Source organism: Tamandua tetradactyla, chromosome 17 (assembly GCF_023851605.1).
Source record: "Tamandua tetradactyla isolate mTamTet1 chromosome 17, mTamTet1.pri, whole genome shotgun sequence".
In the NCBI taxonomy this organism is placed as follows: domain Eukaryota; kingdom Metazoa; phylum Chordata; class Mammalia; order Pilosa; family Myrmecophagidae; genus Tamandua; species Tamandua tetradactyla.
Genome location: NC_135343.1, coordinates 5999351 through 6071237, shown reverse-complemented (window position 1 = coordinate 6071237; position 71887 = coordinate 5999351). Strand labels below are relative to the sequence as shown.

Here is a 71887-nt window from a genome sequence, read left to right as displayed (position 1 = left end):
AATTGAATTCATAATTTCAAATCCCCCCAAATTGAAATCTTCAGACCCAAAAGAATTCTACTAAACACTTAATGAATTAACACCAATTCTACTTAATCTCTTCCAGGTAATGAAAGAAGAGAGAACACTTGGCAATTCATTTTGCGAAACTAGTTACTACCCTGATGCTAAAACCAGGGTAATAAGAAAAGAAAAACTACAGACCAGTAGCTCCCATGAACTTGGATGAAAAAAATTGTAACAGAATATCCAACAATGTCTAAAAAGAATTATTTCCCATGACTAAGTGTGATTTATTCTAGGTATGCAAGGCTGGTTCAATATTTGAAAATAGGCTAAAGAAGAAAAGTCACATGATCATATCAATCAATGCAAAAAACAAAAAGCATTTGACAAAATTCGTGATATAAATTCTCAGTGAAGAAGGTACAGTGGGGGACTTTCTCTAGAGATAAGGAGCATCTATAAAAAAACCTACAACTAATGCCATTCTTAATGATGAGACACCAAATGCTTTCTCTCTGATTGGTAGTTGAGGAAAGCTTGGGACATAGGAAGATCCATTCACTTTCTCAAAAAAAAACCCTACTTGTTCTTGATTCATTTGGATTTCCAAGCTCCTCTTTTAAAATGCAAACACACTCAGAAGCGTGAGATTGGAAGGAAGGTAAGTTGAATAATTTATGGAGTTATGCTTTATGTTCTTTTACCAAATGTCTCTGTAGTAGCCTGTTCCATTTGCAAATTTTTAGATAATTCATCAGATTAAAAGGTAACATAAAGATCAGTGACAATTTGTTCTAAAGAGAGATGCCATCACCCCATGGCTTCCACATCCACTGGTACTGTCAGTCACGTGGCTTCCAGGTAGGCCACTCAGAGTGCACAGGAGAAACGGACCTTGTTCTGGAAGCTTAGATTAAATATTAAAGGTCAACTAGGCCATCTTCCCATCAAGTCTAGCAAATAATTATTCTCCACTTTGAATATAAGCGCATCTGTTCTCTGAACCCCGTTTTGCAGAGGGCATGATATAGCGTTTAGAACAGCGTTTCTCAGATTTCAGTGTGTGCACCGAATACTCAAAGGTCTTGCTGCTCTGCAGAACGCGACCCAGTCGGTCAGGGTGGGCCTGAGACTGCGCGTTGCTGACAGCCCCCAGGAGCTGCTGCTGCTGCTGATCTGAGGACCACACCTGAGTCCAGGACATAGGCAGGGCTTTGGCACCTGCAGCAAGGCTCATATTCCAGAGAGATGACTTTGCAGTTGGATGGCCTGGGAAAATCTGAAACTCAATTTTTTCGCCAATAAAATGGAAAGCAGAGTTGGTGTGAAAGATTAGAAATTTAGGATTAAAAAGCATTCGGGTGCCTGCCCGTGCCAAAAAAAAAAAGCATTTGGTTCCCAGCCTGACACTTAGCAAGGACTCAGTGAGTGACAGCGGGGGTGGGGGTGGGGGTGGTATTTGGGATAAGTGGGCGTGGCTATTATGAAAACGGATCTCCTTGACTTGTGAGGGGGAAGTTGTGAGCTATTGTTTTGGTTTAGTCGAAAGAAACACCATCATTTTTCCCCGTAGTGGGGAAGAAGTTCAAGGAATTCATATGCATTTTAGGAACTCCTCCCACACATGTGCCCCTACACCTGTGCTCCTCGCTATTGAATTGTAACATTAGATGTATTTTAACAGTTGATGTAACCATTAATCAGCACATCCACAGGGAAACCTATTTCAGAGAACAATCAATCAACGTAAAACAACCTAAACTGAGGATGCAAAGTAAATTGTAATAGGCACCAAGTATTTTTCCAAGTCTGGTCTTTCTCCTCTTTACCCTGTGTATACAAAGGGCAAAGGGAGTGAGTGTCATTTTCACCTCTTTTATACTGGAGAGGTTTGGGGAACCCTGGAGGATGGTTCACTCGGCCGTGCTCGCCCAGAGAGCCGGCAGCACTGGGTCACCTTAGGCTAAATGGCTAGAGTCCCCTTTCTCTTGAGGTCACAGGAGACATTGTGTGAGCTCGGAAGGGAAGCGGCAGCCTCGCTGTGCTGGGGAGGCCGCTGGACAGGCAGGCACGGAGGCAGGTCCCGCATCTGCTGCAGCCCCTCCCTCCTTAGGTTTCTCTGCCCCTCGGGCCAGGTGCATGTTTAGCTGTGACAAAGGGCACCTCTCCTGCGCCATCCACGTCGAAGGATGGATGCTCATCCTTGCAGGCTCTCGCTTCTGCTTGCTCTCCCCCACCATGCGTCCATCTGTCTTTCCTGACTGCCTGCCTGACTGACCTCAGGCCCAGCCCCAGATGGAAACAATGTTCTGAGCAAAAACTGTTGAGCCAACACACTCAATTGCATCAGGCCAAATCCCTATAATGAATCTTTTTCTGTGTCACTCCTGGCAGTTGTGCTGCCCTCATTGAACTCTGATGGAGAAGGGGGAAATATCCAGATTTTGCCGGGGCCTTCTGAATCTCAGCCTCAAGGTTGATGCATGAAAACAGAGAAGTTCCAGCCTTGGGGGATCCAGAAATAATTCAATGGGGAAATATAGATAGACCTTTTTTTTTTTTTTTAATCAGGGAAAGATTTATCAGAGCAACAAAACACATCAACATTTTTAAATGTACAACTTGGATATTGTGGCTTCTCACATTAAATTTCCCAAAGAAATTTGAGAAATTCTTAAATAAAAAGAAAATAATTAAGGCAATTCAATTCCACCACTCATATCTAACTGTGGTTAGCATTTTGTTGAATATTTTTCTATTATATTCTATGCCTATACACGAGGTAACTGAAAGAGAATTGAATACTTTCAAAATGGACTCGGTAAATAGGCTATATATGAATATATATGAATATGTAGTGAAAACAATTTATGAAGAAACTGTCACAGTGTTTTGTATAAACCTACAGTTGCTCATTTCAAGCTTTTCTTGTTAGCTGATGGCAAATCTTTCTCAGATTCCCTGTTCAAATGTCTTCCTCAGTGCACTCCTTCACTTCCAAAAGGAAGTCAGAAGAGGGGGTACAAACAGTAGGTCTTTAGATATTCCCGCAAAAAGCCTCACGTTCATCCATAAACCAGCCTCTGACTGATATAATTTTGGAAATTCAATTCTTCTTTACCCAATCTGTAGCTCCTTAACCCTAGTGGGGTCAAACTACGAATAGACCATGCATGCAGTTTTGAAGTGTGTGCACGTGTGTGTGTGTGTGTGTGTTTTCCCCATGAGCAAGGGAAGAAGTTCATTTTTTTCAACATATACACATTGTGGAGAATCTTGCATTTTTAATGTGGAGAATCTTGCATTTTTAACAATAGTCATTGTTAAATGTTAAAAACGAGATTCATTCCATTGGTTTTAAAATCATTTTATTATAAAATAAAAGCGGAGAAAGAAAATCATACCTGTCAAATATATAGCTTAATGAATTTGCTATAAGGGAGACACCAGAGGGTTAAGAGATAGAACTTCCCCAGCCACCCTGGAAGCCCCGTCTGTGCTCCATCCTGACCACAGCATCCTTCTCCCTATATTTTACAGGATCCTGACTTTCAAGGTAATCACTTCTTTGTGTTTCTTTATAGTTTTCTCACCCACCACCTCTGTATTCCTAGAATCCTTCTTTTGTTTTTAAATATTCTTCCCTGGGTGTCACTTCGGATGACTTCATGGTATCCCATTTTATGGCTGTACCAGAACATACCTAATGCTCTCCTTTACCGGACATTTAGGCTGTCCCTACCTCTCTTATGTCATCAGCAACAAGGTGGTAAAACTTGCAGCCAAATGGCCAGATGCTTCTCTTGGGAGGGCCCTCCATAGCCCCAACCGCCCTGCGAGGAGTGCTCACACCATCCTCCCCTCACCAGGGCAGCGAATCTACCCTCAACGCTGGACAGAGCCCCTGCCCGCACCTCTGTAACATCACCTTGTACACAGGACCGGATAGCTGAGCTTTCTACTTAGAGGCCACCAAGACCCACCCAGGCCTCTCACATATGCACTTGCCGTATCGTTTGGGGTCTCCTTTCCCACCCAGCCTCTCACCCCAGGGCTCCTATCCTACTCTGTTTAGGACATTCCCTGGTCTTCTCCTAACTTCCCCCTCCCTCCAAAGCCTTCCCCTCTGCCCTCTGGGCCTCCTAGCCTGTGGCCAGCCCACGCCCTGTGGGAAACCCCCTTTGTAGTTTGTCTGCTTGGCTGACCTGCATCTCCTAGAGCTCCTGGCACTCCATGTTTCCAGGTGAGGAAGGCTATAGAGTGATTCTTCGGCAAGTGGTGGGCGTGGAGGTGAAGGAGATGACACTTGTGTTCCCCACGATGATCTTCAGACTGGACACGTCTGCCCTCACCTGTGCCAGCGACACAGAAACTACCTGGAGAGCCGGTGGCCACCCGCTCTTGGCCGTGGACTGAGGTTTTTCAGGGCTAAGCACTAGAATTTATTAGCACTGAGAGATAAAAGCTTGCCCAGGAGACTCAGAACTTCCAATAGGCAAGCAGGGCAAAATAGGATCATTAGTAAATGGGATGAGGAGTGGACTGAGCCTGGGAATTCCGACTTCCTTGCGAGTGAGATAGATTTACAGGGGAGAGGAGATGCAGGGTATCCCGCCCACAGTGACGGTCCCCTGGCCGGGCTTTGTCAAGGTCACCGCTGTGAGGTTGCCCAAGCCTCCATCACCCCAGCCATGGAGAGTTTGGGGAGGCAAGATTGACATCCAGAGGCTGCAGACGGCAAAAGAAAAGCAAGCTGCCCAAATGTATCAGAAACTTCCCACCGCCCGATCCATTCATTCATCTCTCAGTTGCCCTAAAGCAATTTACGAAACAACAGTTTCTATTTTTCCATATTGCAAACATAAGGTATGGGCTTTTTAGAAACAATTTTAAACCACAGATAAGCCAGAAGTAAATAAGAAAATAAAATCACCTATAATCCCAACTCCGAGAGTAACCATTGCCGATATTTGGTATTTATCCCTCTTGATCTTTTATCAATGCACACGTGTATAATAGACCATATATGCTTTCTTTAAAAATAAAAACCGAATCACATCATATTCAATAATCTTTAACTTACAGATGTAGCATGAATGTTTTTCAATTTAATCAAATATTCAGCAGCAGCAGCATTTTTATGGCTCTTTTATATTCCAGGGCGATAAATTTCTTACCTAATTGTAGGACACTTACTTAGACTTTTTGCAGTTTTGTACGATTATAAGGATCATTATGATAAACATCCTTGTAGTTAACTTCTTCACACATAGAAATTGTTATTTTCTTAGTATTACTGGATCAAGGGAAATAAGTTGTTCAGACTTCTGAAGAAAAATTTCCGATTTCAAGCCCTCAAACTATTTCCTACTCCCTCCTGAAAGCCTGGCATTGAATACCTGGTGTGCTTTTTCATACACACCATGGGTCTAGCAGTGCCTGGATCAGCAAACCAAATGTATCTTTACAATAAAATACTTTTTATTGTGACTACATTTGTGATAAAATGCTCAGAACCGTAGATGCAAAACACTACCAGCCCCACATCCCATTTGCTAATGATCCTATTTTGCCCAGCTTGCCTATTGGAAGTTCTGAGGCTCCTGGGAGAGCTAATATCTCTCAGTGCTAATAAATTCTAGTGCTTAACCCTGAAACTGCAGGCGCTTCAACTCATAGGTGAAAGAAATCTCAGCAAGAAAAGGAAAAGCTTTCCCACACTTCTGGGAAAACAGATTCTATTTTGCATAATTAAACTATTCTTGCAAATGTAACTGGACTTCAGATAACGTTGCTGTCATGGTTAGGGACAGGTGTCAACTTGGCCAAGTTGTGGTACCTGTTCATCTGATTGGGCAAGCGCTGGCCTGTCTGTTGCAATGAGGACATTTCATAGGATTAGGTCATGATCACGTCAGCTACATCCACAGCTGATTCCATTTGTAATCAGCCAAAGGGGAGTGTCTTCTGCAATTAGTGATGCTAAATCCAATCATGGGAAGCCTTTTAAGGAGGACTCAGAGGAGACAGGTTCCATTCCTGCTTTGGCTGGTGAGCCTCTCCTGTGGAGTTCATCCAGGCCATCCATTGGAGTCATCGGCTTCGCAGCCTGCCCTGTGGATTTTGGACTCTGCATTCCTACGGTCATGTGAGACACTTTCATAAATTTTATATTTGCAAGTGTTCCCTGTTGATTCTGTTTCTCTAGAGAACCCTAACTAATACAGTTGCTGAGAAAGTAAATTATCATATCTAAAATGTGTATACTTCTGATTGGTTGTCTTAATAAAGTGTTGCCCTAGGTATAATATTTAAATTCACAGCTCCATTTTCTGGAAAGTACAAATACTTTGAGTTTTATTTGTTCTGACAGACGAGGATCATTGTTCCTCCTTCTTTGTCCAACTGCATGGAAGTTAAAAACAAATAACATTTAACAGCTCCTATTCAAAAAAAGTTTAACAGTCTCCCATGGGTTTTATAGAAGTAGGAAAGAATCAAACACGCCTTCCTGATCAAACCATTTCAAAAGATTCAGTGCCAAATGATGTTCTTTTAGATATGATATTTATTTGTAAAGAAAGATGATCTGTGAAATGATGTGAGTATTGCTTTGATGGGTGCAACATTATGCTCCCTGCCTCTGAACTTCCCAAGATGGAAGAAAAGACACACTAATTGGGTATTTACACAAAAAGCTAGTCGATTTAAGGAGAGCAATCACTGAGTTAGGGCCTGGAGTGATGACATATCAAAACTTATGAGATGCAGCCAGTACTTGGAGGGAAATTTATAGCTTTAAGTGCAAACATCAGGAAAGAGAAATGCTGCAAATAAGTGATTTTAAGCTTTTATCTCAAATAAATCAAAGTAATAGGAGAAGGAAAATAATAAAGATGAAGGCAGAAGTCAATAGACTAGAAAGCAGGCATGCAACAGAGAAAACCAAAAGTGAGTTTTTTGAAGAATATTAACAACTTATAAAACTTAGCAAAACTGGATAAGAAAAAATGGAGAGGAAATACATATGACCAAAATTGGTACTGAAGGGAGAGACATTAGTAGATTCCGCAGAGATTAAAAAAAGATAGTAAGGTACTATGAATAACTTTTTGCAAATAGATTTGAAAACTTGGATGAAATGGACTAATTTCCTCACAGACACAACCTATCAAAACTTACATAAAGGAAAATAAAAATTCTGAATATCCTTGCAGCTGTTCAAGAAATTGAATCCATAAGTTAAACATTTCTCAGTAAGAAAACTGCCGTCACAGATGGTACCACGAGTGAAGGCTTCCAAACATCTATAATGAAATTGGAATTTCTATGTTCACAATCATTTAATCTGTGAATAAGGATGGTTTTTGTTTGTTTGTAACTGCCCTTTATCAGACTATGGAAATTCCATTCTATACCTAATTTGCAGAGAGGTTTACCAAGAATGGGTGTTCAATTTTTTTAAATGCCTCTTCTGCACATATTGAGATGATCATATTATTTTCCACCCTTATACTGTTAATGTGGTAAATCATACTGACTGATTTTCAATAATCAAACCCACTTTTCATTCCCAGAATTAAGTTCACTTGCTATGATGCATTATCCTTTTCATATGCTGCTGGATGCAGTTTGCTATTATTTTATTTAGGATTTTATTATTGTGTTTTTTAAAAATAATGATCTATAATTTTCCTTTCTTGTAATGTAAGATGCATAATGATTTGAGAAGAATTAAACATTTTAAAAATGCATGTTAATACTTCTTGTAATAATGTTCTAGATCAGTGGTGCACAAACTGTTTTGCCCAAAGTAACAAACAATTCATTTGATATTGTCACCTGCTACACATAGATGTGTAAATGTATGTGCGCATGAAATGAAAGTTTTATGAAACATCCTACTCTTGATAGGAAGAAAGTAACTCTTATTTCCTATTCAATTCCCTTCTATTCTTTTGAACGATGGTTGGAAAGCACTAAATTGATTTTGTGATGTGCTAATAGAATGCTATTTGCAGTTGGAAAATATCAGTTGCATATAGAAGGTGCTATTTAAAAATTGGCTATTTATGGTATGTGCATCTATGTATTTCCAGCATCTTGTGCAATATCTGGCATGTAGTAAGCATTTAATAAATATTTGTGAGTGAATGAATTTGGTCATCCACTTGAATAGAGTGGTTTTAAAGCAGGATTGTGAATAGTATCTCCCCTTGATTCTTTCTCAGGACTAGGATATCACCTAGAACAGATGTTTGCTTCTTACAATAGATAGCAAAAGGAATTTGCAGCCACCAGAAGGAAGAGAAGCCTGCAGCATAGTTGTCATTGTCTGCACATATGCAAACTTGCTCATGCAGGGGAGGCATCTCCCCTGATGCCTCCCATTGTCATCTCAGTTAGGTAAATTACTTTGCTGGCCCCATATGTGGGTGAATTTTAACTTGAATTTGGATTCCTAATTTTCACTTAAATGTCTTAACAACAGCAACAAAAAAGCCTTATTGCCATGATGCAGCATTGATGTAGGGTCTACAAAGCAACATAATTAAAGGCAACTAAGAGGGGTATTATCAACTCTCTAAGATCAAAGAATTTCCAAAGCTGGGAGAGGTTATTGCAGCCAATATATGGTTTCAAGGGTGTATTCCAATGCACCAAAGTGCACTCTGCCAACAGCCTCGAGCTTTTGAACATCCAATCATAAGTGATTCAACTAGTGGAGGAGGAAAATTAAGTAGATTTTGACCAAACGGAAAATCCAGAATGCTAGAATTCTTTGATATACATCAGAATCACTCATTCTGCCCTGGAAGTTCTGAAGCCATCAAGACTGTGGGCTCAGGGCACTAAGAACAGCTTGTTTTCAAGATACTGTGCATATTCTCCAGGGAATCGGGGTGGGGGGTGGGGGGGCGGGTTGGCTGTTGAAGACTTAGGCAAAAGCTGTTAGTGCAGTACTAAGAAAGAAAGGTTACAGAATTGTATGTATCCATGATTACCAGTTTAACTTCCAAAAGAGTTTTAATACAGTTAATGTAGTGTTACTGTGCCCTCTCCTTAAAAAGCTGTTCCTAGACTGACATAGCCCTTACAGTCAGCGTTGCTTTAGATCTGAGGATATTTGCAATTTAGGGCCTTGGTTAGACTAGTCTTCACAAATTGTAACCAAGAAATTAAGAATTAACAAATAACAAATGATTACTGAATCATTATATAAACATTCTTTTTCCTTTCTAATTTTATAGCCAGAAAGAAGTAACTGAAATTATTGACCTGTAACCCAGCTGCCTTGACCTTTTATCACAATTGTGTAACTGTATAACTTTTACCTAGTGAGTGTAAAAACCTTGTGACTGGCCCAACTTGTACCCTTATCCTGGTTTTCAATTTTTAGCTGAAACATGAGTAACAGCCCTAAGGTTTACTAATGAAGGAACTTGAGTCTGCCAAGAACTAACCTACCCTAATTCCTAAACTATCTTACTAGACAAGGCTAGATTTCATCAAAACTGGCCACCTGACGTGGGCAGTAGCTTAAATTCAATAATGGCCTAGATCTCATTATAATACTTTGTGACTAAGCACGTCATCAATCTACACACGCTCGATCATTAGATCATCTCTAACCTCACCATCTCAGTCACTGTGCTCGTTATCGTAAAACCTGCCCATCTTCTGATACTATAAAACTATCAGAGCTACTGCAGTTCAGTGAGACACATTTTTAGGCCAATAGGCCATCTGATCTCCTGCTTCATGCTAGGCAAAAAAGTTTTCCTCTCTTTGAAACCCGGATGTCATAGAATGACTACTATGCACATCAGGCAGAGAAGCCCTCTCCTACCACCCCCACCTTTGTTTGGTATCAAAACGTGATTGCCTGTTGGGATCATCTGAGGAGTTCTTGGCAATTAGGGTCTCCAGGGTGCATATGGACCACCTGAAGTAAGAATCTCCAGGCACCAGAACCTAGGGGCTGCCTTTTCTTGACACACACCCCTGATGATCAGCCAGGTCTGAGAATCAATACTGGTGGGAAAGAATAGCTATACTTCAGCCCAGATAATTGACTACTAAAGAGAGAGATTTGGATGATAAAGAAAACAGAGCGTATTCATGATGAGTTTCCAACTTCCTATATTCCTATACGGCATGGAGCTTTTCTGATGGCTATTCCAAAAACTCTTTAGCAGCAAGACAGCATGAGTTGGTATTTGTCTGGCTGTGAACCTACAGAAGAGGTTCCACCAAAGTTCAATGGGTGCTTCAGACGAAAAAACCATATAGTGGCCTATATGGACAGTCCACTCCATATGGCAAAACAATAACCATTTGTCAGGGAACTTACAAACTGGAAAGCTGGTCCTGGGCAGTCACAGGGCATTCGGAGTAGTACTCCACGCCTCTGGAGGGTACAGGGGGTGATGTGGGCAAGGATAAGGAGGGCACACAGCCAAGTTGGGACTTGCAAGATCATAAACATGTTTCTTTGAAGTCACTGATGCATTTAGTGCAGGGAGAGGGTTTTTTTTGTTTGGTTTTCTTTTTTTTTCCTCATCTAGGAATTGATGGTTTCTCTGGTTTATGGCCTCACAGTATTCCTTGATACCCACAGTCTATTTATGTTTTATTACAAATAGGTCTTATCCGAGAGGAATACATTTTTCCATGTTATGTGAGTGCAATATTAGAAGAGAGATGGGACCAATTTTTCAAAGTGCCAAGCTAGCACTGTATTACTTTATCATAAGGGAAGCATTCTAAGCAACGGACTGTACAAAAAAAGATAACAGCAACTTTATTTTACTCAGCATTATCCTTATTATAAGTTGAGACTTACAAAAATAGGCCCTATTTTTCCATAATTGGAGAGAAAATAGTAATTATATTCTCAACCAACTGGACAGATTGTTAGTTATCTAACTCTTTGATACGCACACACACACACACACACACACACAGATTTACTTATCCGTTTTGAATTTTTTCTTCTGAGATATTTCTGACTTGTACACTTCTCCTTCCACACTTCGCTATTTTGTTACAGGATTTAAATCCATATATAAACATGGATTCCCTACAGTGACTTTGCACAGATTCAAGTCTAGCTTCCATAGAATAATAAGCCGTCAGCCCTGGAAGGGAACTCTGCACTCATTCAAGATGACAGACCGATGTTATAGAAGTAAAATGAGGCCTAAAAGTTCAATAATTTGCCAAGCTCTATAGCAAAGCCAAAGTAGAATGCACCTTCCCTAGTAGCTGAGCAGTTTTTCCACCTGCCATTCTGTTCACTAGATACCTATGATGAAGTGAACTGTAGTATATATGAGGGTATTTTTTCCCCCAACTCTTCTGGGTTTGTATCTAGAAGTGGGATTGATGAATCACGTGGTATTTCTATCTGTAACTTTTTGAGGAATTGCAAACAGTTTTTTACAGTGGCTGCGCCATTTTACAGTCCCACCAACCAATGCATGAGGGTTTCTGTTTCTCCACATCCTCTCCAACACTTGATATTGTCTGGTTTTTTTTAATAGAAGCCATTCTAGCCTGTGTGAAATGGTATCTCACCATGGGTTTGACTCACATTTCCCTGGTGGCTAATGACATTGAGCATCTTTTCATCTAATCATTGGCCATATGGATCTCTTCTTTGGAGAAATGTCTATTCTCCAAGGCTTTTCCCCATTTTTTAATTGTGTTGTTAGTCTTTCTTTTTGTTGTTGAGTTGTAGAAGTTTTATATATTCTGGATATTAAACCCTGATCAGATATATGGTTACCAAATATCCCCAATCTGTGAGCTAGCTTTCTACTTTCTCAATAAAGTACTTTGAAGCGAAAAATTTTTAAATTTTGATGAAGTACCAATTATCTTTTTTCTTTTGTTGCTTCTGCTTTTGGTTTAAAGTCTAAAAGGCATTTCCCAGTCCCTCGCTCGCATACCATTCAATGGGTGAATCACATTCACTACTTGGCGGAAACCTCACCTCTGCTCATTATTGTAAGTTTCCCTTCACACCGAAAGCAATCTTACATTTATTTTGCCATGAGACCCCTGCTAGCAACCTGTACTCTACTTTCTGTCTCTGTGAGTCTGCATATTCTCTGATATTTTCTTTGTGGTGACCTTGGGGTTTAACTTTAACATCCTAAAGCTGTAACAATCTCATTTGCTTTGATACCAACTTAACTTAAATTATATACATAAACTATGTCCCTGTACCCCTCTGTCCCCCCACCTTTGTGTAGTTCTTGTCACAAATTACATACTTATACATTAGGAGTCAAAAACCATCGATTAATTATTACAATTTATGCACTTACCTCTTAGCTTCTATAGGAAATAGGAAGTGGAGTTACAAATAAAAAATACAGGTACTCGTATTTATGTTTACAAATGTGTTTCAGTTTGCTAAAGCTGCTGGAATGCAATATACTAGAAATGGATTGACTTTTACAGAGGATTAGTAGGTTACATTTTACAGTTCTAAGGCCACAAAAAAGTCCAAATGAAGGCACCAATGAGAGGATACCCCTCACTCAAGAAAGGCCGATCACATCTGGGGTTTCTCTGTCAGCTGGGAAGGCACATGGCTGGCATCCCTGGTCCTTTGCTCCTGGGTTGCACTGCTCTCAGCTTCTGATTCCAGAAGCTTTCTATGAGGGCTCCCCAGGCATCTCCAAATGTCTGTGCCTAGGTGTCTGCTCTCTGTGTCAGCCCTTTAAGGACTGCAGTACACTAATGAAGACCCACCTTGTATGGGGCCACATGTCCATGGAGATAATCTAATCAAAATGTTCTGCCCGCAATTGGGCGGGTCTCACTGCCATGGAAACAACCTAATCAAAACATCCCACCCATAAGAAGTCTGCATCCATAAGACTGGATTAAAAAGGGTGCCTTTTCTGGGGTACATAACAATTTCAAACCAGCACACTATGTCATTATCTTCACCAGACATCTTTATTTCTTCATGTGGCTTCAGTCAATTGTCTGGTGTCATTTCTTTTCATCCTGCGGAACTCCCTTTAGCAGTTCTTATGGACCGGCCTAGTGGTGATGAAATCCCTCAGCTTTTGTTTACCAGGGAATGTCTTAATTCCTCCTCCATTTGTGTGTGTGTGTGTGTGTGTGTGTGTGTGTGTGTGCATGCGTGCTGTATGGCGGAGTCACATTTCATTCTTTTTCCGTGTGAGTATCCCATTATTACAGCACTATTGATTGAATGTTTGTTTGTTTGTTTTGCTCATTTGTTTGTTTTGGGTAAGTACATGGACCAAGAATCAAACCTGGGTTTCCTGCATGGCAGGCGAGAATTCTATCACTAAACTACCTTTGCACTCCCATTCCTCCTTCATTGTTTTAAATTGATATAATTTATATATATATAGATATATTTTAACTTTTATTGTATTGTATAACATATATACAAAGAAATAAAAAAGCAATAGTTTTCAAAGCACTCTTCAGCAAGTACTTACAGGACAGATCCCAGAGTTTGTCATGGCTACTATATGATCCTCTCATATTTTTCCTTCTAGCTACTCCAGAATGTAGGAGGCTAGAAGGCTTAAATATTTTTTTTATCATCACAATCAACTTTTTTTCCTTCTTTTTTTTCTTGTGAAAAATAACATATATACAAAAAAGCTACAAATTTCAAAGCACAGCACCACAATTAGTTGTAGAACATATTTCAGAGTTTGACATGGGTTACAATTCCACAATTTTAGGTCTTTACTTCTAACTGCTCTAAAATACTGGAGACTAAACGAGATACCAATTTAATGATTCAGCATTCATATTCATTTGTTAAATCCTATCTTCACTGTATAACTCCACCATCACCTTTGATCTTTCCATCCCTCTCTTTAGGGGTGTTAGACTATGGCCATCCTAAATTTTTCATATTGAAAGGGGCTGTCACTAATATGGGGTAGGGAGATGGAACTACCTGATGTTCTAGAGAGGCTGGGCCCTCTAGGTTTCAGGACTTATCTGTACCAGAGACCCATCTGGAGGTTGTAGGTTTCTGGAAAGTTACTGTGTGCCTGGAATCCTTGTGGAATCTTATATATTGCCCTAGGTGTTCTTTAGGATTGGCTGGAATGGTCCTGGTTGGGGTTTGGCAGGTTGATAGGTAGCAGTGCCTAACTGCATTCATCGAGCATCAAGTAGAGGGCCCAAAGTCCACAGTCCATCAACATTCTCAATTTTAGATAATTTAGAGAATGTTGAGAATCAGGTAATATTGGTTTAAGAGAAAGAAACCCAATAAACACACCCTCACCAAATAAGAAATTTAAATCTCCTCTTAACTCTTGTTCCTCCCCCCATTATTTATCTCTGCTGTTGCTGTGGTTGTGCTGATGGTTTCCTTTTTAGCATAGCCCATAACATGCAATAGCAGTTTTCCCCCTGTACCCTGGACTTAAACACTCTTTGCACATGACTCATATCTTTGAAATAATTCTTGCAACCTCCTTCATTTTTGAGACAGTTTCGACAGACACAAAATTCTTAGTTGGCAACTTGTTGCTTTCAGCATTTTAAATATGTCCTCCCACTGCCTTCTTACCTCCTTGGTTTCTGATGAGGAATCGTCACTTTTTTTGAGACTCCCTTGCATGTAACTCATTGTTTTTCTCTTGCAGCTTTCAGAATTCCCTCTTTATCTTTGGCATTCAACAATGCAGTGTGGTGTGGGTCTATTTGGGTTTAACCCTGGTTGGATTTTGTTGAGCTTCTTGGATGTATATATTCATGTGTTTCATTAAATTTAAGGAGTTTTCAGCCATAATTTCTTTTCAATATTCTCTCTGCCCCTTCTGGGATTTCACCATGCTTATATTAATACACTTGATGGTGCCCCACAGCTTCCTCAGGTCCCACCCTTTTTCTTCATTCTTTCTTCCTCAGACTGCATGATTTCAATGATCTCATCTTCAAATTCCTGATTCTTTCTTCTACCAGCTCCAGTCTGTTGTTGAAACCCTCTAAGGAATTTTAAAATTTCTGTTACTGTGCTCTTCTTCTCTGTCTGGCTCTTTTTCATAATTTCCATTTCTATATTGACATTCAGTTTGTGTTCATCTATCATTTTTCTGATTTCTTTGTCCCTGTTTCCTTTGACTCTTTGAACATATTTTCTATCCTTTTGCAAAAGTCTTTGTCTAGAATGTCCCAGGTGTGATTCTCCTCATTGATGATTTCCACTCCTTTGCCTGGGACATTACTTCCTGTTTCTTTGTATGTTTTGTGAACTTATTTTGGTATGTTTTTGCAGGAATTTGGACTCTGAGGTATCTGTTCTTTATGATTGTATTTTTTTTTTTGCATGGCAAGCACTGGAAATCAAACCCAGGTCTCCAGCTTGGCAGGCGAGAACTTTGCTTGCTGGGCCCGCCCACGACAGAGATTTTTAACAAATGGAGAAAGAGGAGTTGGAGTAGGAGGGGAGAAAGAAAACACCATTCCTTGTCTTTGCAGATTGACTTGTGGTATGCTCTCCTTCTGAACTTATCCATATAATGAGTCGAGAGAATAACTAGAGGCCAAAACGTAGGGGCCTTGCTGATCCTTCCTGTGAATGTGTCTTTGTGAGCATGCCTGTGTGGCCCTAGAAATGCCCCCATTTATGGGATTCTGAATGTCTTCTCTACCAAGAAAACTGTTTCCTCACTGTCTGGGCACTGCACTGTCTGTCTGAAGCCAGCAATCCTTGGCTCCAGGCAGCACAACTTCACTGCTCTCCCACAGGGTTCTTTAGGAGAGCTCATGCTGGCAAGTCCTGGGATAGCGAGTCACTCAGTCCACAACCAGGGGTATTGGGGCAAACAATCTCCCAGTAGGTACATAATTGTAACCCTGTTCCCTTCAAACCCAGAGCCAGGGGTCCGGATTGGGAACTCAGGCTGGCTCTGCACTGAGCTGGTGGGAGAGGGGCCAGCCAGGAGGCCAGGAAATCCTACTGCTTATAAGTGGTCTTTTTCTTGGTTTAGTGCTCACTTTGTGTTCACTTGGTTCACTGCAAACCTTTAACTGTTTTCAGAAGCTTTTTAAAAATTGCTTCTCCTGGTTCTTGCTGGTTGTTCAAAACTTCTGTGGGGTACAGAGGCCTGAAGCATCCCACTCTCCCATCTTGATCAGTACGGGACCCATTCCTGATTTGTTGTTGTTGTTGTTGTTGTTGTGTGTTTTGGGGAAACCCAATTGGTTTAATGACATGAAGACATGTGGATACTTCTTGTCTCGGTTGTATTAGCTTGGAAGCTGACAGAATGCGATATACCAGAATTGGAATGGCTTTTTTTTTTTTTTTTTTTTTTGTATGTTGTACAGCGGGGGTCACATTTCATTCTTTTTCCATGTGAGTATTCCATTATTACAGCACCATTTGTTGAATTTTTGTTTGCTTTTGTTGGTTTGTTTGCTTTTTGGGAAGTGCATGGAAGTGCATGACCCAAGAATTGAAACCGGGTCTCCCACATGGCAGGCAGGAATTCTACTACTGAACTACCCTTGCACTCCCTGGAATGGCTTTTAAAAGGGGGAATTTAATACATTATAAATTCACAGTTCTAAGGATGTGAAAGCGTCCAAATTAAGGCACCAGCAAGAGGTGACCTTCACTCAAGAAAGGAACCCCTCTGTCATCTGGGTAGTCACGTGGCTGCATCTGCTGGTCCCTTGCTCCTGGGCTCCATTGCCTTCAGCCTCTGTTCCTGTTGGGTTCCTCACTTTGCTTCTCTGGGGCTGGCTTTCATCTCTTGGCTTGCCTTGGCTCGCTCCACGTTCTGGCTTGCTTAACATCTCATGGTGACGTCTGCTGGGCTCCAAACATCTCCAAACATCCATGTCTCTGTTCTCTGCCTGTCAGCTCTGCTCTAAATTTTCTTTCGGCTCTGTTGTCTGTCATTTCTTACTCTCTTCGAAATGTTTCCTCTCTTAAAGGATTCCAGTAAACTAATCAAGACCCACGTGGAATGGGTAATCACATCTCCATTTAATGTAAGGTCACACCCACAATTGGGTGAGTGACATCTCTGTGAAGATAATCTAATCAAAAGCTTCAACATATAATGTTGAGTCAGGATTAAAAGAAATGGTCACTCTCACAAGATTGAATCAGGATTAAAACTTGGTTTTTTTGGAGTACATAATATTTTCAAACCAGCACACTGCTCATTCCTGATTTAAAAATCTAAGTTTTCTTTATTTTTTTCTTTGTAAATTATGCTAAAGGTTTGTCAATTTTGTTGATCTTTTTGGATAGCCAACTTTTGGTTTTGTTGATTTTTCTCTACTGTTTTTCTGTTCTTTCATTTATTTCTGCTCTAATCATTACCATTTTCTTCCTATGGTTTTCTTTGGGTTTAGTTTGCTCTTTTTCTGGTTTCTGAAGGTGAAAGATTAACTTACTGATTTTAGTTTTTCTTCCTTTTATAATGTAGGTATTTACAGTTACAAATTTCTGAACACTGCTTTCACTGCATTCCAAAAGTTTTGTATGTTGTGTTTTCATCTTCACTCATCTTAAAGTATTTTGTAATTTCATTTGTGATTTCTTCTTTGATCCATTAGTTATTTAGGGAGTGTGGTGTTTCCCAAATATTTTCTGTTTTTCATTTCTAACTTAATTCCATTGTGGCTAGAGAGCATACTTTGCATGATTTCAATCCTTTTAAATTTATTGAAGTTTGTTTTATGGCTTAGCATTTGCTCTATCCTAGAGAATGTTCTATGTGCCCTTGAGAAGAATGCACATTCTGCTGTTGTTGGGTAGTGTTCTATAAATATCCACTAGGTCTGATTTTTATAAATGAGAAAACTGAGATCCAAATGGAATTGGAGGATGACCCTGCATCTTATATCTAGTTGGTGAAATATTAGGGTGAATCACGTGAAACTGCTATGCTTGAAGATCATAAACTGTTGACTCTCAGAGATTTCTTACAATTTGCCTTTATACAACTTAAGTCTCCTGACTGTCAGTCCAGTGTTCCTATCACTGCCTTAGAATGCTGTATTAGTCAGGATAGGAGAGACTATACTGTGTAACATACATGTCCTGAACTGTCTGTGGCTTAACACAATGAATGTTCAGTTCTTGCTCATACCATTCTATATAGGTCATGCTGATTAGCTCCAAGTGGTGACTCAGGGATCAAAGCTACTTCTATTTTGTGTGTCTACCTTCAAAAACACATGCAGGTTCATCTAGCATTAACTTAAGGGGCAGCCCCAGAGGCAGCCAGAACCCAGTCATATGGCCCAAACCTACTCAATGCAGCTGCCTAGCTTCCAATATAATTTTGTCTTCTTAGCCAATCATATTGGGAATGTAAACCTGACAGTGGAGTCTATCTGTGATCAAGTTGAGTTTTCTCATTTTAGTAGTTTTTAAAATATATTTTCAACAATTCATACTGTAGGTCTTGAAAATGCCTATTAGACTTAAAATTGAAATGAAATCTTCTTGGATGCACAGACCTACCATATTTCAGGTAATTTAGGAGAAGTTCTTCATAAGACAAAACAAGCCCTAGAAAAGACCATGATAAATTCATTAGAGGTTTTCTGAGGTCCGGATGCTGGAAACCAGTTTGTTTCACTTAGCCATGTCCTGGTCAGAAATCTATGAACTCCATGACCTCTACAAATAGGAAAGGGGAATCAAATCATGTGGGATTGTGTAATTCCTGCTTACAACATCATCTACGGAAAAGAACCCTCTAATGAAGTAAACATTTCACAGTTCTGGAACTACCTGGAGATTCCTGATTGCGACTATATTACAACCCTCCTGAAGCTTTAAGCTGGACAAAATCTCTTTGCAAATCTGATAAGCTTGTCTGCAGATACCCACCAAATCAAGACAAGTGTATCTTTTCTGTGGTCTTCAGGAAAGGAGCTGGGATGTGCCTTCTCTGTAAGCCATTTGACATGATCTTGCCCAGAGTGGCTATGAAGTAATTCCCCAACTCACTTTCTTTTCGAGGAACCCCAAGGAATTCTGTGAGTGATTGATGTCTGTTGTGTATTACCGAGATGAGAATTCAGGAATCGGAGGGCAGTATTTTGGGAACCATTCCCTGTCCTGCCTGATATGGGGTCTGCAGGAGCCTTGGACTTGTGTAGTTAGAAGATGGGGTAGAGGCAAGAAGGAAATAGCGTCCATTTCTAGCACCCAACAGGAAAGGACCATGAATCCATTTATGGTTAATCCCAATGAAGAACAGGAGAGAGATGTATAGTCTTAATTCCACAGAGTGCTGAGAGGAACTGGGAAATTCCCACTCGCATAGAGTGATGACACTCCATGCAGCCATCATCCATAGGCACCTTTTACTTTCTCTGCTTACACCTGTTCTATTACTCCACCTTCAGAAAGGACCTTGGGTTGGTTCAAATGAATGTCAATGGTTTTTGCTTGGGGGCTATCTGTGTCATCTCCCAGTGTCACCTCCAGCCCAGGCACCTCCAGCCTTAACTTTAGAAATACACACACGCTTAGTAGTTCTGAAGGGCAAAAGAATCTGGTACATTTTGCTCTTAAAATTGAGAATTTGGGTTTCTCTGAGAATAGCATTTCTTAAATATTTTGATCTGTGGGTCATTTACATCTGTAAAAACTACTGAGCATCTCAAAGAGCATTTGTTAATGTGAATTGTATCTGTTTATACTTAAGATAGAAATTAAAACTATTTATTAATTCACTAAAATAATAACATTTCAAGGAAAAGAGCTATATTTTTCTAAAACAAAAAAGGTGGCATTGTTTACTGTTCCAAATTGATTATGTAGGATTTTAAACTTGGGTCCACTTGGGGGTCAGGTGTGGCACGATGGGAAACCAAGGCCATCACGCATGATGGACACTCACAGGTCCCAGACAGAAATGGGCGTCATGCGGGGTCCACAGGAAGCATGATTTGCTTGGGGGGGCTCACCAGAAGGTGGGGAGCACACAAGCAGAGCCAGAGGGACCCATGGCCTTGCCCCTTCATTGTGGTCCAGGGTAGAGGTCAGTATATTGCCTGGAGTTAGGAATTGGTGAGTTTAAAGCAAACAGGCATGAAAAGTGAGAGGCACTTGGGTTCCCAGGGCTGTGGGACCGGTGATCTCATCATCTGGGACCAGCTGGGGGTTCTGGGTGGGGTGTGGAGGGGGGCCACAGACGTGGGTGTGGGCTCTGGGGAAATGTGTGCACCAGGGCTGGAAAGCTGCTTATTAATAAGGCTAAAGGTTAGCCTTGAGGTGGGGACTTAGTCAAAGTGATGTGAATGCTGAGGCAGCATATGAAAAATTTTTATGGTAATAACATTTATCTTTTCACAAATCACTTTTATGCTTAGCTCAATAGAGCATAGCTGGATCCTTACATTTGCTTCTGCATTCAATATTATTTTGGTCAAAGAATATGAAGAAAATCCTTCTTCACACAGTTAAGTAAAAAAAAAAAAAGTGTTTTAATAAACTTGAAGTTCTAAGTATTTTTCTTTGATACTACACCAAAACTCAACAAGTGATATTTTCTTAAAGGTTAAGAGAATGTGGAATCTGAAATCTTACTGATTAACTTTTTACACATTGTGACAGTAAAACTCACTGGTCTAACTTGCATTTTCAATGGCTCTTTTTCACATGCATGATTTTGTAAAAGAGCCTTTAGTTATTTGGAAAATATTGGCTCACTGAGTTTTGCAGATCTTCCAAACGGTAGCCCATTTCATTATACCTATTTTAAAAAATCGTGGCTGTTGGCCTCACCATGGCGCTCCTCAGAATCTTTAAATATTGGGATGCTGTCAAACTCACAGTGGTGGATACGGGTTTTCCAAGGTGCACAATTTTTCTTGAAAGCCTGAATTTTGGCATAGGCAAGAAGAACTATCTGCTGTTTTCCTTGAAGGGACGGGCTCATTTCTTTCATTTTCAAGAAAATGTCTGCCGGATACCCATATCTGAGTAGCCCTAGTTTGTCTTTAGCTGCTCTTTTGATGAAAAAAAACGGTGGGTCTTTTTTTGCAACACAAACCATGGCTCAAATGCTATGGGTGGAGACAGCCACCACACCCAGGCATATATAGGGAGCAGAAGCTTTCTGGGCACTCTCACCTGGTCACGGAGAGTATGGCTGCCTCATGGAGGAGATTCTTCAGTGAAACTTTGTTTCAATTCCAAGTGCCTGGGGGTGAAGAATGCAGGGGTGCTAGTAGAGTTCTGTTGCTCTGCCCGGATTCATGCAGAGCATCATCAATCTTACCCATTGTAACTTTTACACGGTGAGAGCAAATGTTGATACAGTGGCAATAAAGTCTCAGTATGTTTCGAATTAGTTATGTTGGATTTTAAATGTGGGTCTGGGTGCAGCCAGTGTGGCACAATTGGAAACCGAGACCATAATGCATCAGAAGAACTAGTTTGTTACTCCCAGGCCCCAGAAAGAGAGAGAGAGAGGAGGGTCATAAGGGCTTGATGGGAAGGTGGGCTCAGCATGGGAGGCTCCATGAGCAGATGGCAAGCCCAGAGCAGCCCAGAATCCCCCGGCTTGTGCCTTTCTTGTGGCCGGTGGGTAAAAGTTAGTACATTTCCCACGGGAGTCAGGGATTGGTTAAAGCAAATGTACATGGAAGAGGGTGTGGTGGTGGCACATCCTAGGGTGGTAGGGGTGGTTTATCATTTGGGATCCACCCTAGGTTTTGGGTGAGGGGTGTGGGTGGGGGCTGGTGATGTGGGCTGGGCTCTGGGGAAGTTTCTGCCCCAGGGCTGGAAAGCTGTTTAGAAACTTAGTCAAAGGTGAGCACTGAAGCAAGCAGCAGAGGTGGCACACACAAAAATGTGATCATTACAACACAGCATTATTAGAAAAACGTGTTTGTTTTTTTTCCAAAAGGATCTTGGAGATCACCAAGGGTCCATAGAGCAGAGCACACTCTGAGGGCAGCTGGTTTAGAAAGCACTTCCTTTTATAAGACTAAATAGCAATGCTTTCCTGGAAGTTCATTTACAGAAACAAAAGAGGAAGTTAAACAATTTTGCAAAACTCCAAGACATATGCTCTTACCTTAATTGCCAATGTGTAGGCTCCTAGAAAAACTTCATCTTTGAGTATTTTGAAAACCATCTTAGAAATATGATAGACAATAAACAGTAATAATGGCAATAGTTGATGCTTATTGCAGTGCTTACTCGGCAAGAGCTCGAATGCACTATCTCCATTATTTTTTAGTACTAACTCGAAATGCATTATCTCCATTATTCTTTAATACTAAATTCTGAGGCAAATACTATGTCATTCCCCATTTTATAGAGGAGGAAATGGGGGCACAGAGAGATAAAAGAACTTGACAAGGTCATGAGAATAATGCTTTGAACGAGGCAGTCTGATTCTGGAACTTTTATTCTTAAACCTGGCATGATTGTATCCTACATCACACACGAGCTCCAAATGTATCTATTGCTTTATTCCCACATTTGTGTCCAGTCAGATCTTTAAGGAGAAACCATATGTTGCATGTCAATCTCAGTGGCTGGTCAGAGAAGAGCTCAATGAACACCTTCCAGGTGAGTTCACTCAGTCTACCATCCTTAAACCATGATAAGCAATCGTATTTAAAGTGAAATTCTCAGTGAACCTGACCTTATATTTAATTCATTATAGGGGAACTAACAGGGAAGACCAAAAAAAGTAAAAGGCTGGTGTGGTGGTTAGATTCAGTTGTCAACTTGGCCAGGTGAAGGCACCTAGTTCTGTTGCTGTGGACATGAGTCAACAGTATGTGAACTCATCTGTTGCTGATTACATCTGCAGTCGGCTAGGAGGCAGTCCTGCTGCAATGAATGACGTTTGACTTAATTGGCTGGTGCTTAAATGAGAGAGCACAAGGTAGCAGAGCCCAAGTAGCTCAGCATACCTCATCTCAGCACGGGCCTTTGGAGATGCAGAAAGGAAGCACCCCAGGGAAAGTTGTTGGAACCCAGAGGCCTGGAGAGAAGACCAGCAGAGACCATCCTGTGCCTTCCCATGTAAGAAAGAACCTCAGGTGAAAGTTAGCTGCATTTCCTCTGAAGAGCTAACAAAATATATTCCCTTTTATTAAAAGCCAATCCATCTCTGGTGTGTTGCATTCCGGCAGCTAGCAAACTAGAACAGCTGGTTTCTTGAAAGTTTAAGGAAAATGTGTGAGTGCGTGTGTATATATGAATTTATGTATAGAGGTACACATGCAAATCACACAGATCTACTTCATGCACTTGTGAAATATAAATGAACACATAGACCAGAGCATAATGAAACTAGTTTATTTTCTTCTGGGCAGCAAAACCCCAATACTCTTGGGGTTGGCCTCTCCCAGGTATATGGGAAATCCCCACACCTGGGGTCAAGAAGGGTGCTCCCACTATGACAGCACAGTTTCCTTCCCGAGGCGGGGCTGGGACTCTGCAAGCCACGGGAGGTCAGGCTTTCACTCGGACCTATTAGAAGATGCGGGGAGGTCTCCCAGAGGTAGGCAGCCTTCATTTTGCCTCTTCCGAAGTTGGGTATTTTTGTTGTTCTTTGTCAACCTCCAAATCTGTTTTCTGGTTGGGGACCTGCTGGGATTTAATTTGGCCAAGGGTCTTCCAGTAATTTCCAGGGAGGGGTAGGAACCCCGGGCGCGAGTGGTGGGCGGAGGCCGGGCCAGTAGAGACCCGGCCTGGGGGTCTGGGGACCAGGGGCCTGGCTTCTCAGCCCCCGGCCGCACCTCCCTCCACCTCTCCCCAGCTCATCCCATCCTCCAGCCCCATCCCCGCAGCCTACGAGCGGCCGGCGGCGCGCAGGGGCGGCGGCGCCGGGGCCGCGGGGGGGCGGTGCGGGCCTCGTCCCCGGAGCCGGCCGCGCGCGCCGCGTCTCCCCCTTCCGGCCGCCGGCGCCGCCACATCCCGGGAGCCCGGCGCACCGCGGCGAGGAGGCGGCCGGGGGCGGCGCGGAGGCCTCCGGGGCGGGGCGGCCTCCTTCTCCCACCCACGCCGCCCCGAGCCCGCGCTCCGCCGCGAGGCCCAGCGAGGCCCCCGCGCGCCGCCCCGGAGGGCGAGGAGGAGCGCGGGGCCCGGGAGCCGCGGCCACAGCCCGGGTGAGCGCGGCGGGCCCGGCACGGACGAGCATCCCGGGGCCCCGCGGTGCCCGGCGGGCCGCGGAGGGCGGGAGGGCGGCAGCGGCCTTCCCGGCGGCGATTCCGCAGCGCGGCGGCGGCGCCCCTGCGGCGGGAGGCTGAGGCCGAGGAAGCGCCGAGGCGCGGGGACTCGGGCCTGTCCTGCTGTCTCCCTTGCGCGAGCGTTTGCCTTTGTGGTTGGGGCGGGCAGGGAACAGTGTGCCCGACAGGGAGGGCGGGACGCGGGGCCGTGCGTCCTGCCCCGCGCGCAGAGAGCCGGGCCCGGGTGGGCGAGGGGGCGGGGCGGCTCCTGCTCCACCGGCCCCGGGGGCTGCGCGCCGCCGACCTGGAGGGGACAGGCCCCTCCGAAGTTGGAGGTGGAGGCGTGAGCGTCTGCCCCTCGGGCTGGGAGACGAACCAGGTTTTCCCAAGGCCGTCTCGTTTGCTTTCCACGTCTGCTCGAGGCAGGGGGCCAGTCCGACTGGCCCAGCGGGAGGGTTTGGGGCCCCAGACTCGCGAAGTCCGGGGCTTTGGGCCGTGAGGAATTGGGCATTGCGTTTGTTGGGTTTAGATGCCAGAGTGAGAAATGTCTCAGATTTTCATAAAGGAGAATTAGGCAGCTAGGTATACAAAGAGGGACGTGGCTGTTCTCCAACACCTACTTATTCATTCTTTCCAGTGAGTGGGTTAAGAGGCAGAGAAAGGGGGCGAGAGGTCTCGCTCTTCCTCCGTTATAATTAGGGCATAGTCCTTCTTCGCTCAAAATTGAAATTTCAAGGTGGACAGAAAAAATCCATCTTTGCTCTTGACCCTGAAGAATAGAATCTCAAAGACATACCTAAGAGAGAAACAGTCTTTCCTTGCTTGGAATGCAAACCGCAAAACTGAACCAAGAGAAAGGAAAGAAGTCGTGGGTATCCTGGACAATGTGCGATTCAAGTCAGGTCATTCCTCAATTGCTGGAGTTGCTTATACAATAAAAAGGTGAAAGCCAGGCAAATGTAGGACCTGGCAGATTGCAGAGACTGAGAAGTCCATTTTTTCCTGTGCCAGGTCTGAAAAAAATCTGGATGTGTGTACCTAAAGCTTAAACTTTGACTCTGCAAGGTAAGAAATGTTCACAGGGGAGACGCTGTCAGCCCTTTGAGGGAAGGCTCCTCTGAGTCCTTCCCAAGAGGGAAGCTGGGTTGGATGGTGCCTGGTACCTTCTGAGCCACCTGCATGGCCAAGGTAAATGAGTTGTATGTTTATTTTGCCACCAACTCTGTGACATCTACAATAGCTCTAATTCCATGAGGTTGGCTTGTTTCCACTTGTTCATTCATTGGATAATATTTGGCTAGAATTTGCCAGGTGCTAAAGATTGAATGCAGGAATACAAAACCTGAGACCGTCTTGCCTTGGAAGAATTAATAATTTCATAAGGGAGTCCTTTACTCACTATCAAACATGTGAAATAGGATTGGGTTGTTCTTGTCATCAAAAATGTCATTGTTTCATAGTAAGTTATATTGGAGGGTCTTTTGAATAGCTTTTTGGGGCACATTTATAATATTTATTTGTTCACCAAGAAATCCAGATATAACCCATTACTATAAAAGCCCTGTTGCATAAAATATGCTCGAGTAATCAGTGGTGAACTATTTCCACAGTATAAACCAAGTTGTGTTAAAAAGTTGACCTTAAAACTTTTAAAGTTTCTAATTATTTTATTTTAATTATCCTATACAGTGAAGAGTGGAATGAGAGCCTCAGGTGTGGCAAATACTTCAAGAAGGAACTGTGAAGCCCAGAGCTAGAAGGTACGTGAAGGAGACTTTGAGCTCCTTGACATTTGGCATTGGCACACCCCTGGAGATTTCAGAAAAGGTAAACCCTGGAGTGAAAGTACATGCACTGATACTTGGAGATGTTTTCCTAAATATAATAGGAGAGCCCACGTGGGCTGATGTGGGTATTAGGTGAGTTCCTACCTGCTGTCTGCTAAGGGCAGTGCCCCACCCACTCCATACAGGTGTTTGCTACTCCTTATTGCCCATGACAGGGTTAGCAGTGTCTTTTCATTCTGATAACTTATAATGATAAATCATTCTAGGAGGGTAAATTATGGTGATGGTAGAGCCAAGCAACTTTCTGAATTTAGATTGAAAGAAGCCTACTATGAATATAAAAATCTCAGTGACTGAAAAAGGACTTTACAAAACAAATGAATATACCATGTTTTAATATTGGTGTTGTAGCTGGATCATTTTATTAATTAGGTAATACCTTTTGGTTTTGAGCTTTGTAAATGCTTGGACCAGTGGATGGGGAAATGTCTGCCCTTTCTCCAGCCCCACCTGTCTAGTTTCCCTTCTTGCTGGTGACTTTCCCAGGGTTCCTGCTTCCTTGGCATTACCAGGTTTTTTCTGTGAAATTTCCTTTAGTGTATGGCTGTGTGTGAAAGAACGGTGAAACGTTTTAAAAATCAAACCCTAGAGACTTGATCCTTTCCCCAGTGGGTGAGTTTTCATCTCCACAAAGAGCTGTTGGCAGGAGCCCAGGTTGAGGAAGGCTGGAGAGTTCCTGACTTTGAAGAAACTGAGGTGGAAGGAAAATTCACGTTCCACCCGAGTGAGCTCTTGGGGAGTGATCTCGTGGGAGTTGGTGAAAGAACACAGGGGTGGTATTGAACTCTCAGAGTAGAATTTCTAGGGGAAGGTTTACAAAACTACCGAATGTATTTGATTGGGACAAGATTGTGTTAGCAAAAGATTGTAATGGAGAAATAGACCTGCCTATTTTAATTGGTTTGCATCATACATCTGCTCCCAGCCCCACTTTTCCCCCTCCATTTCTTTCCTACCAAAGCAACCCCCCCTCCCCCAGGACAGAGCCTCAGCTTCTTCCCCACGTGTGACCTGGCTGCTGGCGTTCTCATCTGGCCCTTTCCCACATGCTCACTCTGCACCTGGTACACCAATCCCCTGCTGCTTTTGAGCTCACACTCTAGGCCAAACACCTGCATGTCTTGCGTCCTTCCTGTCTTTGGTCTGTTTTCAGCGTCGTCCCCTTCCAGATGTCCTTGCCTCTGTCCTCTCACCCTAAGCATCTGGCCTGTGCATGGCCTGTCTGCCTCTATTAGAATGAAGCACCAAGAGAACAAGTGTGTCCGGCCATGTTTTCAGGGCCTATAACAACCCCTGGCTCTGAGTGGACACTTGGTAAATATTGCTGAACAAATGATACTTGAAAAAAGCTTATTTACTACAGGATTTTCCAGAGCCTTTAGTAAGCTAATGTGCATATTAAAAGTAGGATGTAGAAGGTGGGAGTAAGACTCCTGTGCACAAAGTAAGAAGGGCTGCGTGTTTTTGGATGACAACTCCAGGATGGCTGCCGGGGTCGATTTGGCAGCAGTGTTACTTGCATGTGAGCAAAATGAATTTATAAGCATCTTTCTTGAAAATGCTGGGGAGGGAGAAATTCACATCAAATGATGGTCATGGTACTGTACCCATTGTTAGTAATTATAAACATATACAATATGTGCAGCCTTTCTTTCATTTTAGAGATTTTGTTTTTAATGATGAGGGTTTCTTATTGGTTCAGTTGCTTCCCTGACCCTGATTTCTCCATTACATTGTAAGTTCCTTAACCACCATCTCTGCCTTGAACGTTTCCATGTTCTAGACCCCATGGCTTGGCTTCAGATCCTGACACCTTAAGACATGAAAATCACGTTTAATGAATGCAAAGAGGAACACTCTGAAGGCGGATGTGCTGATGCCATGGCTGGCTGCTCTGTTCGGGCAGCACACGGGGCACACTCAGACTTGCCCTGTTAGCTGGAAGAGGCATTTGGGGAGTTGTCTTGGCTCCTTGGACAAAAGGGAGGTAATTATGGGAGGTGCCAGGCATTTTAAAAGCTATTTGTCACCTGGCTGCAGGGAACACAGTGGCCTCAGCAGAGACATGGAGAAAGGACAGTCTGTTCTTGTCACACCCCCAGTTCTCCTGCAGGGCAGAGATGGTGGCCTTGATGGTGTCCCCTCTGCAAACCCCATGCGTAGGTTCTGCATTCACGGAAACCACGCAGGAAACGGGGCACGCTTAGAGGAGCTGTGGCCAAGTGAATTTGGAATGCCTTTTTGTTGTTGTTGATGTTTAACAAATGGGGCGATGTTATCACTGGTTGTTTTCCAAGGTCAGAATCCCAATTCTGCAGCTTAGTACCTAGAGAGGGTCGAAGAGAGTGAAATGGGGACTGTTGGCCAACTTAGATTCTAATTAAACCTCTTTATTCAAAACAGACTGACTTAGAGCCTCGTGAGTCTCTAGTTGACCTGAAACCCTTTTGCTGCTAGTTTTCTTTTCTTCCTAAAAGGAAAGGAGGTGGGGGGGAAGAATGGCTACTAAGCTGCAATGCCTGGAATCTGCATTTTAACAAGGAAATTTTGTGTGGCCATAAAAATTTTGAGAAGAGATGTGTGCGATTTGAAAGTATTATATACCCTAGAAAAGCTGTAGGTTGGGAAATCGATTAGATTATCTGCACAGAGCTGTGACCCGCCGAGGTGTGAGTGTGACCTTTAATTAGATGGAGATGTGACTCCACCCATTCCAGGTGGGTCTTGATTAGTTTACTGGAGCCCTTAAAAGAGGAAACATTTTGGAGAGAGTCAGAAATGAAAGAAACCTCATAGCTCACAGAACTCAGAGCTGACACAGATGCTGACACTTGGAGAATAGAGACACAGATGTTTGGAGATGCTTGGAGCCCAGCAGATGTTGCCATGAGATGTTAAGCAAACCAGAACCTGGAGAGAGCCAAGGGAAGCCAAGAGATGAAAGCCAGCCCCAGAGAAGCAAAGTGAGGAACCCCCACAGAACAGAGGCTAAAAGCAATGGAGCCCAGGAGCAAAGGACCAGCAGATGCCAGCCACGTGACTACCCAGCTAACAGAGATGCTCCAGACCCATCAGCCTTCCTTGAATTAAGGTCTTTCCCTGGATGCTTTAGTTTGGACAATTTTATAGGCTTAGAACTGTCAACTTGTAACTTATTAAAGTCTTCTGTCTAAGAGCCACTCCAGTTCTGGTATATTGTGTTCTGGCAGCCTGCAAAGGAGAATGGGGTGGTAGTAGGGAGGCTCCCCAGAGCTGTAGTTCTCAGTCCTGACTGCTCCTTAGAATCATCTGCAGAGCTTTTAAATGATGCCCAGGCTCCATCTGCAAAGCATTTTGTTTTACTGACCATTTATAGGGCATTAAGATAGTATTTTCAAAGCTCCCTAGGCAATCTTAATGCATAGCTGGGCCTGGGGACCAGTGCCCTGGACGGAGTAGGATGTCATTAGGTAGATGTCTGGTTTCAGTGTATATGCAATCTCAAAATCTTCGAGGATTTGCAGAGCCCAACAGATCCGATATTATGGATCTTACTAGTTCACGTGCTGGCTCTTAAGAGTCAGAGCTAGTGATCTGGTGACCATGCCACGGTACCTAATTAGAAACCTCTTTCCACCACAAATGAAGACGACCTTGAGACTGGGGTTTTGCCGCCTGGACAGTTGCTCGTTAGATGTTTCACTTTGCTGCTGCCGGAGAAATAGTTTCAACATGTAACTCAGAGCAGGATCCTGCCTGCTCTCTTCTCCCTAAAAACTCTTGAGTGGCTCTCCACGATTCTTCTGTTCTTTTAGTAAAGACTAAATCCCTTATCAGCTCCGCGAGGCTTTTATCCAGCCATTTGTGCCCCCACTTCGGTCACTTGGGGCTGTGGCTCTCTCCCACTCACGCCAGGACCTCTGCGAGATGCTGTGCTCGGAGTGCCTCCCCTTCCCCATCAGTTAATGTGGCTCTTCCCCTGACAACCTGTGGCCCTTCCTCCACACCACTTCACAGATGCTCGGACTCACATGGGTCTCCCCACTCGAGTGCACAGGTGTGAGGACAAGAACTCTGTGTGTGTGAACACACATACGTGTGCGTCCTTGGCTTGGGCTCAGCTCTCTTGTATTCCTGGCACCTGTTTTGTTGGCAAAAAAGAATACACGTTTTCACGATGAATATAAGTAATTATTTATAGGTCATTTTGTGCCTAAAAGTATATGCAAATATAAACCTCATCGTGTTTGTGGTCCTAAGCTGTAATCGTTACAGAGGCTGGACTTGGGGGGGAGTGGGCGTTTTGAGGGGGTGGGCCAGGTGTTGACTCTCTCTGGCTCTGGTTGGCTTGCACAGCATACGCCTTGGAGAATAAGCCCCAGCTTATCTCACCTTTTAGCCAGGATGCTTTGACAGCCTGTTCACATGAGCCTGTGTGTCAGGTGTATGTTTTCTCAGTTTAGTCCATGGAAAAAAAGTTTGTTTCTAGTTGTGCATCCTATACTCAGGGTTCCCCCTCTAGAAAATGCCGCATGTAGGGTTCTGTTCCCCTACAGGCCTTGGGGAAACACGCTTTGAGTTTGCAGGCTGCTCTAATTCCACACACCGGCGGGCAAAACAAGGGGAGTTTATCCTGAGGCTAGACATTGCAAAGTCAAGACAGGGACAGGGCTTCTTGTTCCTTCAGGCTGTGGCGCACTGGCTTTGGCTGTGGTCCTGGGTCCCTCACTGGCCGCAGTCCTGGGTCTGGGAGAGAAGGAAGGGGCTAAGGCAGGGACATGAAGGGCTCCAACCACCTTGTTAACACTTCTATTTCCTTAAAACAAACAAACAAAGAGACACCAAGCAAGCGTGGCAAAAGTTAGAGCCGAGTGTATATAAACAGATGTTTCCTATATTACTCTCTGTGCCTTTTTTGTTTCAACTGTGTAATCATTTTTTAAAAACTAAAGCTCGCTAATGAGAGCAGAATTTTCAGATATTCATTGACTTTGTCAGTTCACATTTTTCCTGGCTAGGAAATTATTTACCATCCTTTTCCACACATCACGAAGAGGAGCGGACACTGCAGCTGGCAGTGGTGAGGTAGCACTCAACAGCACTGAAAAACCCAGACAGGTTATACACATGTGTAGGTAACATTTTGTATATTTTAGTTTTTTTTATAAGGAATACATGCTTAATGTGAAAGATTTTAAAAATATAAAATTGTATAAAGAAACAAATCCCTATCCTCTCATGATGTTTTTCTGTGCATTGCATTGTGATGGTTGGGTTCAGGTGTCATCTTGGCCAGGTGATGTGCCCAGTTGTCTGGTGAGGCAAGCACTGGCCTGAGCACTGCTGCAAGGATATTTTGTGTCTGGTTAATAAACCAAAGGCTGGTGTATTAAATCATCATCTGTCGATTGCCTCTGTGACTCATTGCATCTAGAATCAACTATAGCCATGTCTCCCACAAGGAAGATGATCCAATCACCTTGGTTTGATCCAATCAGTTGAAGACTTTTAAGGGAGGAGAGAATTTTCACGGCTTCTTCAGCCACCGAGCCTCGCCTGTGAGGTTCGTCAAGACCCTTCATCGGAGTTGCCAGCCTTGCAGCCTGCCCTATGGATTTTGGACTCTTGCATTCTCATGGTTGCATGCAACTCCTTTATAAATTGCACACTTACAGATATCTCCTGTTCATTCTGTTTCTCTAGAGAATGCTAATACATACATATATGTAATTTTTTAAATATTAAATGTACTATTCTGCAACTAGGCTTTTTTTGTTGACTTACTATTTCTTGACACTATGGATCTGTATAGGTGATTTGCCTTCAGTATAGAGTTTTATTTAAAAAGTTTTAAAAAATTGGACTCCAGCATGATTTAACTTCTTGGCTCTTCAATTGCATGTAGGTGCTGTGACTTATAAAATAATTTTTTTTCAAGTAATACTGAATACAAGTATTACTGAACAGCTTTTGCTTGTTTTCTAGTATCTCATTTAATGGATGTTAAATATATAACTATTCTCCTGTGGAGACCAGAGAAATATCTGAGGTTGATTGGGGGTCTCCTCCTCTAACAAAATTGAGAATTGTTGAGTAGAGGGTTGGACAAGGGGCCTCCTAAAGCACTATCCAGTTCTCATAGGGTTCAGTTTAAACTTGAATTTCCAACCAACAGCAAATCAGTTTTTAGTGTATGTCCCATGCAATATTTGGACACACACTAGAAAATTATTGTTCGTCTGAAACACAAACTTAACTGGGTGTCCTGAGATTTTGTTTGTCATGCCTGGCAACCCGCCTCGGGAGCCCCTGTAGACGCACAGGACCTCACATGTGGCCCGAGGGTGGTGGGGCAGCTCATAAGCAGCTTGGCAGGTGGCATGCTCCCCGCTACAGGCTGTGACTGCCTTTTGGGGTGCTGCGAAGGGAGTTCAGGCTGCCATGAGAGTCAAGGAAGTGAATGTGCTATCAGGAGGAGGAGAGGTGTGACCTGCGTCTCCTCTAAGCTGTGTCCCATCTGCACTTGAGAAGTCCTCTGGAATTGTTTGTCATGGGCCCTACATTGAGCGATGGGTTCCTGCTGCCCTGGTGGGTACCTCGGCCAGCTGGTGGGAACCAACCTGGACCAGCATGTCTCTTCGAATGGCTTGGTCTGGCTCGAGGAAGCACTGGGTCAAAGGTGGAACGAAACACTGTGTTGTTTCTCACTGAGCATCGATGAAGACCTCCCGGCTCTTAATGTCTCCTGCAGCAAAGCGTGACTCCCATGCCATGCCGAGCTGAGGAGTGGACAGACCCTGCATCCCGTGGCTGTAGGCCACAGCCTGAGACCAAGGCCCACACAGGCCTCTGCAGGGAGGGGGTGCCAGAGGAGCCCCAGCATGGATGTCGTTATTATTATTATTATCATTTTAGAGCCTCTCTAGTGTCAGGGATTCAAGCCTGTTGCCTAAGCTGGGCTTCTGTCCTCTAGAATTACAGCACAGCCTGCTCCTTGGCAGGCCTTCTCCTGCCCCCTGCTTCCAGGCCCTGGCATGTGCTGAAAACTCATTGTGTCATCCTGTGCTCAAAAGGAATCAGGAGGCAGATGAGTAAAAGTAAACCTTATATTCCCAAAACAAAAGAAATGATATTATCTCATCATGGTCCCCCCCGTTAGGATAGTTGAGACTTAATTATTAATTAAAAATAAAATGTTAGTAAGTCAAAATACCAGTGTATCAATGGAATGATTTCCAGCATTTGTTGTTGCTACTGTTTACTGAAATCGCCTGCTGTTTTTATTCTTCTGTGTTTAACTGGTGTGTTTTCAAGTAGCAGGAGGTGGTGTTTATGTTTTGCAGGAAGAGCTGTTGAATGGCTGGGACTCGACAACATGCACCACCAGTGGCTCCTGTTGGCTGCGTGTTTTTGGGTGATTTTCATGTTTATGGTGGCGAGCAAGTTCATCACGCTGACCTTTAAGGACCCAGAGGGTAGGTATTTTTCGTCGTGAGATGGGTTCCGGTTCATCGAGGCTCTGCTGCCATATTGCTCTTAGATAAATGGCCTCTGTCGCGTCAAAGTCTTCAAGGCCCTGGTGTCCCAGGCCCGTAACAGGTTAGGAGGGGGCAGTGGAGCGGATTGGAAGGGGCTTCCCCAGCACCCCTCCTGGAGGGCAGAGGGGGCTTTGGTTAAGGGCTGACGCCAGCCTATGGGCCGAGGAGCAGGGCCTGCCCCAGCGACGTCAGGGCATCTCGCTGCTGCCAGTTTGAAAAACCTGCTGGGCTCTGTGTGGTCATGAGAGACATGACTGATTAGCGTGCCTGTGGGTGCTAAGGCCCATGTGTCTGAAGGTCAGCCTCGGTGCATTAGGTCACGTAATACAGATATGTCAATTTGCCTTTGAGGAACATGTGCTCTGACGGTTCATGAGACTGCCTTGGAACAGCGAGGTGCTGTAAAAGGCTGGGTTTGTGCAAGGAGGTGTGGGATGGAGAGCCTGGACGCTGCGGCTGAACGTGGCTCAGGAGCAGCTGTTGGCTGCCGGGGTCTCCACCACCTCGGAGGGACACCTGTGAACATGGCTGAGCCTGGGTCTCTCTTGTCCGGCACGTTGCACAGCTCCTGCTGGTTCGGCTTTTAGAAAGGGCATTAGAAATGCATCTGCATCAACCGTCTTCTCAGTTGACTCCACAGGCTGCACACGCCTGTGCTGCTGGGGTGACACGTGGGCAGCAGACACTGCTGTGCCTTAGAAAGTGGCTGGGTGTCTACTCACTGTGCTGGGGGCTCCCCAATGACCCCGCATCTCCCACTCCTGACCCCTCTGTTCCCTGTTCCCCTGCTGTTCCCTGCTCCGTCTGTACAAGAACAACCAGGTTGGAAGGTGGTGCTGCAGGGAGAGGAGAAATGCACTGAAGTCAGCTGCGAGTGTGGCTCTTGGCTTCAGTTTCCACTCAGTAACATTTATTAGGCTTTTTTTTTGCATGGGCAGGCACCGGGAATTGAACCCAGGTCTCTGGCATGGCAGGCAAGAATTCTGTCACTAAGCCATCATGGCCTGTCCTATTTATTCGGCTTTTTGCACTTGAGGCCCCAACTGGCTTTCATCAGAACCCCTGCCCTCTTCCAAGAGCCTTTGCAAGAAAGCCTGTGAGGTTATCGCAACCTTGGAGAGGTGTTGCCACGCCTGCAGGTGACTTGGGTAGCCAGGAGCAACCACGGCCGGGGGAACCAGCGGCTAGTTGGAGAGCTGGTTGAACCTTGCAGGGTTGTTAGGATTGACACAGTCTCAGGCTGATGCTTTGGTAATGTCTCCAGTTGCTTCTGCACAATTACGTGTGACTGATGTGAGATCCACTGTTACATATTAGAACAGGGGCTCTCAACTCCAGCCGCCCTTTAGGACCCTTGGGGACTCTTTAAACACGCCACGGTTTGGGCCCCACCTAAGAATTTGTTGCAGTTATTTGTCCCGAGCTAACAGACCTGTCATAGTGAACTGGGATTGGAGGTTGGGACCGGACTCTGTCCTAGGGAAGACACCTGCAGTGATGGGATGACGCGTGAAGCGCCCCTCCTCTCAGTACAAAGGACCATCTTCGCAGGAGCACCGATTCTTCTCTCTTCCGTTCTGCTTCTCCTGAGCGTCTTTCGCCAGGTCTCAGCTGCTCACCTCTATGGTGGGCCACATGGGCAGACCCGTGGTTTAAATGTCTCTGCTTCCTGCCCGCCACCACGCACTGGGCACAGGGCTTGCGTGTGGCACTCAAGGTGAGATAGATACAAAGCGCCAGGGAGGATGAGTGGGCACCACCGCTTTTAGAATAATCATGCATCACAAAACAGTTTGTAAGAAAAAAGTATAATGATAAGTCTGATGCTGCTCACCAGAAAAACAAGCTGACCTGTGTGGAGACATGCTGTGAAGTCAGATCACCCTGACCCACAGTGGTGATAGCATGGTGCTGAAGATATGGCTGTCTGTTAATCGCCCGAGAAAGAAAACTAAATGCAAATGGTGCTAGTTGAATGTAGCTGAATCCAAGGAAGGAGGTCAGGGAAGCAAATGCTATAAAGTTTAAGATCATAAAAATATTAAAATTTACAGCTGACTAGTCCAGCATGTATTGTTGGAAGGTGAGATGCCCCATTTCCCCGTGTTTCCTGGTGTGGAAACAGGTCGCTTTCCAAAAACTCACTTATACGTCTGTTGCAGAACTTGGGATATCTTTCCTATGTAAGGTTATCTCCGGAATCCTTGAGCAGATGGCAGAGCTACGTGTTCACGTCGTGAGTGGTAGAAGTCGAGTTGCCCGGCCAGAGGGGCGTGTGAGTTTTCTAAAAGATGGCACGTCAGTACTCAAAAGATGACAAGGTGACAAAGAAGGACACACAGACCCTGGTCTCCCAGGGCCCTCGGAGGGCGTCCAGGAGCGTTGGAGGCTGATGGCACTGGTGCATTCTTCTATTTTTACTTGATCCGTAGCATTCTTTGTCCTTACTGCAGGTCAGAGCAGCTCTACACACAGCTGTGGTTAGAATTGCGTTTTGATTCAAGTGTAGATAGAGAAAAAAGGGAAAAAAGATTTTAGAGGGACTCATACAGGTGTGTGGCCAAGAGGTTGCATCGGGGTCAGGTAACTCTAAAGTATGTGAGGTGGGGAGTGGATGATTCCCATGTGGGACACGCGCAAGACTTGGGGAACGTGCAGTGCCCTCCTGTGTGCGGGAGGGGAGGCCCCCAGGCCACAGCACCTGTGTCCCCTGCTGCCGGCAGGACGCTGTCCAGTCCCCCGGCCAGGCCGGCAGGGCCGCTGCAGGGGCTGTGAAAGTCTTTCTAGCAGTTATCAACTCACGAGCAACAGGTTTGGATTCTAAAAAAAAAAGTTAAATGTGCCTTCGTATAACTGGTTTTTATGCTTTTTTTTTTTGTATTTACCCTTTCTTCCTAATTGTGTATTAGGCTTTGAGAAATCTTGAAAGCAAATGTTTCTTTGCAAAGATCTGAAATATTATCTTTAAGTCCCACCCCCAATATTTCCAAAAACCCACTTCGTTGCTGGCGGTCGTTGCAGACGGGCCTTTGTCTGGACAGGTCTTTCCACTCGCCTGCCCCTGAGTCCCGTGGCTGTTCTCACTGATGTGTAAGCGCTGACTTGACTGCTGAGAAGTTTTTTTTTTTCTTTTAAGTTCAATTTTGAGACAATTGTAGGGTTGCACGCCCTTTGTAAGAAATAACGCAGAGAGGGTCTGAGGGCCTCTCCCAGCTCCCCAGCTGGTTGCCCCTCACGTCCAGGGTCCTGATGTCGATGCCCAGCACCCAAGGGGATTGCCCTTTTCTAGCCGGATATGCTCCCCTCCCCCACCCCCACCCCATCCCTGACCACTGGCAACCACTCATCTCCATCTCTATAATTTTGTCATTTCAAAAATGTTGTATAAATGAACCACGGTTTGTGAGCTTTTGGTATCTTCCCTGACCACCCAGCCTAATGCCCTGGAGATTCCCCCACGTTGTTCCGTGTATCCCTCGTCTGTTCCTTTTCATTGCTGAGCCTGTTCCACGGATGTGCCACTGTTTACTTCACCATTTACCCATTGGAGGACGTCTGGATTCTTTCCAGCTCAGGGCTATGACTGACACTGTGGCTGCTACAGCCGTTTGTGATAAGTCTTCGTTTCTCCGGGATCCCTGCCTGAGGAGGACAGTGGTGGGTCATGTGCTAGCTGCACCCTTAGTTTTCTAAGGAACTTGCCAAGCTCTTTTCCAGAGTCACTGCCCCGTTTCGCTTTCTCACCAGCCATGTGTGAGTGACCCAGGTTCTCTGCGTCCCTGCCAGGACTCGGCTGTGTGCGGTTTTTTTATTTCAGCCGTTTTGATAGGTGCGTAGTGATTTCTCGTTGTGCTTTCAGTTTGCGTTTCTCTGACGGCTAAGAATGTTGAACATCCTTTCAAGGGTCTAACAGCTGCCTGGAGGCCCTCTGCAGTGAGATGTCTGTGTGTCATCTTTTGCCTGTTTTCTTACTGGATTGTTTATTTTTAGTTGAGTTTTGAGGGTTCTGTATTAATATATTCTAGATTCTAGTCCTTTGTCTTTTCATTGTTTTTACAGAGTCTTTCGCAGAGCAAAAGTTTTTAATTTTGATGAGGCCCAATTTACTAGTTGAATTGTGCTTTTGATGTCAAGTAGGAATTCTTTGCCTCCCCTTAGATACTACAGGTTTTCTCATGTGTTTTATTCTAAAAGTTTTAGAGTTTTATGTTTTACATTTAAGTCCATGATCCATTTTGAGTTAGTTTTTGTATAAGGTATGAGGTTTATGTCAGAGTTCTTTTTTTTTGGCCTGTAGGTGTCCAGTTTCTCCAGGACTCCTTGTTGAAAAGGCTATTCTTCTGCCATTGAATTGTTTTTGCACTTTTTGTCAAAAATCAGTTCAGCTATTTGTGTGGGTCTGCATCTGGTTTTTCTATCTGCTGCATTGATCTGTGTGTCTTTTTCTATGTGGGAAGATTCTTAACCTCTCTGTCTTCTAGGGTACAGTGCCAAACACGATTTTCTATTCCTGTCGACCATGCCAGAGGTGGGGAAGCTGCCAGAAGAGAAGCGCTTTTCGGAGGAACTGAAGGTGAGCACAAGGTGGCGGCTCCTGGGGAAGGAGGAGAGATCCCCAGGGCCACGGCACTCCCCTCCAGCCGTCCAGGGGCAGGTCCATATGGCCTGGTGGTGGACAAAGCCAGGGGGGCCCGGGCCTCGGACAGAGCCTGGCATCAGCAGGGGGTGTTGGCGGGACCCCCGAGAGTGAGAAGCCATGAGGTTGTGCTGTTTTGGCACAAGAGGACTGTGACCCTGGAACTGCTGTGCTCGCTCTTGGGGGGCCCTCTCCCTGGGGGGGCCACCAGCGAGTGCACGAGTGAGAGGACTTAGCCTGGAGATGCCCATGGTCGTTACTTGTTTACAGAAGTACGGTGCCTTCTTGGAGGATTTGGGATAGATTCCTTTCAGAAACAAGACCCCTTTCAGAATGTTTTCTTCCCTTCGGAAATTTGAAATATTTAATATTATAATTTACATGCAGCTCTCAGAAGGAACGTATCCATCTGTATTTGTCAGGGTTCCCCAGAGAAACAGAACCAACAAAATATATCAATATTCAGAGCCTCGTTCTAAGGAACTGGCTCACACGGCCACAGGGCTGGTAAATCTAGACTCTGTAGGCCAGGCCACAAGCTGGAAAGGGTGATGCTGCAAACCGTAGTGTGGTTTCCCCAGGGGAAGCTGGCTGGCTGGAAACTCTGACAGGAACCAATGCAGTCGTTGGGGTAGAATTTCTTTCTCTTCTGTCTTTGAAGTCCCCAGTTCTGAGTTTTAAGACCTTCAGCTGATTGCAGGAGTTGTCTTCCCACACTGCCGAGAGCCCTCTCTTTTATCAATTGTAGATGCAGTCCACTGACGTCCCCTGCAAATCCCATCTTGCAGTAGCCTCACCCTAACAAGCAGGGCAGGGCTTGACCAAATCACAGAGTTTCCAACCAGAACCTAGCCCAGTTGACACCACGAAGTTAACCATCACAGTATCTAATGGGGCTGGGGGAGGGGATGTGAATGTGAAAGAGAAGGAGGGATCTCATGACTGAGGATCCACCATTTGGTGGATCAGTGACTGAGCCACCAAAAAGCAGGATCAGTTCTCCCAGGTAAGCAGTTGCAAGCAGAAGAATACCCGCCAGTCAATCAGTTACATACTTCATCAGCTGTGCTAGGATGTTTGGGAAATACAAAACAGGTGTATAGCAAAAACTTTATCTTCTCATAGCATGAGCGGTAGCTGCAAAGATAAAAGGAACATTTGAGAGAACCTCGGAAACATGTGCTTAAGCTCTAGCTGCTAAATTCAGGGAGGACAGTTCTTTCTTGGATTTGACTCCTCATGTGCACCTAGCCCTGTGCTAGTCTTGGAGCGTAGCAAGTATTGGGAGGGGGAAGAAGGGAGGTTTTGGTCTACATTGGAAAGATGACCATGTTGCAGGAGCAGAATACCATGAGTGATCAGTGGCCTGGAGCGGAGTTCATCCAGCCACTGTCCAGTGGCATCATGCCTTCTGCATGAAGACAGGCCTAGGGCCACCTCTCCTAGGGGCTTAGCCAGAGGAGCGGTCCTGGAGCCATCCCCTGAGGTCTGGCCTCAGGGTAATGGGGAGACCTGGGAGATGGTATGAAACCATTTCTTGGCTCCCTGGCTTTCCTGCTTCTCCAACTAGGATCTTCCCAGCAGTGAGTGGAATTCCATCACTTAGCACATTTCCAAGGGCAGCGCTCTTGCAGGCTCTTGGTGGGACTCAGTGACTGCCCCATTGTATTCGCCGGCCCCCTGCCACCTCTTATTCTCACTGAAGTGTCCCCCTCGCACCTGCCCCTGCACCCACGGACCCCAGTGGGGTTGTGGCTCCCTGCATCGCCTTTCTTTGTGTTCTCCTTTGCAGTTCCACCTCTTTCTGCTTCGGGGTAGTTGCTTTTGTTACTGCAGCACATTTCTGTTCATCTTTGTGGCTTCTGTTTTGGGGAGGCACAAGGTCACTTATTTTTGTGCTCCTCGCGGTGCTTTGTACATCGGGGATGCACTGTAAATACTGTCTGTGTCGAATTCCCGGACAGCTGAGAGCACGCTTTGCTAAGGAAGTGGAGTGTGGAGGACGAGGTCAGCAGCGCTCCGGGGGAGCGGGGAGAGATGTTTGACCCAGAATCGTGGAGTTTGAGAGTGAGAAGGAGCCCTGGTCACTGGAGCAGCTGATCCAACCTCCTAAATCGATAGATGGGAGAACTGAGTCTAGGAAAAGGTTCATCACCAAAAATCAGGTGGAAGTTCCTGGCTGAGCCCAAGCTGCTAACTTTGTCCCAGCACTTGCCTTCCTTGACATGCTGATTCCAAGTCTTTTTCCTCAGATTCTTTTTGTACTTAAACTCCTCATAGTTCCCTACCCTGGATGAAGGAACCACCCTTGAAAGACCTTCCTGTCTTCCTTATCCCTGTCTGGGTTTGGAAAGTGTAGGTTTGTCTTTGTGCTGGTAGGAGGGAAGTGGGAGGGCAAGCCCGAAGGATGTCTACTAGCCCAGGAGTGAACTACAGAGAATGGCCGGCTGTGTGGGCTTCCCAGTACAAGGACAGAAATGAGAACCAAGTGCCATCTAGAAAGTGTCTGTCTGCTCAGAGGCAAGTGTTTTTCAAATGTTTTACCTTTTCAGGGCATCGATGTAACAGGGTTCAAGTAAGCAGAGCTCTGAGATGTCCCTGGAACGTTGCTTTTAGGTTCAGACCCTCTAACACATCTGTGAGTTTGGATGGACTATACAAATGAGAAACCAAAAAACTTACAGAAAATGGGAGGGTGGCTTTCATAGAGTTAAGGAAATAATATCTGGTTACGAGGTCAATTATGACACAAAGATAGGGGTTTATACTTGTAAGATCTTTGTAAGAAGAATGAAGTACTTTGAGACAAGGGTGCCATCAGAATGTTGCAAGACTGCAAAAAGGAAAACACATCTTTGTATTGTCACTCTTCTTACCCCCTAAGAAAAGGAATGTTATTTCTAGAAAAACTGGTGGCCTGAAGAGCCAGTGCAGTTGAAAATACGGCACCTTAACACCGTTTCTGGGTTTTAATCTCATTTTGTCCTTGTACTGGACCTCTGAGGTATGAAGTTTGTATTCAGGTTGCAGTCGTGAGGCTCAGGGAATTTTGCTCATGAGTCCAGCAGGCCGTGACCACCACGTGGTGGATGTGGGGCTTGAGCTCAGTCCTCTTCTTGTCTCACCCTGTTGTATTGATTCTCTTGAAACTCAGATGCAAGGGGAAGGAAATGAGGGGCACAATGGTCTGAAGTACCTTTGGAGGCCGTGAATTATCAGATGACATCAGCTTTCCCAAGAGAAAGGACCTTCATAAATGTGATGAGATTCCATAGCCTACCTTCAAAAAGTTTATTTTGTGTATAATGTAGATGAATGCTTGAAAGAAAATTATTATGAAAATCAGTGATACCATATATTTCCTAAGAGAAAAAGTAGTGCAAGGCAGTACAAGGAATTGAAACGACTGAAGGAGAAATTTTTTTCCCTTTTTATTTAATGCTTCAGCAAAATTAGAAAGCAAAATTTGAAAGTGAAGTAAATGTAATTTCTCAACTGGTTGAGAGGTGGCTCTCCTATAATGTACTGCTCTTGAGTGTCACCCGGGATCAGGGTTAGATTTGAGGTTTTAAAGAATTGGATGAAAGTGAAGGGACAGAGGCTTTCTCTGAATAAGTGGGCAGGACGTGGAATGTTGAGGAACAAGGGTCAGTTAGCTCTGAGAGCAAGGAAGATCCCATCCCGGGTGTGTTCCCTGGGGTTCTGCAGAGGCAGGAGCAGGGCTGATGCCACTGGGGGTGCAGCGGGGGGAGGTGACTGCCACACACGGTGGGGGGGGGGAGGTGACTGCCACACACAGGGGGGGAGGTGACTATCACACATGGTGGGGGGAGGTGACTGCCACACACAGAGGGGGAGGTGACTGCCACACACGGGGGGTGGGGGTGACTGCCACACATGGTGGGGGGAGGTGACTGCCACACACGGTGGGGGGGAGGTGACTATCACACATGGTGGGGGGAGGTGACTGCCACACATGGGGGGGAGGTGACTGCCACACACGGGGGATGGGGGTGACTGCCACACACGGGGGGTGGGGGTGACTGCCACACAAGGCCATTTGTAGCTGCTCTCACTTCCGGTCACTCACAAGGTGTTGCCTTCTCCTTAGGCATCCCCCAATTCTTACTTCTCTCTAGAGAAATCCAGGTTTCAGTTAGGCCAAGAGGGAGAAGGCGTCCTGGAATAAAGTTCTGAGTGGAAGAGCGATTATATCCGACCCCTGGAAGGCCAGCCAGGAAACCTCTGTTGTCCTGACTTTGCCACCATCCTCACGTTGTGCGTTTTAGAAGCTGCCTTCCTTCTCCCTATTTTGTAGCTGACCCAGCCCTGCAGGGAGGACAGGCAGTTACAGCTGCTCCATGATTTGATTGCCTGGCAAGCTTAGTGCATTTTAAAAGATAAAAACAAGGGTATTTTGGTTCATTCAATATGGTTCGTTTAGAGGGACTGTCTGCTCTAAAATCTCAGGAAAAAATCCTGGTAGCTTTATGGGGATAAATAGCTCCTTTCTTAGCAGCAGAAGCATTTCAGAATTCCAAGAAACGAGCACAACTAGAGGCCACCAAAGGAGTGAGGTTGAGGGAAACGGCCTCCCCATTCAGAGCCGCCTTCCAGGACTCCTTGGAGAGCTGGGTGATGCCTGTGAGCTGGCACTGCACCTGGACGTCGGCGGGAGGGACCCCGAATCCTAGAGGACCGAGCCCCCAGGCAGGTTGGGAGGCTACTGGGAGGTCCACCCTGCCGACTCGGCCACCCCACCTGCGGCGCCACCCCCGCCTGCGTGCCGCCGCTGACCCCAGGCTCAGAGGACACACTCAACGAACATTTGTCAAACGAATTCGGCAAAGCAGCTGAATTCTGAACTGAGTATTAACAGAGGTCTCTTGGGCTGTAGATGCTCTCTTAGGTTCTGAATTATCCCCCAAAAGTTCTGTACCATAATTTAATGCTTGAATTTTTTACCTTTTTTTAAGTCAACCTTCTCTTGAGAAAATAGGGGGAAGTCAAATGAACCAAGTTGCCGCTTTCCTTTGCCAAGTGTACTGATGGCACTCCACTATCCCTCGGGCCGAGGAGGGGCTCTGAGGAGGGCTGGAGATAGTGGGTGTTACTGTAGGAAAGGGAAGGAAGGAAAGAAGAGAGGAGGCCTGTGAAAGATTCCTGGTAAGAAAGGGAAAGCCCAGCCTGGCTGGAAATGGAGAGGCCTCTGATAGAAAGTTTGGCTTTTACTTAAAGGGAGATCACATTGAAGAAAGATAGAAAAGTGACGTGCTACCTTTGATCAGGCATCTCCGAGTTACCTGGAATATGTCTTTGAACAGTTGTTTTCTCCCAAAAGTAGTGTTTAGAAGGTATAATTTCTAGCCCATGTGGAGCTAAGACAGTTTCTCTGTTGGCTACATACATAAGATACAGATGGGCTGAGTGGAAACACTCATGTTGCAGGTCTCCGTACAGAATTTTTAAGCTGTGGCTTCGTTATACTCTGGCATTTAAAATGGCACAGAAGCCTGTGGCCCCCCTTTAGTAACTCAATTTTAGTGCCTGAGTGCTAGTAGGATTTTTTTTTTCACAATTCTAGTGCATTAAGGATTTTGGCAGGAGGTATCCAGGTGAGTCTCCTGATTGATGGGGCAGGTCCGTGGGCCCTTCTGGCCCCAGCTCTCGGCTCAGGAATCTCGCGTCTCCCACTGCTGCCCCAGCTGTGCTCATTCCTGCCCACCTGACACTGACAGATAGGTTTGTCTATCAGATTGGACCCCTCCTCCATATCTACAACCCCCCCGCCCCTTCAGCTCTTGGCTCTCCTTTCTGCTTGCTAAGAAAAGGTCTCATGTTTGTCTTTCATAATTTCACTTATTGCTCTCAACGAAGCTATAAATTCCGTGATTACATTTTAGTTCCCTTAAACATTCCTTTCATCTTAATCCGCTTTCTCCTTATGATTTTCTGCTTCTGTTCCATAAAGGCCATGTCTCCCGACATTCTAAGAGAATTGCTAAATGGTTTTCTCAGTTACATTCTAAGGTGGATCACAACGAAGGTTTGCTCTTCTGAGCTCCTGAGATGTGCCTTTCCTTTCAGAGGTTACTCTTCAGTGCCCTCGTTTCCCCAGACAGAGGGACCACTCGACCCCAGGTTTAGACTTCACTCTTCCTAGAGGTCACTCGGCACCAGCCCCTAGAAGTTCTTTTCTCCCTCTTACCTGGGTTCTGGTTCCCTAGAGACACGGCGCGTATCTGCTGGCTCCCGTGATGGGGCGGCTGCAGATGGCTGGAGCCAGGCGGCACCGGCTAGAAGGCCACCCACCTCCCTCCGGCCCTGACTCACTCTCTTTAATTTTTTTATTAGGTAATATTTGATGCATATAATATATATATACACATATGCATATAATATATGATATATATGTATATGAGTATATTGTATGTCTGTGTATATAATAGATACATATATGCGTACAATGAAAGATACTAATCAGTTAAACACGCCTGAACTTCTATCTTAAAGTGATTTCCCCTCTGTCTTAAACAAATCCTGTTCCAACCCCTCAGGATTTCCCTGGGAGTCATCCAGCACACAGCTTCTGGGCAGAATTCCTGTTTATCAGAGCCACCTCCCTTCACAGTTTCTTCGTGATGACTTGGCAGGGGTTGGCACCTCCGTGTCCATCTCCAGTGCCCCTGAGAGAGGGATCGTTTAGGAAGCCTTTGGAATTGAAGTACTATTATATGAAAGGACCTTAACCATATCAATATATAGACAACGCATAATAAACTGTTAATCGTCATCATCTCCAGGAATTGGCATCTTTTCCCCTTCAGTACTATTCTTTTTCTCTGCATGAGCATATATTACTTAATAAAATCATGATCAACTAGCTTAAATGTTTAGAGGTGGTTGTAGATGTGGCAAGAAAAGGAAGGATTATTTTCTCATTTAACATTCAGGTTTTTATTGAAACTTCTTTGTAAGGCACATGCCAAGCACTGCGGCCCCACACGTGGTTTTTGGGCAAAAGGACTGCAATTGGGGACAGCCTGGGTGGTTCAGTCAAGGCTCCAGACCTCTCCACTGAATGTGTCGCTAACGTGAAGCCTCTGCCAACCTGGGTCATCCAGTGTCCTGGAGAGTGTTGGGGGGAGTTGGGGCAGCCTCATTTTACTAGCCTCAGCTGCAGAGACCTGGGCACACAAAAGAGCCTCTCATCTGGGGCATTATTGTATAGATGCCCAATCTGAGGAAGGGCAATTAAATGTAGATCAAATTCCATTTTTCCCTTGTTTGGTTTTATCAAGTGTGGCTTCACTGATAGCCACAGTGAAGCTGCTGCTCAGCAGCTTGGGTGAGAAATCCTTTGGATTTAGATTTATTAGTTGTAATGGGCAGTGCCTTATATACCAGAGTACCTTCAGAGTAGCCCCCAACTACAGGGACCACTGGTCTTTAGAGTCATCCTAAATATGGAAACTCAGAATTGCATGAAAGGGAAATGCTAAGAAGCATAAATTGAATGGAAACTGGCCTTCACCATTCCCGAATGAAAGGTTTCCTCTGTTCCCAGGAGACTAGAAGCCATAATGCCATCAGTGGAGTTCTAAGCAAAGGGCCGGCCTGCTGCCTGTTTCACTGCTTGTCCATTCTGGGGGTGGAGAGACCAAGTGTTAACTGAGTCTCTGATTACGCTGTGAACCCCACCCCAGCCCCAGTGGTGAATCTCACACGCACACGCAGACCCCTGCCCCGTGGTTCTTGCACCTGGCACGTTATTAACGGGAAGAAGCAGGGAGCAGAGCCATCGGTGACCCTACTGTTGTCTGTGCTGGTCTCACTAACGCAGCCCTTATGCCCGCTTTGCTCCCTTCCTGCTGCCAGCCGACGGGAGAGGGGCCAGCTGGCAGCAGGCTGGCACCGCCCCTGGTCTACATGGAGCGTCTGGAACTCGTCCGAAACGTCTGCAGGGACGACGCGCTCAAGAATCTCTCTCATACTGCTGTCTCCAAGTTTGTTCTGGACCGGATATTTGTCTGTGACAAGCACAAAATTCTTTTCTGCCAGACTCCCAAAGTGGGCAATACCCAGTGGAAGAAAGTACTGATCGTCTTAAACGGTAGGTGCCGTGCCCAGGGAGGTCCACGTGCAGGAGGTGGTGGTGTCCCAGGGAAGGAGTACTGTGACCAGCTGGGGGGGGGGGGGGGTTGGCGAAGGGAGATGTGGGGAAGCCGCAGCAAGGAATGCTTCCTCCTGAAAGGACTGTCAGCCTGGGGGGCATTTCTTGCTTTTTCTTTTCCTATTAGTATTGCATCTTAAAAGTTGCTGGGATTAATGTAGATACTGATTATTTTTAAAGGAGCCCAGCCAAGGTCAGAATTTCCTTGCTTTTCGCAATAGAATCCCTGTCTCAGCAGCTTGCCCCACCCCATTGACCCTTTTTCTTCTTGGATTCACTGCACTGATTAACATCTTATCTGGCATCTTTGTAGCCAGAGGGCGAGTCTCCCTGGGCGAGGGAGGATGCAAGGAGAAGGGGCTGGGAGGACACACACACACACACACACACACACACACGCACGCACGCACGCACGCACGCACGCACGCACGCACGCACCTGCCTGTCACAGGCCACCGACCACAGCCAGCACGCTTCTTCCCCTGCAGACAGTTCTCTGTCCGGGTTGGGGAGGAGGACGTTGGGATACACTACGCGTCTGAATTCAGAGGCTTTAATCCTCATACTTCAGGGAAGCAAATGTTTCCTTGGGAGCAAATCAGATCCCTGGAAAGTGACCTCACACACCACATCTTCTGACCACTCCTTGCTCTTCTCAGACGCCATATGTGTTTGTTTAAGTTCCAGTTACTCTGGAGAATCCAAGATAATTATGTCCTCTGTCTACTAAATTCAGCCTCAGAAGGAATACAGTTCACGTTGGCAGCCACGCGCTCCCCCACCCCGTGCCCGCCATCACCCATGGCATGTGCAGAGTTGGTGGTCCGTGTTGGCTGTCCTCTGGCCTCTTCGTGGCTTGTTCAGGTTTATGATTAACATGCAGAGCATGTTGCATTAGAGCCTTCTTGAGTTATTTGGCAGCACGTTGGACTTTTAAAAGCAGAATGAGGTGATAAAGGAAGTTCAAAACAGACTGTAAAAATGTCTCACGACCTGCCTCCGCAGGGTGAAGCAGCCTCCTTTAAAGGTCAGGATAGAAATAGGTGTGGGTTTGCAAGGTCGTGGGGTGGGAACAAGAGCAGCCCCTGGGGCAGTCGTCCCCAGGTGTGCCTGAGCCTTGGGCAGCTGTGGGAGCAGGTCAGGTATGAATCCTCAGAATTTGTTCTTCCTCAGTCCCCTTGAGGGTGAAGATTCGGTCTCACCCCTTTGTATAGCCACCTCCACAGCTCGCAGCCCAGCATTCTCTTCTTGTGCTTAAATAGTTTCGACAGAGTGAATTAAACAGACAGGGCTGCGGCCAACTTTGCTTGCTGAGATGGCTGAATGGAGATTCTGCCTCGCCTGAACTATGGGTTTTATGTGCCAGTATCCACACAAAGTTGGGAACTGGGGTTTGTTTGCTGGCTCAGACCATCTCATCAAAATGACAGTTTCTTCCCATTTGTGTGTGTTTAGGAGAGAGAAACCTGCCCAGTCCACCAGCCTTAGGCACTTGGCTTCAGTGGACAGACCGTGGCTTTTTATACTGACCTGCCTCCTCTTTGGACACTTCCTGTCCTCTTGAAATCCTGTTTCAGATACGCCACGAGGCTGCCGGCATGGTAGCCTGGTTTTTCCAGAATCAGACATCTTTGTTCCTTGTCAGTTTGGAATGCTTAGGTGAAGTTACCTAAGCGCCATTTGGGCCCATGGTGTTTGGCCCGTCAGTAGATGCTGACCGTGCTGGTGCTTGGTATAAAGCAGCATGCTTGGCAATCCTGTTGTGCTGGCACGTTTTCCCCACTTTCAGAATATAGTAGATATTGCTAATTTTGAACTTTTGGTTTGCATGCCGTGATCTGTTTTCTTTAATGGTGAATATAACCCAATTTAGATGCATTGCCAGAGGGAGGTTTGGCCAGTATTTCTAGTTCCCTCTCCGTTCCTTCTCCTCCTCACTTATCTGTTTCCTCTGATTGGCTTTTACCAGAAGCTTTTCTTCCTCTCCCATCTGCTGGAAGTTGAGCTTGGACAACCTAAACTCACAGCGGCTGGGGATGGGTTTGTCAGGCCTGTCTGTGGGGGGCACAGGCATCTTCCTTTCAGGATAGTACCCAGGTTGTCGGTGACCCTCTTGTTCACTTCCCAGGAGCATTTCCGTCCATCGAGGAGATCCCCGAGAATGTGGTACATGACCACGAGAAGAATGGCCTCCCTCGGCTGTCTTCCTTCAGCGAGACAGAAATTCAGAAGCGGTAAGAGCAGGTTTCTCAAAAGGGAGGAGATGTTTTTAAAACCTGGAAAGAAATTGAATAAATCCCATTGCTTCCACATTGCTCCAGGGACCCAGGGGCTGGCTGTCGGCTTGTGCTGGTGAGGGGCAGCTGAGTGTGGGGACTTCTGAGAGCCCCCTTCTTTGTCTTAGCCTTTCTGCAGTTGGGGCACAGGAAGACCGCCTCATTGTGCCAACGGAAATGAGAGGTCATTTTAGTTTTGTTTTGTTTTCATGAAGTTTTATAGGTTCCTTACTGAATGTGATCTTTCCTTCATAAAAAAAAAGGGATTTGGATTGCAAGAAAACCACTCAGTTTTTCCTTTTTTTCCAAGGACACAGTGGTGTCTGCCCTGGGAGTGGTGGCATCAGCTGGATGTAGCGTTGGCAGAGCAGATGGCCAGACCTTGCTGACTGCAGCAGGGTTGGCGAGCTCGGGACACTGCCTTGCATTTTTAAAGTCACTTAGCTAATGAGCTGAAAAGTTGTCCAGTAGGTATGAACTGGGCCAGGAGAGCAAGGTTTAAAAGAAATAAGAATACATAAGCAGCAAGTAAATCCCAGGTCACCAACTGCACTAGGACCTCTCTGCCTTCTCATTGCTTCTGGTCCTGGCTGAACCCTTCTTCCATCTTTGTACAAAATCTTCAAAATGCAGGTGTTACTGCCAGGATGGAGGTCCTCCAGGGGACGCACCCTCTGTGGCTCCCCGAAGTGCCCACCTGGTGGGAATTTTGTGAGATTGCACAAGTTAAGAAGCAGGACACATGGAGAGCAGTTCCTGGGGTGTGGTGGGCACCGTTGGCACAGTCTGGCCTTCTCGATATTGGCCACCGCCACAGCCACCCACACTTGTGCCACCACTGCGCTGCCAGAGCTGGCAGCTCCCCCAGGCCACCTTTCCTGCCAGGTATAGCGTGCAGCCTCTGGCTTCTCCTTTTCTCTTACCTCTCCCTGTTTTCATATTTGTGCTTCTCCTGGCAATTTTTATTCAGATTCTTAAAGATGGCCCCTTAAAGTAACTTCCTCTGGCCTTGACCATTCGTTAATCTCCTGGAGTTCCTTGCCTTAAGATTTCCTGCCCAAGAACAAAATGATTATGCACCTTGAAGTTCTGGAATATTCCAGTAAAACAAAACTTAGACTCCATCGACTTCCTCACTGTGCCCCTCCTAGCATGAATACTGTGGTCTCGGGCAGGTGAAGATTCCTAAACCTCCGTTTCCTCACCTGTAAAATGGGCCGGTGACGGGACCTGCGTCCCGGGGCTGTCCTACCGCTGCCAACACCGCCGTCCTCTGCTCTTTGCATCCAAACCGCCGTTGCCACCAGCGCCATCTCGTTAACTGCTTACCTGTTTCCATTTTCCCCCTTAGGTTGAAAACATACTTCAAGTTTTTTATTGTCAGAGATCCCTTTGAAAGACTTATTTCTGCCTTTAAGGATAAGTTTGTCCACAACCCCCGGTTCGAGCCCTGGTACAAGCACGAGATCGCTCCCGGCATCATCCGGAAGTACCGGCGGAATCGCACGGAGACCAGGGGCATCCAGTTCGAGGACTTCGTGCGCTACCTGGGCGACCCGAACCACAGGTGGCTGGACCTGCAGTTCGGGGACCGCGTCATCCACTGGCTGACGTATGTGGAGCTCTGCGCGCCCTGCGAGATCCCATACAGCGTGATCGGGCACCACGAGACCCTGGAGGACGACGCTCCCTACATCTTGAGGGAGGCCGGGATCGACCACCTGGTGTCATACCCGACCATCCCGCCGGGTATCACGGCGTACAACAGAACCAAGGTGCAGCGCTACTTCCTGGGTATAAGCAAACGGGACATCCGGCGCCTGTACGCGCGCTTCCAGGGGGACTTTAAACTCTTCGGGTATCAGAAACCAGATTTTTTGCTAAACTGATGCCCAGGACCTGTGAGTTTGAAAATCTTTGTTAGACTAGGTGAGCGGAAGTGACACCCCCTTGGCCCACGGCCTGCCAGGGACCGGCCAGCACTTGGTTGGCGCCTTGGCTTGCAAAGTTGGACCCCGCGGTGACTGTTCAGTTTGGATGTGAGGTGCACCGAAGAGCCCCCAGCCCACTGGCCACGTGAAGCTACCATTTGCTCTTCCCTCACCTCTGAGGGGGAAAAGCTGAAAATTTACAGCCTGGTGAACCCACAGAGGAAGAACTACAGGGCGTTAGGAGTCATTTTCCTCAGCTGTCAAAGAACAGCTTTGCTCAGTGGTCAGCAGGCGGCTTGCTCTCAGGGGACCCAGGAATGGCTCCCAGCACTTCCAGGTGGAAGGAGGACTTAATGGACTGCAGGGACTCACCCAGTATGTCTATCAAACTATACCTCTTTTGTTTTGGCGCTGCTGTAATTACCAAGGCAAGATGTGTATTTTCCATGATTACTTTTTTTCCTGTGAAGTTCAGTGATGACCAAAGGGCATTTGCAGGCAGTCCATCCATTCAGAACGTGTAACCTGTGTAAGGCACGCTCGTGTTTCTGAACCTCGGCCTGCCGGGCAGCTATCATTCAGCCCAAGAGATACCGTTTTGGGAAATGAGGTGGGGAAGTGTAAATTCTTTCCACCCGAGAAAGGAAAGGAACCTCTTTTGGGGTCTTAAAGGATACGTGGTATTTAACACAGTGACCTGCTTAGTCCTTGTCTCCTGGGCTGCTGTGGATTTGGGCACATCCGTCCTGCCTGTGGCCTCGCCTATTGCCTCTGTCCCATAGATGGGGGAACAGGAGCGTTCTCTGACCCGCTCCTCTCAGACCCCCTCCCCTGGGATGGGAGGCAAGCAGACGCAGTGTGCCAGCCCTGCAGAGGTCAGTAGAGCGTCCACATTTCTGTTCCTCTGGGCAACCTGCAGCCCTGGACGGAGCGGCTGGGGGTAGTTGAGCTCACCAGCAATAAAACCCTGGGCCCAGGCAGCCCCCTGTCACCATCTCCTGGGCACTGAGCTGGGCGCAGCAGGGAACAAGCCACAGGCACCCAACGGGGTCACCTGACCGGGAAGGTCCTCAAGGTATGGGGTGAGCCCTGCTGGAAGGCCTGGGGGCTCGTCTCGGAGCATGAGCGACTGCACGGACCACCCTGGGGATTTTTCTTCCAGGCAGCTGCAACCTACCTTCTCTGAAAGTGGCGGTGGGAAGGAAAGCGTCCTGAATTCGTAAATGTGAAAGTCAAATAAAATTTACTATGTGCCAAACCTGACATGTGCTGCAGAGAAGGTGTGTTGAGGCCACAGAGGGCGCCGGCCACCCCCGGGTTGCAGGCGGCCTCAGCAGGGCAGCAGTTTGTGCCCTAGCCTGTCCCCACTGCCGCGCCGAGGCGGAACACAAGTTATTTTTATATCAGGTTTCCTCCAGGTCCAGTTAAAATCAGTTTGGACCTGGTGAGCTGGCTGACCATCTCTCCCATTTGAAATGTAACCGTGTGACTATTGTATGTGAATTGAAGGCCTTAAAGTTAGTCCTAATGAAAAATAAACTAGCACTTCCTCCCCAAACAAAAGGTGGGCCAGCTGTGGTTTATTATGGTTTTTTGTTTCTTCTATTAAGTCATAAAATAATCTGGCTTTTGGGTCATTGTCTTAACCACTGCCAGACTGTCTCCTGGGCATCTCACCGTGCGTCTGGGGTCACGCTTCCTGGCCTATAACCCCACCCAGTGTGCCCGGGTCTCCACCCCGACCCGCCAGCCCTGGCCTCCACACCACCCACGGGCAGCTGGCCATGCTGTCATGTCCTTCCTGAAGGCTGGGACTCCAACCTGAACCTCTGGAATCCTTTCCATCACCTGAGCCCCTGCCACACCCACTCCAGCCACCTCCAACCCATTTCCTCCCCTGCAAGGAGAGAGCCTGGCCCATCAGACGCCCTTCCTGCCCTCTGCTCATCCTCCCCTCGCCTGGCAGCCTCATCGTGCCTCGGGATGGCCCAGCACTCTCCCGCAGCCCTCTCTGACCCTGGGGGCTCTAGCGGGCAGGGAGCAGCCCCTTTGCAGGCAGAGACAAGGGAAGGAGATGCCACAGCAGCCGAGAGGGCAGGCACCTGGGGAAGTTTCTCCTGATGAGAACTCAGGTGATGTTTCACCTTGACGTGAAAAGCACAGAAGCAACTCCCTCTAAGAAGTGGTTCTGAGGTGGGGAGGGCAATTCCTAAATTTAAAGTCCTAGTAATATTAGGCTGACTTACTGGACTTGTGTTTCAATTAAATTGCTTTTCTCTCATTCAGTCTCTCACATTTTAGTCTTACTGATTTTACATGGAAAACCATGAGAGCAAAATGTCCAGGCAAGGTTAGATCTGATTTCACACTGGCTGCCTGGGGCACGCAGGTGCAAAAAGTGGCAGTGAAGCGGGATGTGAGGAGTGGGGAGGACAGGAGAGGGGTGGGCGTGCTGGGGGGCGCGGCACCTTGCCACCTGCAGGGCTCTGCCGAGGTTTCCATGGGAGCCCAAGCCAGGGGCCTCTCCCTCTCCCTCCACCTTCCATTCCAGTCTCTTCCCTGTTTACTGCCGGCCGGGACCCCGTCTCCTGCAGAGAAAACAGGTGGCGAACACTTCCTCAGCATCCTGGCACTACATCTACACTTTTCTGCATCCATACACATCCTTTTCACCATCGGGCTAGTCCAGTACAACAGAAGGAGCTTTCCTCCTCCTGCCCCCCACCTCTGCTTTGTCTCTCCTGCTTGGATTCTCCCCCTATTCTGTGTCCAGTTCCAGCCCTTCACTCCAACCGGCTCTTTCCAATGGCACTAAGACATTTAGGGCTCTCCAGTCTCCAAGCCACCCTCCCTTCACAGTCCCTCGCCAGATGCAGCGCTGCCCTGTTCCTACAGCCCTCACCCACCCACCCCTTCTCACACTCATCTTCTGCCCCCACTGCCTTCAACCCTTCATCTCCATTCTCCTCTCAGTGCACGAGCCCCGGCCCTGCCCGCTCCTCTCCTTTTACACAGAATCGCCCCAAGTTACCAGTGTCTCCCTTGCTGCTCAGCCAATGGGTGCTTTCAGGCCCTGGCTTGCTGGACTCAGCAGCTTCCCATCTGCTGAATACTCTGTTTTTCTTTTTTCTAACTTTTTCTTTTGAGATCATTGTAGATTCACATGTGGTTCTAAGAAATAATCCAGCTGGATAACATACCCTTCACCAGGTGTCCCCCAGTGGGGAACATCTTGCCTAATGACAATTCGGTGTCAAAGCCAGGAAAGTCACATGATCCAGCGCGCGGACCTCACCCAGGGTGTCGCCGTTTCACACACACACTTTCATGCGGTGTGTGAGTTTAGTTCTGTGCAGTCCTATCACATGTGGGTTTGTGTGGCCACAAGTGCAGCCAAAACACTGAAAAGTTCCATCACAAGGACCCCCATAAGCCACAGCCACCTGCACCCCCATCGCTGATAACCTTTCATCTGTTCTCTATCTCTATACTTTTGTCATTTTGAGAATATTATATAAAAGGGATCATATAAAATATAGTCTTTGAGATCAGCATTTTTCAATCAGCACAACTCTCTCTAGATTCCTACTGGTTGCATGCATTAATACTTCACTTCTTTTTATCCATTGCTGGTAGTCCCCGATATGAATGAATCATGGTTTATTTCACCATTAACCCCTCAAAGGACATCTGCGTTATTTCCAGTTTGGGCCTATAGTGAATAATGTTTGTGTACAGGCTTTTGTGTGAACATGTTTTCATTTCTCTGGGTACTACCGTAATGGTTTTCCATGTTAAACTAATAAGGGTAACATGTGAGAGATCGAATAAGAGAAAAGCAATTTAAGACACAAGTCCAATACGTCAGCCTCATATTATTAGGACTTTAAATTTAGTACTTGCCCGCCCCACCTCACAACCACTACCCAGTAGTACAATTTATGGGTCATGGGATAGTTGCATGCTTAGTTTTCTAAGAAACTACATCTGCTCTTTTCCAGAGCAGATGTACAATTTTACACTCCCACGCCAATGTGTGCGTGACCCAGTTTCTCAACATCCTCATCAGCACTTGGTGTTATCACTATTTTTTATTTTGACCATTCTGATAGGTATGTAGTTAGAGCTCATTGTGATTTTAATTAGCCCTATGGCTAATGATGTTGGATATCTTTTTCATGGATTTATTGACCATTTATATTTCCTCTTTGGTGATTTTTGCCCATTTTCTAATTTGTTTGTTCTTTATTGTTGAATTTTGAGAGTTCTTTAAGTATTTTAGATACAAATCTTTTGTCAGCTGTGTAACTTACAACTCTTGCAGAGAGCAGAAGTTTTCAATTCTGATGAGGTACAGCTGGTCAATTTGGATTGTGCTTTTGTATGAAGTCTGAGAACTCTTTATCTAGCCTTCAATCCTGCAGATTTTCTCCTACATTTCTTTCTAAAAGTTTTACATTTAAGCCCATGAAGCCATTTTTTTTGTTGTTAATTTTTGTGTAAGTGTGAGGTTTAGATCAATTCTTTTTCTTTTTTGCTTACAAATGTGCAATTGCCCCAGGATCATTTGTTGAATAAAGCTATCCTTCCTCCATTGAATTGCTTTCCCATTTTTGTCAAAAAATCAGCTGGGCATATTTGTGTAGGTCTCTTTCTGGGTTCCACGTTCTGAACCACAGATCTGTTTTTGGCCCTCCACCAATCCCACACTTTCTTAATTCCTGCCACTGGATATCCTTCACACTGAACAGAGCGAGCTCCCCACTTTCTTCTTTGTCAGAACAGTTTTACTTATGCCTTTCCTTATAATTTTTGAATAAACCTACCTATTTCTACAAAAAAAAATCTTGCTGGGATTTAGATAGGAATTGCATTAAACCTGTAGACCAACCTGGGGGAGAACTGACATATTTACTTTGTTGACTCTTACAATCCAGGAACATGGTACAGCTCTCCATTCTTTAACTTCTTTCATCGGCATTTTGTAATTTTTGGGATACAGATGTTTCCTAGATTTTTGCCTAAGTACTTAATTTCCGTCAGAGAAATTATACATCATGATGTGTTTTAAATTTGGTTTCACATTTGTTACTAGTAGTATAGAAATGTGAATTATTTGCTGTATAGACTGTGTATTCTGCAACCTTCCTGAACTTAATAGTTCTAAGAGATTTTTTATAGATTCCTTGGTAGATTTTCTTTATAGACAATCATGTCATCATTAAATATGGACAGTTTTATTTCATATTTTCCAATATTTAGGTATACCAGTTCTTTCTCTTTCTCTACTTATAGAGCTGGGTAATAATTCCAGTATTACATTGAATAAGAGTGGTGACAATGGGCATTCTGCCTAGTTCCTGATCTTATTATGATGTGGGGTTTTTTTTGTAGCTTATTTTTTTAATCAAGTAGAGATGGATAGCTCCTCTCTGTTCCTAGTTTGAGAGATTTTACCATGTATGGGAAATGATTTTTCTGTACTAATTGATATGACCATATGACTTTTATTCTTTAGCATTTTAATGTGATGAATTACATTGTTCTTTCTAGTTTTCTAGTAGAAATTAGATTATTGATTTGAGACCTTTCCTCATTTATAATATAAATATTTTATGCTATATTCCTCTCAGCATTACTTTAGCTGCATCCCACATTATTTTAATACCTTATTTTGAAATACTTCTAAACTTACAGGTCAGTTACAAAAATAATACAAACCCCATACAGGGAACTCCAATATACCTCTTTCCCCTCAAATGCCCAGGCTTACCAATGTTAAATTTTGCTGCATTTGCTATATCCTTCTATCTACACATCCATCTGCCATTCATCCATCTACCCATCTATCTCGATCCCTTTTCTGAACACATGAGTGTAGGTTTTATACATCATGCTTCTCAAACACTGATCACTACCATGTGCATTTCCTAAGAATGAGGATATTTATTTACGTAACCACCTTATCTACAGTTACCAAGTTCAAGAACTTTAACATTGATGCAAAGCTTACAGTCTGCATTCCATTTTTTCATATGTCCCAGTAATGTCCTTTTGAGCCATTTCTCCTCTCTTATTTGAGCACATTCATGTTCACATAATGACATCTAATTGTCTTTATCGCTTTAGTTTTTTTTTAAAAAAAAAACTATGGGAAGATACATACAGCATGAACTTTCCCATCTCACCCCCTCCCAAGTGTGCCGTCCAGTGGGACTGGTCACAGTCACAGCATTGCCGTGTCCTCACCACCTTCCATTACTGTCGTCTTCCCATCTCCCCAAGCGGAAAACTGCACCCTGTGTGTTAACTTCCCATTTTCCTGACTTCCCCCGGCGGCAGCCTGCACTCACTTTCTGTCTCCATAAGCTTGCAACTTTTCTGATATTGTATCTGTAGTTACCATGGGACTTAAATTTAACAACCTAAATCTATGACATTCTTGTTTGTTTTGATGCTGACTTCACTAGTGTAACAAACTTCGTCCCTCTGCCCCTCCCAGCGCAAGTCCCTCAGGCATCACCAGACAGACGGCTGGATATCCGCGCTCTGGGCACGTGCACGGGGCGCCTCTGCTTCTCTGGAGCTGGGCCCGGGACCCACTGGGAGTGTGGGCCCCGCTGGCCGGCGCGGACCCTGCCACTTTTAGGAAGCCTAAACTCGCGTGCATGCACTGCGGCCCGCGGTCATGATGCACAGGCCTGAGTGCCGCATGGCTGACTGCGCGCGGGTGGATGGGTGGGCGGGTGCGTGGGTGCACCGTCGGGGAACCACCGCAGACCCGGCTGGGGGTCGCAGGGCCCGCTGGGCAGATGCGAGGAGAAGCGGCCCTGCCCAGTAAATCTGCGCCACGCTCTCCGGCCGTGTTGAGGTGTACTGTTTCCTTCTGACTCAGCACTCCGGGGCTTGTTCTCTGGTCTCCACGGTCTTGCAGAGATTCGAGATGGTTGACTTTACCCGTTTATTTTGTTGTTGCAAAGGGGGAGCGTCTAACAGGCCATGCTGCGCCGCCCTCTCATCAGCCACCGCCTGGCTTTGGTCTTTTTATCTCATCCTCTCTGGGGCCTGCCCAGGTGGGGTGGCGGTCACCGCAGCCCTGGGGCCTGCCGGAAAGCACCGTCCCCCACGGCTGCCCCATCAGACGCCCCTGCAGGGCTTTAACGGAGATTTCAGATGAAGAAGCCTCTCCAGGCCCGGGCAGAAGTACAAGCTCAGCCCATCAGAGACCACTACCTAAAACCAATCAACAGGGCGTAGGACTCTGGATCAATGTTCCTATTTAACAGTTGCAAAGACTTGCAGATAAATTGATTATTCTACAGAAAGGGCTATGTCAGAAGCAGACATACAGCAAACATGATAAAATCAATATATGCAGAAAAAGCTTCATATATATGATATATGTTTCTCTGTATATGTCTGCACTCTCATACGTGTCCATCTATGTACATGTAATTTAGGTGGGTTTCAGCATGCCCAGAAGCTTCTGTTCTTGGCAGACAGATATAAAGTGTGTACTTTACTCATGTGACTTACTGGGGTTTTCCTTCTTTAGAAGCTCTGTGTTTCACGCATTCGCTGGGTTCTTGCTTCCCCTGTTGCCACGTGCACACCTGCCTGACAGCCGACTGCCTGAGCTGTTTCTCTCCCACGCAGAGAAGCCCCGGCATCTTGCTGATAACCCTGCCTGGGTTAATGGCATAGGCTTTACAGATGCTCATGGGAACCTGCCCACAAGTGCAGCCACGGCTCGAGGACTTGGCATGTCAGTCCTTAACTCTCATGAATAAGGGCAGGAAAGCGTGTAGGGAGAGAGCCTGCGAGATGGATCCTTGGCCCAGAAAGAGCTGGAGATACAAAATAGAGGTGGATAGGATTGTTTTATTTCCTGAATTCATTCTTCCCAGATGATTATGGGGAAAGAAAACCAAAAGCTCGGAGGTACATGAAACTTAGTCTTATATTTAAGGACCACTTTGGGAAGAAAATTTATCAGTATAGTGTGAAGGATTCTTTGAGAGACATTTCCACTAAAATATTGTCCATGTGCGGGTTCAGGAAGTTCCTGGGGGAAAAGAGCTGCGGCGGTTTTGCCAAATCAAGAGTCTTGTACCAATCAACTAATAATCTGTTAACGCGAATTTGTTTCCACTTTTGTAATAAGTTCTGTGCTTATAGAATGGCTGATGGTTACTCTATACAGAAATCGAAATCTCCTGTTCACCGTGCATCTGTTAAGGCTCCTTGTACTCCACGAATCCTGTAAAGTCTGTATCTGATTTTAAAACATTGCTGCCAAGGGCTGCTGAAGAGCGGCAATTAGTGATGTGAACTTCAAAACGCTTTGACAACACTGTCCTTTATGAACTCAAAACCCCTCACTCAGCTTTAATGCTTAGAGACTTTACTCATGTTTCATCATGCACACATTTTCTCTGTGTGATTGTAGTGTAAATACAATTATGAAAAGAAGGAACAGCAAATTTCCAGAGCTGGCATCAAAGTCTCCTGGGGAGTAATAGGATTTTCATGTCCAAAGCATCTCTTTTGGGTTCTTGCCTGTCTTGGCATATAATTAATTACTTTACCCTCCAAAGTTATTTGTGGGTTTCTTAGGTTATATTTTTCAGTGGAAATAATATTACCTACAGCCGTTTAATAGTCTGCTATATAACCTAGTGATTTTCCTCAAATCTTCGTCTTTAGGAGGTGATAGAGGCTGAACATGTATGTAAGATCTAGAAAAGCTTAGATACTTAAATAAATAATAAAGCTACACAACTTAAAAATGAAAGGAGAACATTTTGGTTTTGTTCTTCACTTAGAGGATGATGTAATGGGCACCACCAGGGTTTCTAAAACACCATCACCCAGTGCCCCCATCAGAAACATTGGATGGGGCCTCACCATCATCCCGTCATCTTACCATCAAGTCACAAACACTTTAGTAGCTCAATACATGATGCTCAAAGAGCTTGTAATCTAGTGATGCAGAACTCTGTATCTCCCGGGTATGCACGTTCCAAAAACAATAGTAGTTTAGTGTGTTCTTTAGGTAAATGAGAAAAATATGAGATAAAATGAACATATTTTTAAAGAAGTTGAGTCTCTTATAGGAAGCTATCTCAGAACCGCCTTGTCATTCAGTTGAGAATCTTGGGTTGGATGTGCAAAGGGGACCTAGCACTGATTTGACAGAAGGGGCCCAAGGGCTGATTGCCTCACATAAGAGAGGAGAACAAAATAGAGGTAAGATTTTAGGGTTAACGAATAAAAAGGACAAGCTGTAATAGCATTATAGTATGACCATTATTCGGGTAGTATACTATAAGCATCCATTTTACTGACCCAAGATAGTTAATTTGCTATTTGTGTGCCAGTACATATAGTTCACATGTAAAAGCACCATAGCATGGTGGCCGGATGAGGTTAAGGTGGTTGGAATTAGAATAGATAGAGATTGGACCAAGATGGGAACTCAAGCTTGTATGCCTCTCTCCCATTCCCATGAAGAGCTCTAGAAAGAACAGAGAAAGTTTTATATAAAACAAGATAATAGCAATATTTAAAAAAGATCAAGTGTCATTGGTTGAGCATAAATGTTGGGTAACCCCTTTAAAACACAAAACAGATAGCATAAGATTAATGAAGAGAATGGTGAGAGCTGGGAGAAATTTAACTTCCCCAAGTTGAATTCTTGATAGTCTCACAAGCAGTGTGGACAACCAAAGCTATAGGCTGAGCCCCCAGTCTTGGGGTTTGTTCATATGAAACTTAACCCTACAAAGGATAGGTTCTGTCTACTTAAAGTTTAGGCCTAAGAGTCACCCCCAAGAGAGCTTCTTTTGTTGCTCAGATGTGGCCTCTCTCTCCAGCCAGCACAACGAGCAGTCTCACCACCCTCCCCCTCTCTGCGTGGGACATGACTCCCAGGGGTGTGGACCTTCCTGGCAACGTGGGACAGAGATCCTGGAATGAGCTGAGACTCAGCATTAAGGGATTGAGAAAAACCCTAGAATGAGTTGAGAATTAACATCAAGGGATTGAGAGAACCTTCTCGACCAAAAGGGGGAAGAGTGAAATGAGTCTAAGTGTCAATGGCTGAGAGATTCCAAACAGAGTCGAGAGGTTATCCTGGAGGTTATTCTTACGCATTAAGTAGCTATCACCTTGTTGTTCAAGATGTAGTGGAGAGGCTGGAGGGAATTGCCTGAAAATGTAGAGCTGTGTTTCAGTAGCCATGTTTCTTGCTGATGACTGAACAATGATATAGCTTTCACAATGAGACTCTGTGATTGTGAAAACCTTGTGTCTGATGCTCCTTTTATCTACCATATCAACAGAAGAGTAGAACAAATGGAATAAAAATAAATAATAGGGGGAACAAATGTTAAAATAAATTTAGTTTGAAATGCTAGTGATCAATGAAAGCGAGGGGTAAGGGGTATGGTATGTATAATCTTTTATTTCTCTGTTATCATTTTATTTCTTTTTCTGTTGTCTTTTTATTTCTTTTTCTAAATTGATGCAAATGTTCTAAGAAATGATGAATATGCAACTATGTGATGATATTAAGAATTACTGATTACATATGTAGAATGGAATGATATCTTAATGTTTTGTTTGTTGCTAATTTTTTTAATTAATAAATTTTTAAAAATGTAAAAAAAAAAAAAAAGATTAATGAAGAAAATAATATCTCCCAAATTACATCAAGAGTGAGCTAGGTCCAGAGGGTGGCTACTCTTCTGAGGATGCTTTAAGTTCAGGGGCAACACACTTGAGGAGAGACAGAGGGGCCTAGGCAACATGAAAAATGATTAGTTAGGGAAATACATTCAGAGCACCCTGGTAGCATTGGTCCTTTACCCAGCTTGCACCAAGTAGGAGCAGCATAGGTATTTGCTTTCAGCTAGGAGAAATGAGGGGTGTGCCTATGGGCTGGAGATTCCATGCAGCTTTATGAGGCTGGAGCCAACAAGGAGAAACAGGAAACTTCTCACCCTGGAGATGAGCTACTGCATGCATTCCCAGGGAGCAAGTCCCCCCACTTCTCACTCACTGCAGGTGGAGAACAGTAAACAAGAACAGTAACTACTGAGATGCAAAGAGGGAATCTCAAATCTAGCAATGAGTGAGCACACAATCAAAAGCATCGAACACTTATGGGAGAAATATCACCAAGCTGCATAAACAGGAACTTTAAAAGGAAGAGGCATAATGAAGAGCTCAAACAGAATATGACAATAACTAGAAGTATGAGTGATAATATTTTTAAAATTTTGTTTGAAATTGAGAAAGACATAAATTTCTTGTCCATCTTCATCTCATTTGAGCATTGGGTTATACTGGGCTGATAAGTTAGCTCTCCATTTTTTTTTCTGTGCCCTGGAACAGTTTGCATAAGATATGAATTATTCATTCTCTGGTAGTTTTCAGAAAGTACACCCCAAACCATCAAATAGGCCCCTAACTTTGGGCAGAGAAAATAGTTCTAGTTTATTCGTTTATTAGTTCTAGTAATTTTTTTAGTGGATTCATTAGGATTTTCTGTATGTAAGATCATCTGCAAATAAAGACAGTTTTACTTCTTTCTTTCCAAGGTAGATGCCTTTCCTCTTTCCATGCCTAACTGCCCTGTTGAGAACTCAGGAACAGGGTCAGACAGCAGTGGTAACGGGGACCGTCCTTGCCTTGTTCCTGATCTTGGGGGCAGAACATCCAGTCTTTCACCATTAAATATGATGGTAGCTGTGGGGTTTTGTAAAAGATTTCATCTGATTGGAGAAATCTCCTTCTATTCCTAGTTTGTTGAATGTTTTTGCCATGAAAAGTATTAGATTCTGTCAAATGCTTTTTACTGTGTCTATTTAGATGATCGTGTGGTTTTGTTTGTCATCCTTTTGGTGTGGTGTAGTACAGTAACTGCTTTTCAGATGTTAAACCAACTTTGATTCCTAAGTCCCACTTGGTCATGGTGAATAATCCTTTTTATATGTTCTTTGATTTGGTTTACTAGTATTTTTTAGGGATTTTTCATCTGTATTCATAAGAGATATTGGTTTGTTTGTTTATCTTTTAATATCTTTGTCTGGTTTTGATTTCAGAGTAATACTGAACTCATAGAGTGAGTTGGGATGTGTTTACTTTTTTATTTTTTTGGAAGAGTTCATAAATGCTGGTGTTAATTCGTCTTTAAGTGTTTGGTAGAATTCAAAAAATCTTCTGGGGCTGTGATTTTCTTTTGGGGGGGTTAAAAATTACTAATTCAGGGGCCGCGGTGGCTCAGCGGGCAAAGTGCTTGCCTGCTATGCCGGAGGACCTCGGTTCGATTCCCGGCCCCAGCCCATGTAACAAAAACGGAGAAACAGAATACAATAAAACAAGAAAATGTTTAAAAATGTTTCCCTTTCTTCCTTCCTTCCTTCCTTCTATCCTTCCTTCCTTCTCTCTGTCTTTCCTTTAAAAAAAAAAAAAAAAAAAATTACTAATTCAATCTCTTTATTATATTTCTATTCAGATTTTCTATTTGTTTTTGAGTGGGATTCAATAGTCTGTCTTTCTAGAAGTGTATCCATTTTCATGTAAGTTATCTAATTTGTTGATATGCAGCTGTTCATAATATTCCCTTATAAATCCTCTTTATTTCTGTAAGGTCTTTAGTAGTGTCCCATATTTTACTTCTTATTCAAGTAATTTGAGTCTTCTCTCTTTTTTTCTTGGTCAAACTAGCTAAAGATTGTCAATTTCATTGATCATTTTAAAGAACTAGCTTTTGATTTCATTTATTTTCTCTATTCCCTTTTACATTACTTTCAACTCTTATCTTCATGATTTCCTCCCTTCTGTTTGCTTTAGATTTAGCTTTCTCCTCCATTTTTCCAACATGAAGATACATGGTTAGAATATTAATTTGAGATCTTTCTTCTTTTTAAAATTTGGGCATTTACAGCTATAAATTTCCTTCTAAGCCTTGCTTTAGCTGAATTCCATAAGAAATTTTTTTTTAGAGCAACTAGGTAGGAAGTTTAAAATACACATGTAAGAGAACATGCAGACTCTCTTGCAAGATGATAGAGGCAAGAGGCCCCCAACACTGGAACCATCTGCTCTTATTGCTTTGCTCTCCATACTTCCCTTCCCCTTCCTTGTTCGAGGTTCTTCTTTCTACCCTCCCTTCTCTCCAGGGTGGTGCCTGGTGGTAGATAGACATTTTGGCCGGTTGAGTGGCTCACCCTTCTCTGTAGTTGACTCAGTCAGGTGGGGGTCCTTTAGTTCCACATGGGTCAGCTGCTGCTGGATGTTTCCCATAAGTGGGTGGTTCCCACCCAGGGTTTCTGTGCTGGACTTGGGCCCTCCTGACCTTGATTAACCATCCTCGTTCAAGGGCTCCTTCATGTTTTTTTTCTTAACCATCGCTCCCTGATCTAGCTTGCTTCAAATTCACCCTCAGAGAGTTCTCGCCCCTTAATCTTAAGGGTTGCTGAGGGAGGAGGGTCTGTCTTATGTAGCTGCTTCCTGCTTATCAGAGAGTGTAGGTCCTGCCTGATGGGGCATAGGACTCTCTGGTCATCGCATTCAAGTTGAGAGGGGAGGAGTCCAGAGGGACGGCTGAAACAGCTGAAAATTTTTGCATCAGCATTTATTTGGTGTAAAAGGCTTCTAATCTGGAAGAAATAAACTTGGTGAGAAGTTAAAAATTGCAAGCACCAATTTATAAAAGAGGAGGATACAAGTAAGTGGGCCTAGGAGATCCATTAGCCAAGAGAGATTGGGGAAGAGGGAAGGGAATGCCTATCCTTCAGGTCTGTGCTGGTTTGAAAGGATTTATGTACCCGAGAAAAGCCATTTTTACTCCTAATCAATCTTGTGGAAACAACCATTTCTTCTAATCCCTATTCGTAATTATAGGTTTGAAACTTGATTAGCTTATTTCCATTGAGATGTGACTCAATCAACTGTGGGTATTAAACTTGATTAGATGGAGATGTGTCCCCACCCATTCTATATGAGTCTTGATTAGTTTACTAGGATCCTATAAAAGAGGAGAGAGTGCCTTTTGAGAACAAGGAGAGAGTCACAGAACCACAACAGAAGGACGAGAGAATCACAGAGTACACCAGCCAGCGACCTCTGGAGATGAAGAAGGAAAACACCTCCCGGGGAGCTTCAAGAAGCAAGAGGCCTGGAGAGAAAGTAGCAGATGATGATGTGTTCGCCATGTGCCCCTCCAGCTGAGAAACGCCTTCTTGAACCAAGGTATCTTTCCCTGGATTCCTTAAATTGGACATTTCTATAGACTTGTTTTAATTTGGACAGTTTCACAGCCTTAGAACTGTAAAGTAGCAACTTATTAAATTCCCCTTTGTAAAAGCCATCCTCCTTCTTGTATATTGCATTCTGGCAGCTAGAAAACTAGAACAAGGTGTATGAGTGAATTCTAACCTGGGTAGTTAGTTCCTACTTAATTGAGGTGTGGCAATGAGGCTTAAAAGTTGCTTGATCTGGCTGCAGCTTAGTTGCTGTGTCAGCTCAGTTATTTCCTCAAGAGATGTTAGTATTATTTTTTTGTCAATGAATTAGTGCTATTTTTGTTGGTAAGAGCATGGCACTTAAGAGATTGAGCATTTTTTAACAGTGTTTAATTGGAGTTCTGTCTTTTGTGAAAATGTCTCACTTTTCCACACTATTGCATGAACATATAGGACTAAGAAAGCATATTTGGTACTGGTATAGAGATTTAGCCTTTTCCTTTTTCTTGGTTCTAGAGCTCAGATGAGGGCAATTAGTTCTGTTTGTTGAACTGGGTGTTCTGTTTGTCTCTGGGTGGCAGTGCTTTGGCTTATTAAATTGGGAGCCCTTATTGCTTAAGAGAATAAAAAGAATTCTCTAGGTAGGGAAGTTTAATAGTTCTATAGGTTTTTTGTTTGTTTAGTTTTTTTTCAAGGTACTTTGCAAATATGTATTTCTTATTTTTTGCTTAAAATACTCTGGCTCTTTTTTGGTCTTACTCAGACGTCAAAGTTTTTGAATATAGATAATATTGTATTTATTTTAATCCTAACTATATCAGTATTATCTACATGTTGCTGTATGGAGTAATGCTGATTTTCAGAGTTGGAGAACTTTAACTTTGGGTCTTGAGTGTAACTCAGATACTTCAAGTTTTAGGGACATATTAGTTTATACAAAGAGAAAAGCATTTCAGAATTTAGAAATAACAGTTCAAGCTTAGAAGTAATTGTGATTGCTGTAAGAGCTTACACTTTAAGCTTTACTTTTTTGTAAGCCTTTTTACATGAAATTTTGTCTTGTTTTACCTTTACACACTTTCTAGGGTTAGGTTAATTAACAGGTAGAGCATAATTTGCATACTTGCCTTGTTTCCTCCTTAAAGTTCTTTCTGTTGAAGATGAAGTTCTGACTTACTTATAGCTGACCACCTGTACTTTTAGAGAAGGCTTAAAGTAAAGTAGTGTAACTGACAAGTAAATTTTGTTGTTTAATATTATATAGATCAGTATTAGGATATAACATGGGCAGTGAGAACATTGATACATTTTTAGGAATTTTAAATAATTTTTAAACGTGGAAAATATTTTACCTATGCAAATTTAGCTAATGGAAGGATAGAAAATCTCTTTTAATTATTGTAATACTTGTTAAACACCTTTATATGTAATATGTAAAACTATTTTAGCACCTCACTTTTACAAGATGAGAGAATGAATCCTTTGTACCAGTTTTCCTTTAAGAGTGAGAAGATTTGTCTGTGTAAGGTCAATATAAACATCAACAAGGATGTTACTTTGATATGATTTTTTTTGGACAAAGTACTCAGATGATTAAGAAAGTCTTCTTTATAACTTTTCAGTAAGAGCAGTTTAACTAAGAGCCGCATTGACTATGACAGACAGAATTCATTTTTATAAATTCTCTGTAACTTCTTGTAGTCAGCAGTACCTACAAACAAAACTTACTTTTTCAAACTCTCCACAACTTTCCATATCCATCTTGGGCTTATAGTTAGCAGTGAGCCACAGAATTAACTTTCTAAAACCTTTCACAACTTTCGACATCTATCTATATCAGTAATGACTATAAAATTTACTTTCTTAAACTTTTGTGACTTTGCATATCCATTCAGTTAGTGATGACTACAACAAACAAAATTCACTTTTATATTAGGAATATCTTAGTTCACAAAATTAACACCTTGCACGATTGAGCTTTGAGGCAGTTCAGGGTCAGTAAGTTCTGCTATTAAGATATTCTTACAGGAATGGGAATTATTTTGAAATCCTTGGGACAGAAACAGTAGCTGGGTTTACTAGTTTTAAAGGGGCCCCCAAGCAGTGAAGAAAATTTCTCCCTAGAAGGGGAATGGGACATTCTGATACCACCAAGAACTGATGATTTTAAAATATGCTGCCAGTTCAACAAAGGAGGGGCTGAGTGAAGGACCTGGCATCAGGCTTCCTATCCACCCCTTTCATGGAACAAGTTCATGGAGATAATGGGCCTGAATGACAGGCTAAAGCAGAATAAGTGAAAATGAAAGAGAGAGGTGGGGCAAAATGGTGGCACAGGGAGGAGAAGAATTTAGTTCACCCTCCAGAGCAGCTAGTAAATAGCTAGAAACTGCATGGAACAACTGTTTTGGGGACCTCAGTGACTGGACATATATCCTACACAATCTGGAATGGTGGATAAGCTGAGATCCCACATAGAAATGTAGGTTTCTTAAGCTGCAGAGGCTGGCCCCCCTCCCCATGGATGACCAACTGATTCCCTGAAGGAATGAGAAGCCCCACTCTGCCCACTGGGGCCAGCCGCTCTGCTGGGTGCCACAAGTAGCTGCCCCTCAGGCCAAGAATAGCAGCCCTGCCAGGAGCCAAAAATAGCTACCCCACCCCATACCATATTGCTCAGCTGACCACTGCAGTTGGGAAGAGGCAGGGCTGAGGGTAAGAGGGGGCTCAAGAGCACCATCTCTTGGTAAGCTTCAAGTAGAATTGCATCCCCTCCATGAGATCTGGGCCTTAGTTTGGTGAGTGATTACTGACAAATCAAGTGTAAAAGGGGACCTTCAAGGAAAACCCAAACAAATACAAAACTTTAGACAAATCAAGGAAATCAACGTTGCAAAATAACCTCACCAAGATAAACAAATGTCCTGAATAAAAAAGAAAATCACAAAGCACATGAAGATTCAGTCAGATATGGCTCAGAAAAATGACCAAATTAAAACATTGGAGGGGACACAGAATTTTGAACAACTTATCAAGGACATTCATGACATAAAGGATATCAAAACACTGCAGAAGCATAAAGAAGAATTTGAAAGAATAGATAGAAATATTGCAGATCTCCCAAAGATGAAAGATAAGTACTGTAGACCAACTAAAAAAATATTCTAGAAACATACAACAGCAGATTTGAAGAGATGGAAGAAAGAATAAGTGAGCTAGAACACAGGATGATTAAACTGAAATGCGCAGAAGAACGTATGGCAAGAAAGATGGAAAAAATGGAACAGGATATCAGGGAAATGATGGAAAGCACAAAGAGCACAAGTATAAGAATCATCAGCGTTCCCAAAGAAGAAGAGAAGAGTAAAGTAAAGGGCTGGAAAGTTTAGTTGAAGAGATAATGGAGGAAACGTACCAAATCTTATAAAATCAAAGAACCCAATGAACCCTAAATAGAATAAATCCACATAGACATAGTCTAAGACACGTACTAATCAGACAGTCAAATGTTGAACAGAAACTGAAAGTCCTGAAAACAGCAAGAGAAAAACGATCCACCATATACAAGGGAAACCACGTAAGACTGAGTTTGGGCTACTCAGCAGGCACCAAAGAGGCAAGAAGACAGTGGTATGATATATTTAAGATCCTGAATGAGAAAGACTTTAAGCCAAGAATACTTTATGCGGCCAAGGGTTGTCCTTAAAAATTGAGGGAGTTATTAAAATCTTTTCAGACAAATAAAGGCTGAGAGCATTTGTCAACTAGAGATCTACCCTACAAGAAATTCTAAAGGGAATTCTGCCAGTTAAAAAAACTTATTTAAAACTTATTATAAAGCCACAATGGTCAAAACAGCATGGTATTGGAACAAAGATACAAATATTGATGAATGGAACTAATTTGAGAGTGCGGAGATAGACCACCAAATCTATGGTCAATTGATCTTTGACAAGGCCCCCAAATCCACTGAACTAGGACAGAATAGTCTTTTCAATAAATGGCCATGAGAGAACTGCATATTGATAGCCAAAAGAATGAAAGAGGACCCCTCCTTTATACCCTATACAAAAATTAATTCAAACTGATCAAATACCTAAATATATATGCTAGTGCCATAAAACTTCTGGAAGAAAATATAGGTAAACATTTCCAAGATGTACTAATAAGAGGTAGCTTTTTAAACTTTATACCCAAAGAACAAGCTATGAAAGAAAAAATAGATAAATGGGAACTCTTCAAAATAAAAAGCTTCTGTCCTAAAAGTACTTTGTGAAAAAGGTGAAGAGGCTGTCAACTCAATGGGAAAAAATATTTGGGAACCACATATCAGATAAATGTTTATATATTGTATACATAAAGAAATTATACAATTCAGCAACAAAAAGGCAAACAACCCAATTATAAAATATGCCAGGATATGAACAGACATTTCCCCAAAGAGCAAATACAAAGGGCTAAAAATCATCTTCAGTAGCAATAAGAGAAAGCAAATCAAGAGTACAATGAGAGAGTTAGAAACAGGGTAAGATAATGGGTAATTGGAGCCGAAGGGATACAGACTGTGCAACAGGACTAGATACAAAAACTCAAAAATGGACAGCACAATAATATCTAATTGTAAAGTAATCATGTTAAAACACTGAATGAAGCTGCATATGAGCTATAGGGTTTTCTTTGTTTTTTTTTTTTTTTACTATTATTACTACTTTTATTTCTTTTCTCTATATTAACATTCTATATCTTTTTCTGTTGTGTTGCTAGTTCCTCTAAACCGATGCAAATGTACTAAGAAACGATGATCATGCATCTATGTGATGATGTTAAGAATTACTGACTGCATATGTAGAATGGTATGATTTCTAAATGTTGTGTTAATTTCTTTTTTTTTCCATTAATTAATAAAAAAAAAAGAGTACAATGAGATATCACCATATACCTATAAGAATGGCAGCTATTAAACAAATAGAAAACTACAAACATTGAATAGGATGTGGAGAAATTTTAACATTCATTCAGTGCTGGTGGGAATGTATAATTTTACAGCTGCTATTGAAGACATTTTGGCAGTTCCTCAGAAAACTAAATATCGAGTTGCCCCATGAACTGGCAATTCCAATATTGGGTATATACCCAGAAGAGCTGAAAGCAGTGACACAAACAGACATTTGTACACTGATGTTCATAGTGGCACTATTTACAATTGCCAAAAGATGGAAGCAATTCAAGTGCCCATTAACAAACAAGAGGATAAATAAAATGTGGTATATACATTTGATGGAATATTGTGCATCAGTAAGGTGAAACAAGGTTCTAAAGCATATGACAACATGGATGAACCGTGAGGAAATGTTGCTGAGTGAAATAAGCCAGACACAGAAGGATAGATACGATTTGATCTTGCTATTTTGAATCTAGTAAAGAGAATCTCAGAGTCTTAGATTATAGGGAACTTGGAGAAACACAGAAGCTAGAGATGGGTGAATGGTTACCCAATGATGTTGAACTTGAATGTAAAGGATCACATATAATTGACAGTAGCTCATTAATGGAGTAATAAGTAACAATGCCATATTGAAGGTGGCGATAATTGAAAGGGTTTTTATAGAGTCATGTATCCCACCAGTTAACTCTACAATTATAAATAAGTTCTTGCATGAATTACTTCCAAGGTTTTTTGTTGAATAGAATCAATAATAGAGTAGTATGGGGAAAATAATTTTGCATGCTATGGCCTATCATTAACAGGGAGACATCAACAGTACCACAGTAATATCAGGGACTATTGGGGTGGGTGTGGGGGGACAAGAGGTAGGGGAGTTTAGATTTGATATTTGGTGAAGCTGTGTTTATTGGTTTTTTTGTCTGTCTGGACCAATGAAAAATGTCTAGCATTGAGAGTGCTGATGATTGTACAACTGAGAGAGGACACTGTGAGACGTGGATGGTTTATTTTGGACATTATCTGTGATGCCTGGTGGATGGAGGGGGCCAAAGGGCACAATGACGAGGAGCAGAATGGTGAACTCTGCTGTGTCCATGTGATGGAGTATTGTGCGACTGCAAAAAGGAATGGAATCATGAGGTATGTGGGTAACTGGGGACATTGTGGACATTGTGCTGTGTGAAGTGAGCCAGAGACAAGGGAACAAATATAGTATGGTCTCTTCCAGAAAAATAAGAAAACTAGAGCCTAGATTGCAAGCTCTTATAGCAGGTACACTTAGTCAGGAGTTGTAAGAGTATTTCCAAAAACTGATTACCTCTGTGATACCTAATACTCAGAGCTGGAAATCTGCAGCTCTGAAAGTCAGCATTGCTATGTACAGCAATTGTTAAAGTAACCGAAAAAGAGATCAGTCTTCAATGAGAAAAGAGATCAGGCTTCAATTAGAGATTAAAGCAAAGCTGATCTGGTTGGGACTAAGGTAAATCAGAATACAGGGCAAAGGATGTTAGCGTATGTGCTCTAGAGCTTCACCTATCATATGAGACCAAAGGCAGAGAGGTTTACTGTGTCTAGACCTAATGTAACATGACATGCAATCTAAATCAACCTGCCTGGATTGGTCCTTTTAACTACCTAAATGCATGGAACCCAAACAAGAATGAGGCCTCGTAATTCTGTATAGTTTAATGAAATACCCAGATGCATCCTAGACTATGGTGGGCTGATAATTTAAAAGTATTGTTGGAGTCCCTTGTGAGACTAGAGAAAAAATATGGAACTATTAGATTTCCCCATCTGGGACCCCCCTGGTACTCTCTCAAACATTAGGGACTCCCAAGGAAATAGACCAAGCTCTTGATTTTGAGGATTGCCTATATGAACTCATTTCAGTAGCAGAGAAACTCAGACTACTTAGCTTACTGATTGGATTAAATCCAGTTGATTGGATTCTCTCACTGCAGAGGACACTCCCCTTAGTTGATCATAGATGTAATCAGCCATAGGTGCATCAACTGGCTAATAATGTAAGTCCATGAAATGTCCTCACCATAATATTAGGCCAGAGCTTGCTTGACCAGACACCTGGCCAGGTTGACACATGAACCT

The 71887-nt window shown here is 44.2% G+C and overlaps 1 protein-coding gene across 6 annotated transcripts; it reads left to right on the top strand.

Annotated features, from left to right (window-relative positions):
- Positions 1 to 23469: 23469 nt before the first annotated feature.
- CHST10 (carbohydrate sulfotransferase 10) lies at positions 23470 to 52509 on the top strand. 6 transcript variants are annotated; one of them, XM_077133883.1, is made up of 7 exons: positions 23470 to 23531; positions 25888 to 25958; positions 33368 to 33499; positions 38044 to 38135; positions 46077 to 46311; positions 48500 to 48605; positions 49999 to 52509. In XM_077133883.1, exons 3-7 carry the CDS (start codon positions 33400 to 33402, stop codon positions 50534 to 50536), a joined length of 1071 nt encoding a protein of 356 aa, XP_076989998.1. In that variant the 5' UTR covers positions 23470 to 23531; positions 25888 to 25958; positions 33368 to 33399; the 3' UTR covers positions 50537 to 52509. The 6 variants fall into 6 exon arrangements, with proteins under 6 accessions (XP_076989998.1, XP_076990001.1, XP_076989997.1 ...); XM_077133882.1 differs by lacking the exon at positions 23470 to 23531 and adding an exon at positions 24066 to 24138; XM_077133881.1 differs by lacking the exon at positions 23470 to 23531 and adding an exon at positions 24607 to 25263.
- Positions 52510 to 71887: the final 19378 nt, after the last annotated feature.

Coding starts and splice junctions, on each gene's coding strand:
- CHST10 (XM_077133883.1), top strand. CDS start 33,400: ATGCACCACCAGTGGCTCCTGTTGGCTGCGTGTTTTTGGGTGATTTTC. Junction 33,500..38,043: donor GACCTTTAAGGACCCAGAGG/GTAGGTATTTTT, acceptor TCTGTCTTCTAG/GGTACAGTGCCAAACACGAT. Junction 46,312..48,499: donor AGTACTGATCGTCTTAAACG/GTAGGTGCCGTG, acceptor TTCACTTCCCAG/GAGCATTTCCGTCCATCGAG.